At 49.6% G+C, this 69,313-nt stretch overlaps 4 protein-coding genes and 1 pseudogene across 5 annotated transcripts; all 5 read left to right on the top strand.

Moving 5' to 3' along the window:
- Positions 1-1,203: 1,203 nt before the first annotated feature.
- Positions 1,204-2,459, top strand: Gm5476 (predicted gene 5476; annotated as a pseudogene). The gene is made up of 2 exons (NR_002868.1): positions 1,204-1,372; positions 2,227-2,459. The product of NR_002868.1 is annotated as a predicted gene 5476 (transcript).
- A 13,412-nt stretch (positions 2,460-15,871) lies between these two features.
- Positions 15,872-26,433, top strand: Krt75 (keratin 75). The gene is made up of 9 exons (NM_133357.3): positions 15,872-16,445; positions 16,940-17,154; positions 18,072-18,132; positions 18,660-18,755; positions 19,452-19,616; positions 21,362-21,487; positions 21,612-21,832; positions 23,502-23,536; positions 24,659-26,433. Exons 1-9 carry the CDS (start codon positions 15,945-15,947, stop codon positions 24,892-24,894), a joined length of 1,656 nt encoding a protein of 551 aa, NP_579935.1. The 5' UTR covers positions 15,872-15,944; the 3' UTR covers positions 24,895-26,433.
- Positions 26,434-26,825: 392 nt separating this feature from the next.
- Positions 26,826-37,420, top strand: Krt90 (keratin 90). Its single transcript, NM_177717.4, has 9 exons — positions 26,826-27,430; positions 29,151-29,359; positions 30,524-30,584; positions 31,380-31,475; positions 32,438-32,602; positions 33,417-33,542; positions 34,296-34,516; positions 35,070-35,104; positions 36,405-37,420. Exons 1-9 carry the CDS (start codon positions 26,951-26,953, stop codon positions 36,626-36,628), a joined length of 1,617 nt encoding a protein of 538 aa, NP_808385.2. The 5' UTR covers positions 26,826-26,950; the 3' UTR covers positions 36,629-37,420.
- A 1,696-nt stretch (positions 37,421-39,116) lies between these two features.
- Positions 39,117-48,560, top strand: Krt82 (keratin 82). Its single transcript, NM_053249.3, has 9 exons — positions 39,117-39,577; positions 41,238-41,446; positions 43,603-43,663; positions 44,180-44,275; positions 44,598-44,762; positions 46,334-46,459; positions 46,866-47,086; positions 47,306-47,337; positions 47,832-48,560. Exons 1-9 carry the CDS (start codon positions 39,173-39,175, stop codon positions 48,065-48,067), a joined length of 1,551 nt encoding a protein of 516 aa, NP_444479.2. The 5' UTR covers positions 39,117-39,172; the 3' UTR covers positions 48,068-48,560.
- Positions 48,561-56,955: 8,395 nt separating this feature from the next.
- On the top strand, positions 56,956-64,750 carry Krt84 (keratin 84). The gene is made up of 9 exons (NM_008474.2): positions 56,956-57,590; positions 58,739-58,947; positions 59,505-59,565; positions 60,098-60,193; positions 60,986-61,150; positions 61,280-61,405; positions 61,851-62,071; positions 62,551-62,582; positions 63,726-64,750. Exons 1-9 carry the CDS (start codon positions 57,021-57,023, stop codon positions 64,055-64,057), a joined length of 1,812 nt encoding a protein of 603 aa, NP_032500.2. The 5' UTR covers positions 56,956-57,020; the 3' UTR covers positions 64,058-64,750.
- The last annotated feature ends 4,563 nt before the right edge of the window (positions 64,751-69,313 follow it).

Below are 69,313 nucleotides of genomic sequence, written 5' to 3'. Positions count from 1 at the left end.
CTTAGACACAGTCCCTCTCATAGCTGCTCTTATAAACTGTCTAGGATGATTAAGTAATGCAAATTAATAATCAGATAGTGACACTCATGGTCATATTAGGTTGTAATTTAGTTAAGTACAATAAAGTGTTTTCAAGCTTATTCAAATAGTAAAAGTAACTAAATATAATCAATGTCTAATAATTCAGTTATGCCGTGTGTGTGTGTGTGTGTGTGTGTGTGTGTGTGTGTGTGTCTTCAAAGTATCAGGGACCCACAGAATATGGTATTTAATGCTATTTCATTATTAAAAGATCTTTTGTCTATGAGACATGCCTGCTCTTGACAGTATGCCCATTCCACTTCAAAGATGATTTTGAACATCAATACCTCCAGGCAGAGGGACTACAGTGTGACAAACTAGCCACTGGGCAAGAAATGCCCCAATTTCATCTATAGACAGAATTCTGTTCAAATAAGACAAACGGACACAGGAAGTTGACAATTAAACTCTGCCAAGGGATGACCTGTACACCATCAGGAAAGATATTTCTGAGCTTACATGACCCAGCAGCTGAGATTAAGAAGCAGCTGTGCTGGGAGGGGGGAAGAAGGGGATGTTGAAGAAGGATATAATAGCCTGGCCTGAGCATGAGCCAACAACTGACTCAGGAATAACTGCTGAGGGAAGAGGAACACCAGTGAGAGGCCATGTAATTCCCACACCTAGGAAACAAGCTGATTAACAAGATACAGCCAATCTAATCAATGGTTCCATCATCCAATCAGAACCAATTCTAGAGTCGATTACAGCTGTGGCTCACAGGCTGAGCACTGTAGCAGGAGATCCAAGGACCCAAGGCAACTGACTGGAACAGAAGAGATTGAGCCGGAATGCATGAGAAAGTGTGTCACTAACCGATGGAGATCCTGGAAAAATTATACCAAAGTAAGAACAGAGAACAAAGAAATACAAAGTCCCATCTCTGAGAGGGGAGGAAGGCACGACTCGGCAGTCTTCTGTGAATGCCCATCACTCTCTCACTATGGGTGTGCTACTGCATAAGAAAGTACAGAATCCACTGGAAATCATAAAAAAGTGGTCCTTAGGGGCTAGAAAGACAGTACAGTCGGCAAGGAATTTGTCACCTAAGTGTAAGGACTTAAATTTGAATCCCCAGAATTCATGTGAAGCTGGGTACAAATGTATAATCTCAATTCTACTATGCCCAGCTTCACACGACTTCTGGGGAAGAACAAGCTGGATGGGCTGGAGGATGCCCTACGGAAGGGCAAACAGGACATGACCAGGCTGCTGAAACAGTATCAGGAGCTCATGAATGTCAAGCTGGCCCGTGATGTGGAAAGCGCCACCTACAGGAAGCTGCTGAAAGGTGAGGTGCACGGGTGGATAACTACATCCTCCAACCCCTGAGGACACCTCCATGGTGCCTTGTGGGAACAGGACAGAGGATGGGGGAATGAGAGGCGACACGGTCACGTGACAAACCCGAGGCCATCAGACTTGGGAGACCAGCGTCAGGATGCAGATCTGATTTTATTGAGCAGTGCATATGTTTAGTGTTCAAGCCAATCGCAAACTCCAAAATCCTCGGCCAATCGTATCTCGCCACACTGTCACCATGCTCCAATGGAAGCCCTGCCTGATGGGGTAACTCAGAAGGGGGTGGGGGCAACATCACCACCTGTGAGGATTTCTGTGAAGACTGGAGAAAGCAGCTACCTCCCTGGCCTCGGTTCTTTTTTGAAGTCTTACCAGTATTCCAAGAGCCATCTTAGATCTAATGCCGTGTGTGTGCGTGTGTCTCTGTGTGTGTGTGTACGGCAGCTCAAGGTTCTTCGAGGAATCACCACCGCCTGTGGCGCCCCGCTCTCCCTCTCACTTTTTCCTTCACAAGGTTGACCTTCACATCCCCCACAGTGTCGGGTACTTAGGAAAGGTGAGGGAGCACTGGCTGTGGACACAATGGTCCCTTCAAGCAACTCCTTGACAAAGATTCTCTGTGAACCTTCACCAGATTGAGGGTTCCCCTGGAGACTGAAGACATGGCTGCCTAGTTCTCACCTGCTGCTTTCCTCTCTTAGGTTACATGGTGAAGGTGTTGGACCAGTCAACATCTGAAAGCAATCTGCTTGCCAGCCTCCCTTTCTTCTGCCCTTGTGACTGGCTCAGCTGATTACAGTGTGCTCACCATGTCTCTGGTGTCTTCTTTTTCCTCCTTCACAGCTGTGGTGCAGTCCACTGTGTCCAGCGGCTATGGCAGTGCAGGTGGTGTCAGCAGCAGCTTAAGCCTGGGTGGAGGCAGCAGCTACTCCTATGGCAGTAGCCATGGCCTTGAAGGTGGCTTCAGTGCTGGCAGTGGCAGAGTCATCAGAGGTGGCCTCAGAACTTCTGGTGGCAGTCCTTCTACCATCAAATACACCACTACCTCTTCCAGCAGGAAGAGCTACAGTCAATGAATTCCGTCACCAAGAGCTTGTCCCTGATCCCAGACACCATGGCTGCAGAGCCCTATGCTCAGAGCTCTGTGCTCAGGTACTTCTCCTTGCTGGACACCAACCTCTACTCTCTGCTTGGGGTTGGGGAGATCATGTGCCTTCACTATTTCTCTGTTTATCCTTCTCTCCATCACCAGCTCTTGTCAGGCAACGTGGCTCCCAACTATGAGTCTGCTGTCTATCTGAGAATGGTCCATCATATACCCTCAAAGAATGAAAACCTGTCTCTGCCATGCAAAGTCCTCCCTGAGAATCCTAGCTGTCCTGTCTACGGAGGTTACATTGAGCAGTTCCCATCTGACAGGCAGCTCTCTTGCCCTTTCCTTTAATGACCCTGAGTGCCGTGGCACTGTACCCCTGCCCCACAACAGACAGAAGCTGTCTCTGCTCTGTGCTCAGGTCTCTGACTCACGTGTTCTGCCCCAGTGAGCAGGATTAAAATGTTCAATTTTACACCTACTGGCTCAGAAACTTCCTCATCACACGTACTGTCCATGTCTTTGGGCACCCAAGCCTGTCCTTTGCCCCCATGGTCTCTTCCTAAACTTACAAGACATCTTCATTTGATGCAGTAGAAACTCTCTAGGGACATGGTCACCGTGAACTCAGCCTCTGTACTCAACGTTTTTCTTTTCAATGCAGCATGAGGATAGAAAGGAAAACCATGCACTAAAAACTGGACCAGCACAGTTTACTTTTTCTTTTCAGCCCCGTCTTTTAGTGAATTGGTCCCCGAAGTATCTGAGGCTCCTTGCAGAACACTCCACTCTGACTCCCTACCTCAGGGACCTCGGAATCCAGCACTGGTCCTCTAGAACAGAAGTTGTTAGGAAGATGGCCAGCGCATCTTGGCTCTATAGTTGCCAAGTCCTTTGTCTTGAGGGAGCAGCTTTGAGATATTTCTATCGAACCAATGGGTGCAGTTAGAAAGCACTCATCCTCAGTGTACAAGTCTGCGGCCACGTAGCACTGACTTCTGTATGGATCTCACATAGCCCAAAGACACTTGGTTCAGATGAAGAACATTAAATTTGCAGGACATGTCTTAGTTGTCTTGATGATTTCAACAAATAGATATCGAGAAAGAATTTTCAAGGAAAGGTTTGTTCTGACTTGTAATTCCATCATGGCAGAGACAAACGGCATCCATCACTTCAGAAATGGAGGCATGAGGAGAGAGCAGCTGTTCACTTTGCGTTCATAGTTGGAATCAAAGTAGTTGGTATTCTTGCCCATCTCAATTTCCCCTTTCTATTCAGCCCAGAGTCTCTCCCTATGGAACAGTACCAACTTTCTGTACACCACGGGGGCAGGAAAACATGGTAGCTTCCCAATACAAGAGGCTAAACCTTTAGCACTTCCAATCTGGCACTGACTGCCTAGAGAGCTATTGGGTATTGGGTCTCACTGAAAGGCTGAACACACCAGTAACTGATGGCCACGAGATATTCATTCAGAAAGTAAAGAGGCTTGCAAGCAAGTCTTTCTGCAACATCCTTCCACTTGGGTCACCAGGCTGTTGGTGCTGCCCCAATTCAGCAGGAGTGTTTCTCCCCCAGTCACTCTCCCATGACACTCTTCTCTAGAAACACACTCACAAGCACAGGATAGGTGTGTTTTACCAATCCAGTCAAGCTGGCAACCAAGGCCAAGCATCATGCCTGAAAACCTTCCCCTAACTGGTAACAAGAACGCATGCACGCACACACACACACACACACACACACAGAGAGAGAGAGAGAGAGAGAGAGAGAGAGAGAGAGGAAGGGAGGGAGGGAGGGAGGGAGGGAGAGAGAGACCTTTCCATCTCTCCTGACCTTGCAGGAAGGAGAGAGCATCTCCAGCTGGTGGCTCATGTTCGTAAGAACTAAGCTGTGGACTGTGTTAACATACATTGTGTTTACTCTGCTTGTAGGCTGTTAAAAGGCCTTAGAAAGGAAAAGCGGGACAAAAGCAAACAGGTAAAAATATGAATGACTGATAACTCTCAGTGGTGGGAGCTGAGGCGATGGCTGCTCCTCTGTGTACTTTGCAGCTACACAGGAAGGATACTACTCCCCTTCTCAGGAAACACCGCTCACTTCTGTGATCTGCTGCCATCTCTTCTGCTTCTTATTGGTTCTGTCAATCCCTTTGACCTTGCCGTTGTCATCACCAGAGCTTTGTGTACACAGTAGGACCTCAAGTCCTTGTTGACGTATGGTGTACCTTGATCTTATATTCAATCCCATCTTAAAGATGAGAGGTGGGGAAACCAAGCCTCAGAAAAGCACCTTGCCATGTTAATAGGCAGGGCTGGGTCCCAGGGCTGAGTACTGAGGAACTTAACCTATGCTGGAGTTTCCCTCTATTGGGGAATTTTGGTCTTACTATGCACTGGGTTCTCTGTCACCTCCCTCTCAGACCATGGATAAGGGACCTGGCCAGTGTCTTTCTCCTCCAGCCTTCCATGCCTTGCTTGCCCCCTGCTGGAGATACAGCTGGCCTAGGAGACTAAGACAGGAGTTAGGGAGCAGGCTCATCACCTGACAAGGCCATGCTGGGTGATGACATCAGCTGGTGACAGATACACCTACACATCATGGGTGAAGGCCAAGCAATGCTTACTCTACAGCTTGGTGACTCCAGCCAGCAGTGGGAGGGTGATAAATTACCACTCTCTCTTCCCTCAGCGCTGGCTTCTAGCCAAGATTTATTTTTCTGTTGTCTTCCAAGAGTTCTTTTGTGCCCCTGAAACCACACTCCCCTGCTCTGACCCTTCTTTGTTCTTTGGTGATAAGGAGTAAAACATGTCTGTCATCGACTCTTGTTGCCCTGTTACTTTGTCTTTGAAACTAACTTTGAAACCTCATTACTCCCTTTTCTGTATCTTTAGGAACTTAGCAGTCCAGCAGTTGCTCATAAACACAGTTTAAGGCTGCCTGTGGCTCAACAGGGCTCTGGATATTGAAGAACAACTTAAAATAAGGTCAGCACATTCCTGAATGTGTGTTGAACTTAACTGGCTTCTGTTATTTTTTTTTTTAAAACCTTCCCTGTAAGTTCCAGAATTATGGGCATAAACACATACATGCCATTACTACTATACCACACAAACCAAGAGACAAGGGGGTGAAAAGTGTGTGATGTGTGAACATGGTAGGCTCAACTTCAGGAAAGCCAAGTGGTCACTTGCATCTTCAAGAGGACATTTAGAAAAATACCATGATGCTTCCCTAGCATCATCAGGACAGAGAGAGTCGGTGTTTATCTTGTAGAAACAAGAAGTGAAACAAATAAGCAACAAACAAACTGGCCAAAATTAGTTCCTTGGCCACTCCAAAAATCTCTACCACATCTCTAGATAGTCTTTCCCCAGGTAGTGACAGAACATAGAAACCCTTTGATACTTCAATGAATTATTTCTTAAGGTAGTACCTGGTTGGTTGCCATAGCAACAACAAAGAAACACAGTGGGTTCTGTCACAACTACCTCCCCCGTTCCTCATGCCTGTTATTTCCCAATCCATTCGTCATTTTTCATGAGTCTATGAACTCACTCAAGGTTGCCCAACTCTTGCTTAATAAGGTGGTGCTCAGGTGAATATGGGGCACTCTCAACTGTTTCCTTTAAGAGGAATTTGTCTCTTGTTGTCTGCTGGGAGCACAAGCAGAGCATGCTGAGGCAGGGACCATGCAGAGAGCACTGGAGTCTTGCCCATAGGCCACCTGCCATTTTACTGTTTTCCTTGAAGGCGACCAGTATCCAAATAGCCCAGATGTAGCCTGGTCTGTTCACGTGTTTCTTCCCCTTTGAGTCCAGTGGCATGTCTGTTTCACACCCTGGAGCTGCATGTCAATCAACTACACACCAATTGCACATCAAGAGAGCTGACTAACTTAAAAGGCCCTCAACCAAGTTCCTCTTCAAAGACATTAATTCCGCTGTGCTGATGAGTCACAAGCCTAATATATCCCTCGGCTTTAGGGTTTGTACCCTCTGAAAGCAGAACGTGGTTCCCCTTCTCCAGGCACTGTCAGTCAATCATTCCCAGTTTCCGACATTAGTGTCATCATTGTCTTCATGATCAGAATTCCCGATGGTGCCTCCAGCTCACCTGGGTGTCATGCCACGCAAAGGGTGGTGATTCCTAGCACAGTCCTGAGTGTTTTGTGAAACCAGCCTTCCTGGACAATGTTAAAAGCACAGTCACGCACCCAGGGGCCACTCGGGTCACAGATCTGTGACACAGAAAGGGAAGGTCGGTAAGCATTCAGCAAGTAAACACAGACCCATCCTCAGGGTCTTGGGTGAGTTAACTCTGCAGTTCTGGCTTTATTTAATACAAGCTAACCTAGCTACCACCAAGTTCTTCTCCTATGTTCAGACACTAAGTCATGTCTTTCTCTTGTGTGTGCCCAAAAAATGACATATGGAGTCACCCGGTAGAGCAAGACTCATCTGAAGTCCTCAAGGCCAATTCTGAAACTAGCCAAAACACTCGCTATCTAAATACTACATTTTTTAATTATCTCAAACAGCCTTGCATATGACTACTGTTTTCTATACATCCTTTTAGTCTTACCTCATAGCCCAGAAAGCTATAAGAGGGTGGGAACCACAGAAAAAAAGTCACCTCCCATTGTGGCCACTGTGCTCGGGATGGAAGACAGTAGTCCTGGGTCCAATTTTACTTTCAACTTCCTCCAGGACACTGGGACTCACTCTTTTCACTCATAAAGCATGGGGATTCCAAGGCCTGAGTGTCTTCAAAAAGAAAACAGACAAGTTGTTTAAAAAAAAAAGTTTGAGTCTTTCTTTCCTGTCATAATCACACCCCACAAAATAACAATTAACAATTACACATTAAAAAAAACCACTTAGTTATAATTTACCCTATACCTAACAAAGATATGATAGCTATGAAAGAAATTGTAAATATAACAGAAGAAGAGAAGAGGAGGAATAAAGGATTATGTGAATAATGAGTCTAAAAATGGCATTAGCAGTTCCTAACCAAATGAAAGAAATGTAAAATGAGTTTACAGTGTGGCAGAAAACAGTACTCCACAGGTCTCCGTTATCTCTTAAAAGAGCAAATGAGCAGAAACGTGTTGGAAGGTTCGGATCTGAAGCATCTCTCCGAGGTTACTAGGATTGAAGGAGTGGCAAAAGCAAGGAGAACCCAGTTTCCAGGTCCTCAAAGTTCATGAATAGAATACTAAGGCAGAGCCTGCCAGGCAATTGGGATGAGATGACTGCTTTGAGATTTCCTCCACAGCTGTGACACACACACCAGGCTCAGCAGCCACCTCCACACCAGTTGCAAGCCAATGAAGTTGTGTCAACAGCGTACCATAGTGCAACAGTATCGTCCTGCCCACCCAAACTGTTTGCCTACAGACTGTGTCTCCACACTAGTGCTCAGCACACCATGAGTCTACATAATGTATTCCTTGTCTTTTGGAGGACTTCCAGGTCTCTGCCCCCAGCCAGAGCAGCAACTCATTCGTGTCTCTCCTCCCTCACTATTTCCTTCCCACAGCCTCTTGACAGGAGCCAGAGAGACTTAGTGGATGAGACAACCCATCCTGGGAAGAAAAAAAGACCACTGAGGTGGTTGGAGGCCAATGACCAAGATACATTTTAAATCCAACTTGTCTCGATCTCCCTACCCACCATGAGATGATGGCATCTCATCCACCACCTCCCCCAGAAAGGTAACTAACTATGTGTCACAGACAACAGAGAGTCTGCCCCTCTCTCATCTAAAGGATTAAGGGAGTCTTAAGCATATGAGGGATAGCAGAAGGAAGGAAAGAAAGAAAGAAAGAAAGAAAGAAAGAAAGAAAGAAAGAAGGAAGGAAGGAAGGAAGGAAGGAAGGAAGGAAGGAAGGAAGGAAGGAAAGAAAGAAAGAAAGAAAGAAAGAAAGAAAGAAAGAAAGAAAGAAAGAAAGAAAGAAAGAAAGAAAGAAAGAAGCAAAGGAAGAAACAAAGAAGCAAAGAAAGAAACAAAGAAACTAAGTAGCCCAGCTGCCAAGTGGATGGATGATTGATAACAGGTTTGCCTCCTCTATGACCCCAAGATTCCTCATCTGCACAGCTTCTCCTGGCTTTAAAAGACCAATCCTATTCCTTTGTTTTATTTGTTTGCTGCTGTGCCTAGTCACCAGCATGTCTCTGTGAAGAGTGTGGTCAGGTGAGTTCATGCTAAGATGTGTGTGTCTGTAGACCTTCACATAGATACCTTCGCTGGGTATATCTGATGCTCTTGGTCATGGAGGAAGGTATGTCTTGCTTCTTAGAAGTACAAATTCAGACGGGCAGAGTGTGCCATTTTGCTAGTAAAACTACCTGGGAGAATCTCAAGGACTCTGCACTGCCCATCACCCAAGCCACAGTAAAAGACCATGGGAAGCAGTCAACAATGAGTATAGCTACACACAGGCTCGTGTCTCAGGTGTTGAGTGTTACCAGAATGCTGAGGTGGACTGACAGAGCCAGTGAGGGAGCAATTGTCCTGGCTGAGCACAGGTGCAAAGGGGACCAAGTATGAAGTCTGAGCCCTTTAGAGGCAGGCTGGTGTTGCCTAGTAAACACACCAAATATTGAGGAAGTATGACCACCCTCATGCACAATCAAGGGAGGAAAAATCGCCTCTATTCTGGATGTCCATTGTCCCTTCTCAAGAGAATTGCTTTCCCCAAAATCAGCCCTGCAGAATAAGCCAGCTGGAAGGCTCAGTGTAAAGGCATCTTCAAACTGTATCTGTTTCTTCTGGCATGAGCCCCTGGAGGAAAGGGGCTCTGCCTGCTTTACCCCAAGCTCTGTCTCCCTTGACTGTGACAGTGAGCAGTCAGCACGTGATAGGTGCTGTTGTGAAGGAAGGATATTCAGGGTAATAGCTGTGGCTGTGCCTTGGGTCCTATGATGCCCACAGAATAACCTACTCTAGGGAGAATGCTATTCCTCCTGGTCCGATTGTATTCTGATTAGAATACAATCTCTCCTCCTCTGTCCTGGCCTGACTAGAAGTCAAAGCTCTCAAGTACACCCCCAACTCTTTACTCTTTGAAAGCCTGTCTCAATGGTTGCCAGTCCACTACTGATGGGATGAACACTCTGCCAAGGGCCTCAAGTTCTACTGAGACTATGGCAGTCAGCCTAAGACAAAGGGGCAGGCATGAAGAAAACAACAGGGTCCAGCTGTCTCAGGTTTGTGAACCACACCCCACACCACAAGAAAAGCCCAGGTAAGCCTAGTAACATGGCCAGAGAGCAGAAGAAATCCACACATCTCCTCTCTTTTTCCCCTTTTACATCAGATGACTCTTGCTGCCATTTTGTCAAAGGATCTGAGGAGAAACATCTTGGGGAATAAACACCCCAAACCCCAGAGATATCCCAACACCCAGGCCACTAGAAGTCCCACATATGGGAGGGCAAGTGTTCCATGGGACAGGTCGATCAGAGGTAGCACTTGGCTCTGGCCTACCTGAGGCTTCTTGGAGGTTAGTATTTAGTTACTAGCAAAAGAAGTTAGAAAGTCATGTTGGGGGCCTGGGAGATAGTATGTGTGTTGTCACACAAGTGTGAGGCCCCAATTTTAATCCCCACAACCCAATTCGGAGGTTCCTGCTTATAATAGCAGCACAGGGAAATAGGGACAAGCAGACCGCTGGAGCTTGCTGGCCCACAAGCCTAGCCTAACCAGGGAGCACCAGGTCCCAGTGAGAGACCTTGTCTGAAAAAATAAGGTGACTGCCTCCCAAAGAACAACATCCAAAGTTGACCTCTGACCTCCACATGCTCATACACACACACACACATACTTGCACAATACTTGTGAGCATATGTGTTACCACACATACACAAATAAATACCCCCAACAAACTCCCTTAGTGGAAAGCAAAGAAGAAAAGTATTAAGAATAGGAAGGCGCCTCAGGGAAGAAATTAGAGCAAACTGCTCTTTCCTTTCTTCTATCATAATGACCAACTTTTGGTATTTAATTGTTACTAACGTCCATTTTTAGAATAAAATCAGTTCCCTGACTAGACAAGGCTGCCCACTTTCTCCCTACCTATTCAATATAGTATTTGAATTTCTAGCCAGAGCAATTAGACAACAAAAGGACATCAAGGGGATACAAATTGGAAAGGAAGACATCAAAATATCACTATTTGCAGATGATATGATAGTATATATAAGTGACCTCAAAAATTCCACCAGAGAACTCCTAAATCTGATAAACAGCTTCAGTGCAGTAGCTGGATATAAAATTAACTCAAATAAATCAATGGACTTTCTCTACACAAATGATAAACAGACTGAGAAAGAAATTAGGGAAACAACACCCTTCACAATAGTCACAAATAATATAAAATACCTGGTGTGACTCTAACTAAGGAAGTAAAAGATCTGTATGATAAGAACTTCAAGTCTCTGAAGAAAGAAATTGAAGAAGATATCAGAAGATGGAAAGATCTCCCATGCTTATGGATCGGCAGGATTAATATAGTAAAAATGGCTATCCTGCCGAAAGCAATCTACAGATTCAATGCACTCCCCATCAAAATTCCAACTCAATTCTTCACTGAGATAAAAAGGGTAATTTGCAAATTCATCTGGAAAAATAAAAAACCTAGGATAGCATAAACTGTTCTCAAGGATAAAAGAACCTCTGGTGGAATCACCATGCCTGACATTAAGCTGTACTACAGAGCAATTGTGATAAAAACTGCATGGTACTGGTACAATGACAGACAGGTAGATCAATGGAATAGAATTGAAGACCCAGAAATGAATCCACACAGCTATGGTCACTTAATCTTTGACAAGGAAGCTAAAATCATCAAGTAGAAAAAAAGACATCATTTTCAACAAATAGTGCTGGCACAACTGGCGGTTATCATGTAGAAGAATGTGAATTGATCCATTCTTATCTCCTTGTACAAAGATCAAGTCTAAGTGGATCAAAGACCTCCACATAAGACCAGAGACACAGAAATTAATAGAGGAGAAAGTAGGGGAAAGCCTCGAAGATATGGGCACAGGGGAAAAATCCCTAAACAGAACAGCAGTGGCTTGTGCTGTAAGATCAAGAATTAACAAGTGGGACCTCATAAAATTGCAAAGCTTCTGTAGGGCAAAAGACACCGTCAATAAGACAAAAAGGCCACCAACAGATTGGGAAAGGATTTTTACCAATCCGAAATCTGATAGGGGACTAATATCCAATATATATAAAGAGCTCAAGAAGCTGGACTTCAGAAATTCAAATAACCCCATTAAAAATGGGGTTCAGAGCTAAACAAAGAATTCTCTACTGAGGAATGCTGAATGGCTGAGAAGCACCTGAAAAAATGTTCAACATCCTTAATCATCAGGGAAATGCAAAGCAAAACAACCCTGAGATTCCACCTCACACCAGTCAGAATGGCTAAGATCAAAATTTCAGGTGCTGGCGAGAATGTGGAGAAAGAGGAACACTCCTCCACTGCTGGTGGGATTGCAAGCTTGTACAACCACTCTGGAAGTCAGTCTGAAGGTTCTCAGAAAATTGGACATAATACTACCGGAAGATCCAACAAATATCTCTCCTGGGCATATATATATACCCAGGAGAAGTTCCAACTGGTAATAAGAACACATGCTCCACTATGTTTCATAGAAGCCTTATTTATAATAGCCAGAAGCTGAAAAGAACCCAGATGTCCCTCAACAGAAGAATGGATACAGAAAATGTGGTACACAATGGAGTACTACTCAGCTATTAAAAACAATGGATTTATGAAATTCTTGGACAAATGGATGTATCTGGAGGATATCATCCTTAGTGAGGTAACCCAATCACAAAAGAAGTCATTAGATATGCACTCACTGATAAGTGGATATTAGCCCAGAATCATAGAACACCCAAGATACAATTTGCAAAACACAAGAAAATCAAGAAGAGGGAAGACCAATGAGTGGATACTTCATTCCTCCTTAGAATAGGGAACAAAATACCCATGAAAGGAGTTACAGAGACAAAGTTTGGAGCTAAGATGAAAGGATGGACTATCTAGAGACTACCCCATCCGGGGATCCATCCCATAATCAGCCACCAAACCCAGACACCATTGCATATGCCAGAAAGATTTTGCTGAAGGAACCCTGTTATAGCTGTCTCATATGAGGCTGTGCCAGTGCCTGGCAAATACAGAAGTGGATGCTCACAGTCATCTATAAGATGGAACACAGGGCCCCCAATGGAGAAGCTAGAGAAAGCACCCAAGGAGCTGAAAGGGGTCTGCAACCCTATAGGTGGAACAACAATATGAACTAACCAGTACCCCCAGAGCTCATATCTCTAGCTGCATATGTAGCAGAAGATGGCCTAGACGGCCATCACTGGGAAGAGAGGCCCCTTGGTCTTGCAAACTTTATATGCCTCAGTACATGGGAATGCCAGGGCCAAGAAGCGGGAGTGGATGGGTTGGGGAGCTGGGCAGAGAGAGGGTATAGGGAACTTTCAGGATAGCATTTGAAATGTATATAAAGAAAATATCTAATATAAATAAATAAATAAATAAATAAATAAATAATCTGTTCCCTGTTCAAAAAAAAAAGTAAGTAGGAGAGGAGGAATATGGTGTGAGGTGTGGACATGATCAAGATACATTTTATACATGAATGAAATATGTATGAATACAATATGAGTGTATATATAATATGAATATGTATATATTATGAATACAAAGAATAAGTAAAGATACTATTTTACTAAAAGATCCACAATGTTGAGGTTTTACAGGGACAAGCTTAGCATGAGCAAGAACCTCCAACACAACAAAAATGAAGTAAATACAGATAAAGGGATAATGGTGTAATGGTGTATGTCAGGAATGGTGGCTCTCCTAGGTGCTCGCCATTAACTCAAGAAAAGTCACAGTGAAAAGTCACAGAAGAGGAGTGAGGCATGAAGGAAAAGATTCACCTGCCTCAGTTTAGTTCCCAAGGTGAGTGAGTGAGGCCACCTTGCTTGAGCAGCCAACACACTGATGAGAAAGTCAGAGAGCGAAGAAGAAAGAGTGAGTGAATTACCCCAGAGAAGACATGGTTGTGGGTAGGAAAGAGTAAGTCTACAGTAACAAAAACGGGGGGCACCAGGAGAGCACGTAAGAAAGGAGTGGCTAAAGGAGTGGCCAAGTAGATGCCAACCTTGAGTTGCCATAGACAGCTCAGAGGGTGTGTGCTAAGACATCCCTTGCATTCCTTCCTGTGGGCAGGTCCCATGCTGGGCACCTACCTTTGTTCTGCAGAAGGGTCTATAGTGCTCAGGAGACAAAGCAGCCTTCCCTTCCTCTGGGAGACAGATTATCACACACAGAGACGCAAAGAACACAAAGCTGTTTATTTTTTTCTACAGGCAAAGATAAGCATGCAGCAACTGAGCCAGACTTAGGTACACTGGCAACAAAGTACCAACCCATGCTTCGCTTTGTCCCGTGTCAACAAAAGCTGTGATTCACAGGCTCCCTGCAGAAACAAGGAGTCTCCAACCCCAGCAAGAGCTCAGCCCTTGGTCAGAGTCCCAGGTAGGACAGAGACCAGCCCTCTGAGTGCCCAGGTGCCATTCCAGGCAGGTGAGAACATCAGCCAAGCACTGTGGGGCTCCCAAAGGATATCTGTACAGAAAGGCCACGGCACCTGGCACGCTGTTTCCCACAACCAGGCTGTATCAGTCTTCCTCTAAATGAGCTGTTATGAGTCTAGTTTCCTTATCCAAATATGGAGTGCGAACACCTTGGTATCATTTCCTCTTACACTCGCCCACTCTTCCGAATCATGGCAGGAAGCAAGCAGACAGCAAGACCCAGGAGGACGAGCCATCTGCCACACCCCTCACAGCAGAGACAGGGAGAGGGATAGGGGAAGAAAGAGGATGAGGAACACTGGAAACAAACTGTACATCCATGCCCTGGTGTAGAACGTGAGGCAGTCAAGGTGAACGAGAGGTCAACAACATGGCTCTGAGAAAAAGTACTTGCTCTGCAAGCCCGATGACCTGACCCGAGCTTCATCCCTGGATCCTGTGGTCAAAGAAGAGAACTCTTGAAAATTGCCATTTGATCACCACACATGTGCTATCGTGTGTGTGCAGCAGACACACACACACACACACACACACACACACACACACACACTAATAATAATAACAACGGCTTCTCCAGTAACTATCACTTGGAGCTGCTCTGATGAGAGAAATAAGAATTGGATAAGAATAAGGATACAGGTCTTCAGAACCGAATAGTCTGGGAGACTTCCAGAAGATAGCCTCAAAGATAGTGTTACTATGTATACCATTTTGTTCAAAGTTACCCAGCATGCTTCAGTTTTGCCTTCCCAACAGGACCCTGAGCTTACTGATAAAAATCAAGAATGTGTGTTACATTTCTTCCAAACCCTCACAGGACTCACTCAAGGATGAACATGTGGCCAGTCATTCATGAATACCTGTCTTATCTGCCGAAGACTGACACAGTGGACCTATCCTCTGCATTTATATGGCTGAAGCACTGTGAAAGCAGTTTTCATATGCGAATACTCTCCATAAACTCATTCCGCAGACACACACTGAGCCTCAGAAAAGTTGTATCATCAGTACAAGGACCCACTGCCCAGTGCACTACTGGACCAGCCACTGGAGGGGTTGGAATCCAAACCCAAGTGTTTCTGTTCCCACTCCTGTCCACAGACGACAGAGTGACAAACAGCCTTCAAAGGCAAAGATGGGCACAGACATGGCATCCATGTGTGTGCATATCGACACAAGTGCTACAGGAAATCACATGATACCCAGCAGGCATGAATGATTTGGAGCAAAATTAAAGGGCCATTCATGTTGTGTGGAAGCCTAAGGAAGATGAACACCAACCTGGAGGACCAGCCTTATAGGCTGGAGAAGCTGCTGAGAAAATGCTCCAGCATAAGAAACACGGGAAGGAACAGGAGACAGTGTTGCAGCCGCTTGTGTTGACACAAGATGTTTGGACTGGAGGGAGTTGGTCCTGCGCCTAAGAAAGCGGTTCAAAAATGAGGCAGTGTTTTTGAGTCCATTAGAAGATGCATGGTTAGGACATGACTGAAAGCAATTAAGTTTATTCTCACTGGTCTGCTGATCAAGTTACAACTAGAAAGAAGTTTCCACGTGGGGGAGGGGGAGAGGGAGGCAGCAAACCAACCAACCGGTGGCTTTTTTTTTAATGCCATTTTCTGCGGGGTACTCAGGGTGAGCTCAGGGCTGGCAGATGCCTAGGGGATGCCATCAGCAGGGGCCCCTTCATTAATCAAGCTCCGCCCTTTGGGGGAGGCCCATAAAAGTCTAAGGACCTGCACCTCCCTAACCGCCTGGCTTCTCTATCCCCTTCACGAATCTACGAATCTACCTCGGAGCTCCTGTGCTGCCTTCTTCGCCCATCATGTCCCGGCAATCCACCATCACCTTCCACTCCGGCAGCCGCAGGGGCTTCAGCACAGCCTCAGCCACCACACCTACGGCTGGACGCTCCCGCTTCAGCTCCGTGTCTGTGGCCCGCTCCTCAGGAAACAGTGGGGGACTGGGCAGGATCAGTGGTATTGGTTCTGGCTTTGGAAGCCGCAGCCTCTACAACCTAGGGGGGACCCGGCGGGTCTCCATTGGTGGCTGTGCTGGCAGTGGCTTCAGGGGTGGCTTTGGTGGCAGGACTAGCAGTGGCTTTGGGGGCAGCAGTGGCTTTGCTTATGGAGGTGGCATTGGAGGGGGCTTTGGTGGCCCTGGCTTCTCTGTCTGTCCCTCTGGAGGCATTCAGGAAGTTACTGTCAACCAGAGCCTCCTGACTCCCCTCAACCTGCAAATCGACCCCACTATCCAGCGGGTGCGGAAAGAAGAACGGGAGCAGATCAAGACTCTGAACAACAAGTTCGCCTCCTTCATTGACAAGGTGGGACCTGTGCTCACCCATCCAAGTTCCCAGTGCATGGAGTCACTAGGTGGGGGTGGCTCATCTCTGGAGATAGCAACAATGGGGGAAGGGTCCCCAGGAGAACTTTGCTCAACCAGTGCCATCCATGGACATTCTCAAGTCAGGCCATCTGGCCCACAGGACTCTTAGAGATGCTTCCTTCTCCTCTCTGGGAGTCCCCCTCCAGAAAGAGGGGTTCTAACTATGCTACTACCAAAGTATCAGCATTGAGAAACTCAACCCAGACTCCGTGACTCCTGCTATGTTGGTCCCCATGTCCAGTCCATTAAAATCCTAGAGTCTCTAGGGTACTTCCATGGGCTTTCTCATTTGGAGGTGGATTTATCATAACATAGCCGCTGATCGATCACGGCGTAAAAGCCCCTTTGTGCTTGTCTCCTTTGTTAGCAGGTGTGCCTGTTTCTGCCTCCCCGGCTTCTCAAGTGAGGCTCATTCTCTCTGCTCCCCTGTAGGTACGCTTCCTGGAGCAGCAGAACAAGGTCCTGGAGACCAAGTGGAATCTCCTGCAGGAGCAGGGCTCTAGGACAGTCAGACAGAACCTGGAGCCTTTCTTCGATACATATGTCAATGACCTCCGCCGGCAGCTGGATGGCATCACAGCTGAAAGAGGCAGACTGGATGCTGAACTGAGGAACATGCAGGAGGTTGTAGAAGACTTCAAAGTCAGGTGAGTGGGGAGACAGTCTCCTGGCTGCACACAACCGACCCTGGGGCTGTTTCCTCTGAGGTCCAGAGAATGCAGAGGCGTGAATGCCACACCAGCCAGGAATGTTGGATGAGCAGGGAGCCCAGAGTGCAGGAGATGGAGGGGACCCTAGTGCCTTCGTCTCAGCATCAGGGCTAACAAGGAGTCTGTTCTTATCTTTCTAAACCACTGAGGTGGGCACCAGCGGCAGCATCTGTCAAAATGAACACCGCAGCTCATCCTGGTGAATGGTGTTGCTTCCCCTTTGCCTGTTTATCTCCACTGGATGTGAGCCCAGGGGCTGAGATGGCTTGAATTTCCCAGACGACATAAGCTCAGAGTGAAGGAAGGTAGCAAGGAAGGAGGGGTTCTGTTCTTCCTTGTGGAGGTGAATACCATCTGCTCATTGTTTGGGCTACAGTGCAAAGGCTACAGCTAGCAAGCCCTTTAGGTAGCTTAAGCTCTACTTCCTCACAAATGACCATTGAGCACAGTTTTCAGTGGTCGCCCTGAGGCCCAGTGAAAAAAAATATCTCAAACAAAATATACCTGAAAGACTATCCTGGAACAAATTGGTTTTCTTTGCCATTTCAGCAGCAGTTGCTGAAGCAGCGTATGTTTCTGGTGATTAGGATTATGTGTCTATACAGTGTTATAATTGCCTGAGCACGTGATTCTGTTCCCGTGAGTCTATGCTCACCTTCTTATAAAAGGCAGAAGGAATTATCTAGCTTTTATGGAGGAAGACACAGGGTCAAGTGAATCACCCAAAGTCATGTGCAGGTCACCAAAGAGCTGGCAAGAACGGAAGAGCTTTTAACTCTTGCTACAGCCCTGGGAGAATTAAGCGGAAGCCTTGCTCAACCTCACACCCCCCTCCCCCACCCTCATTCTTGCAGGTATGAAGACGAAATTAACAAGCGTGCGGCTGCCGAGAATGAGTTCGTGGGCCTGAAAAAGGTGAGTGGGGCATGCACGTCTCTTAAGTGAGATTGATGTATGAGCCCGAAATCCCCGAACTCGGAAGAGCTGAGCCTGAAGCCAGCCTAGGCTCCACGGTGATACCATACCTCAAAGAAAAAAGGGCTGGGTATGTAGATCAGGGGTAGGACTTAATGCAGCATTTACCAAGCCCTGAGTTCAAGAGCTAGCCTTGAGAGGTAGAGAGACAGAGCTTCGGAGAGGAGGCTGGAGGAGGAGAGGAGAGAGCAAGAGATTTCGTTTTAACTTTAAATTTCAGAATATGAGGCAGTCTGGCCCTAGGCTCCCACAGAAATATGACATCAGTGATGAGATCATCCAATGAGCTCAAACCTTTCAGAAGATAACCCTTATATCAGTACATATCCCTACTTCTGCTCAGGGTTCTGTTAGTCCATGAAGCTTAAGCCCTGGTTTTAGTGACCACCTAGTCCAATCCCCTGGAAATCCAGGCTTGATGCCCTCAGCTCACTTTAACTTACTGTTTGGATCTGGGGTCATTTCAGGACGTAGACAGTGCCTACATGAACAAGGTGGAGCTGGAAGCGAAGGTCGACTCTCTGACTGACCAGATCAACTTCTACCGGATGATCTATGAGGCAGTAAGAATCTGCAAGTGTTTCTTCTGTTGCTCCTGGTACCAGAGCCTAGAAAGGAAAGGCTGCTTCAGGGTGTCATTCACTTAGTGAGTTGAGCTGGTATCTCTCCCCGAAGCATCCTACGTGGAAGCCTGCGGGAAAGGTGGTGCTGGAGAGGAATGCTGGGAACTTTGATTCATGAAACAGTTTCAACTCTGAGACCTTTCCTCATACGCACAAATGGCAAGACAGCCCTAGCCCGAGAGGGGATGTAGACTGCACCCACTCTTTTCCTCAGCTATAGTTCAACTCACTGGCCCGATGGCTACTTAGCCTCTGAAGAGGCCTCATTAGGGGGCTCTGCCATTTGGAAAGCAGATACCTGGGACTGTGGAGAGACAGAGGAAGGAAGCAGTGAAGTCACTCTGTGGGGGGGCGGGGGTGGATCGGCTGATTCCAAAGAGCTCCATATGTCGTGATTGTGTCACCAGTGGAAAGCATCACTGGAACTGGAGAGAACAGGTCCCACCACCACACTGATGAGTCGTCTAGGAACTCCCGGGGACATGATTAACAGGACTGGGGGAGGGGAGGGGCGCCTGGAAGGACTTCTGCCAGGGATGCCAGAGAAGAGAGACCTAGCCTAAGTAGTTAGTTACCTCAGAAGTGCAAGGTCCCTTCCTTTTGTTCCTGGGTGACTCTGAGTTGACAACCCTGCAGGAGCTGTCTCAGATGCAGAACCAGGTGAGTGACACCTCTGTGGTCCTCTCCATGGACAACAACCGCAGCCTGGACCTGGACAGCATCATCGCCGAGGTCAAGGCCCAGTACGAGGACATTGCCAACCGAAGCCGGGCAGAGGCTGAGTCCTGGTACCAGACGAAGGTGAGACACTGCGCTCAGGGTGAGTACTCTGAGGCTGCACTCCTTCACATCCCTCACGGAAACTGCACAAGTGGAGTTCTGACACCAGGGAAATCTAGCTTAAACACAAGTCTAAGCACACACCAGTGTGTTGCCCGGGAAGTATACGGTGCTCAGAAGGACGTACCCGGTCCACATCTCATGATAGATTGAACTGGGTGGGACTCCAAATCAATGAAGAAGTCTGCATCACAGTCCTGAAGGCCTTACAAATTTTCCTATAATCTGGGCTCCTCCACTCTGCCAAATGGAGGTTTCGGGTTATAAATACAGAAACTGCAATCCGAAAATTCAGGGTCTAATTCAGAAGTTCAGAAAGATGACGGGCATTCCCAGGAGGGAAAAAAGAAAAACATCACAGGGTTTCCAGCAAGATCTATGTCTTTGGTCCAGCAGAGAAGGGTAAAGGAAAGTGAGAGACTAAGAAGGAGTTAGTGCTGACAAGCAGCTACAAGACAAGGATGCACACACTCGTGCCAGAAGGAGGGCACAATGACTTTAGAGAAATACCGCTGCAAGCCTGGGTGGCCAGGTTTATCCTAGAACAGTGTGGCAGACCCAGAGCCATCCCCTTGCTAAACCCAGGCCCATCAGAGGGACATCTGCCTACTGCTCTCTGACTCCCATCAGTTGTGCTGCCCTCTGTACTTTGTTAGTCCCTTCTGGTAGGAAGTGGAAGAAAAGAAGCAGTTTTCTGATGTCAGGGGTCCACTGTGCAGCTCCTTGACAGTGAGAGAGATTTAGGGTACACTTAGCCCCAGCAGGAAGTGACATTGGTAACAGACATCTCCCTGCAGTTTGTGTTTGGGGTTGTTTGTTCCTGAGAATCTGGCCGCAGAACAAGCCTAGCTGTCCAGCACTTTCCAAACAGTAGATCTTGACTCAGACAGGAGCCTAGCCTTTCTGCAGAATAAGCTGGAGGAGGCAGGATGTGGCAATCCCTTGTATACAAGCTTGCCCTGGGTACATTTAGCACGAGTATCTCTAAGACCAGAGCCTCTACTAGGTCAACGCAGTGCCTCCTGTAGCCTCAGCACCATCCACGCGGTCTCCTGCCCTTCCTCTCTGATTCCCAACACCACTGTCTGCAGAGTTACCTAAACCCATAGGCATAGCTGATCCCGATACAAGAAGCGGCACCACACAGTGGTAGTGAGCAAGCTACTTCCTCACTTCTACAAAGGACCGCCATTTCCCCTGCCTCGGAGTTTCTCATAGCTCCTTTGTCCAGTGTGGGATGTTCTCTCTCTGAAATGGCTATATAGGCGCCTCTTACCCACGCTGCAGATGAGAGCTCAATGTTTCTCCTTCAGTCCCTTTCCTTTCACACACACACACACCACCACCACCACCACCACCACCACCACCACCACCACTACCACCACACCACACACCTTCAAACCCAAATTGCACTCCTTTGTGTCACTCTGGAAGACCCTGTTTGTTTGCCACTGGATGCTTACATGTTTGGATACACAGATGCAACAGTGTAACAGGCAACAGTGTAACAGGCAACAGTGTAAGCATCTGAGAACCAGGCTCAGCTCAAGCTTGTGTGCTGTTTCTAGAGCTTGATACCTCCCAACAAGCAGATGGGCTCAGAAAGAACAACCTGGAAAGAGTGAAAGAAAGGGAGTGTGGCTGGTGAGTGAGTGCCTGTTTGGCTCACAGGCATTTGACTAGGTGATCTGCTCTGGTTCCAACAGTATGAGGAGCTGCAGGTGACCGCAGGCCGGCATGGTGATGACCTCCGCAACACCAAACAAGAGATTTCAGAGATGAACCGGATGATCCAGAGGCTCAGATCTGAGATTGATGCCGTCAAGAAGCAGGTACAGTAAGCACAGGAATGCTCATTTCTTCTGGATTATCCCACCACCTCCAGGGACTCCTATCCAAGGATCACAATGCCTCCAGGGTCTGTCCACAGACTCATGGCACCTTCTTTCTCTTCAGTGCTCCAGCTTACAAACTGCTATCTCTGACGCTGAGCAGCGTGGAGAGCTAGCTCTCAAGGATGCCCGGGCCAAGCTGATGGAGCTTGAAGATGCCCTACAGAAAGCCAAGCAGGACATGGCCAGGTTGCTTCGAGAGTACCAGGAACTCATGAACGTCAAACTGGCCTTGGATGTGGAGATCGCCACCTACAGGAAGCTGCTGGAAGGCGAGGAGTGCAGGTGAGGGGAGAGGTGACAGTAGTCTGTTCTTACAGCAAACAGAACTTACCTCAGCAGCCTGAGCATTGCATTGAGAAGGTGCAAATCTCTTTCCAAACTGCTACATTATTCCAGGTGCATCCCATAGAAGCATAAGGCCTGAGCATGTCTAAGCAATCACATCCTGTTAAAGGAAAGTGCTGGTTGCATGGTAGACCTGAAAAAGTGGAGTAAAAGGCTCTGGACTGAAAGAAACTGTCCTACATTTGGGTTTATAGGTCCCTACTCATTATGAAAAGTTGTTTTCCCTCCAGCCCTTAATTTCTTCAGGGGAAGAATAAAGGGACTAGATTCTGTGACACCCCAAAGCTCATAGGATTTTGGCAATCTTCCATTTGGCAGCTGTGTCACTAAGGGCGAGTTACTTAACCATCCCACATCTCAGTGTTCCTATCTGTCAAATGGGGGTAGTGATAATTCTGATGTTGTATATTGTTTCAAGGGTTAAAATAAGGCAATGTCGTGAAACACTTGCAACCACTCATGGTATGTAACAAGTATTTGCAGGTTTTATTTAGGTGTTCTTGTTGTTTTGTTTTGTTTTGTTCTTGGAGCTGGATGGTTAAGAACATGTTCTGCTTTAACAGGGGACCTAAGTTTGGTTTTTGACACTCACAATGGGGGGCTAATAATAGCCTGTAATTCCAACTGCAGGAGATCCAACACCCTTTTCTGGCCTCTTCTGTCAACTACAATAGTAAGCACATACCTACACATAGACATACACATAAAATTTAAAGTCCTATTTATTTATTTTTATATGTGTGAGTGTTTTTCTTAGAACCTGTGGAAGTCAGAGAGGGCATTGGATCCCCCGGAAGCTGGTGTTACAAATGGTTGTAAGCCATCCTGTGGGTTGTGGGAACCTGGATCTTCTGTAGGAACAAGTGCTCTTAACCACATGGTTGTCTCTACACCCCTAAAATTGTTTCGCTTAAGTTAAAAAAACATACATAAATCTTGCTGTCATCCAATTTAGTGGCTAAAGGAATGGGCTTTGAGGGTAGATAAATCTTGTTTCAAACCCTGTGGCCTCTGATCTTCACTTTCCCGCTGTAAAACTGAGATGATAATTTCCACCCAATAGGATTGTTGAGAGAAGTAGTGACTGTAACAGGTTCTCAGTAATGTCAGTGTTAGCTCCATGTGAGCACTTAGGGATGAAGGCCAGTTGCTAAGACAACAATAGACTGATTGTAACTACTGTTATTTTCATGATTCGGACGCCTCTCCACACCTATAAAAGCCTTGGTGTCTGACAAGAATCCCTTGTTGAGAGAGAAATATGGTTACAAAGAATGTACTGCCATTCTAACGAACTCTAGTCTGTGATTGGTTTTCGCTTCCTCAGGTGGGGGCCTGGTTTAAACCCAAACTGTGCTTCTAAAGTTACAGGCATCACGGCTCCAAACCGCAGGCTCCATTTATGAGACCCTTACTATTTTTAGTATCTCAAGCATTTTCAGAGTTTTAAACCTGCATGACTTCTTGCAATAAAAAAAATAATAATAAGGGGGTTTTCAGTGCACTTAAAGCAATCACAAATTCATCATTGCAAATGCCCGCCAAGTGACAACCTGGACCAAGTGACAACCTGGATAGTAACCTTCCCTCCCCTCTTCCCGACCAGGCTGAGCGGAGAGGGAGTTTCCCCAGTGAACATCTGTGAGTATGACCCCTGTGGCCTGGGGCTCATGTGGTCAGGAGAAGGGTGGATACAAGGCAACTGTGAGAAGTCCACAGGCAGAGTTCATTTTGAGACAGTTTGGGAGCCTCTATTTGTTGGAGGAAAAGTCATAGTGGGTTAGAGGGGCTTGTTTAATTTACTTATTTACTTACTGTAGTGTTGGGAGTTGAACCTAGAGCCTCTCATGTATTATGACTATGCTCCCATATGCCCACCTCTCTTACCCTCCGCCTCATACAAACAAGCTCTGCTCCCAGTCATGTCTTCATATTTTGTTTGTTTCCCACTGAGTTAAATCCACAGCACCTGAGTGACCATAGGTGCGGAACTAGAGAGATTTGGGGGTGGGGGTGGGGATTTAAGACAGATTTCGTGGGACCCAGGCTGGCTTCAAATTCCAACACCTTCCTACCTCTAGTTCCCAGATTCGATGAGAGTCTTTAGGCTCGAGGTTCTTCCATGTGGAGTGACAGGGTCAACCACTGTACAGGTTGGGGCGGTTCCTGAGATGGTCTTACAAGATTCCTTGGGGTTGCAAGTCTAGGTTCAAGAGTTTGGAGGTGAGCATTTGACAGGGCCAGGGTACACAAAAGCTCCTGTCTTTGCCTAGACGCTCTAGAGAGAACTCTTACACTAGACACAAATCATAGCTAGTGAGATGGCCCTGCCAGCTCTGAGCAATCTGGCGAGAGTTTGCTACTGCAGAGTGTTGTTGCCAGGAGGTGATAGGCTTTTCCAGTAGCTACTACCTGGGTTGACAGTGCCACGCCACAGGGACTGCAGGGGAAGGACATGTGTATTCCTGTAAGCGTCCAGAAGGAAGGAGACTCCAGAGTCAAACCTGAAGAGGCAGACAGGCTCAGACAGAGCAGCAGCGGCTTTATATAGCAGAGCAGGAAGTGTTTCCAATAGGTTCTAGAAGAGAGGCAGTGGGCAGAAGAGGGGAGGAACCACAGTCCAGCAGAGGTGGAGGCAGGATCTCACAGCACAAGCAGGAATTAGGACGGCCAGCATCTGTCTGTGACCATAGACGCTCCAGGACACAGGCACCTTCCTTCTCTCCTGCCTGCAATTCTGATCCTGTCTCCTCTTCCCCACAGCTGTGGTCACTTCTACGGTTTCCAGTGGCTATGGCGGTGGTGCCAACATTGGAGGTGGAAGCCTGGGTCTTGGTGGGAACAGTGGCTACTCCTTCACGACCAGTGGTGGGCACAGCCTGGGCACAGGTCTGGGAGGCTCTGGCTTTACCACCACCAGCAGCCGGGGCCCAGTGGGCAGTGGCTCCAGCATCAAGTTTGTCTCCAGCACATCATCCAGAAAGAGTTACAAGCACTGAGGTGGCCAGCAGGCAGTCTCCCTTGCCACTGCTCCGATGCCTCTTTACACTTATAACTGGATGCCTGGGGCCCATCTCTCATATCCTCTTCACAATAGCACCCTTCCCAGCAGCCAGGGATCCTGGTATCCTGGCTAAACCCATTCCCTGGCCTATGGCAGCCTCCTGACAGCCCTAGGCTGCTCCTGGTACTTCTTTGTGCTAGACACACAGACCCAAAGCTCATGTCCCTCCAAAGTTCACAATAAATGGATCTGCCAGGGCATGGCATCTGCAAACACCCCCAGACATCTACAAATGCCCCTTCAGTACCACCTGCCCCTTTCCTCCAGGTGCAGCAATGGAGGAGTCCGTGTCTCCCAGGCCATCCTCAATGCCAGGCTGCCTTGTCCTTCTCTGGCTGCTTATAAACTACCAGCTAGAGTCAAAGCTCCTCTGTTTCCACCTGGAATGTGCCTATTAAATGCATGTGTCATGTGTTTGGCTCAGTCCTCTGTGTGCAGTGCTGATGAGCCTGGAGCAACTCCGACTTTCAGGCAGCCCCAGCCAGTGTTATTCCATACAAGCAGTACTCAAGGCACAGCAGCTCTTGCCCCTTCCAGAGGAGCTGGAGGGGAGATAGAGAAGGGGGGAGCATGGGAAGGGCAGCAGACCAATAGTCTTCCTCCTCTAGCGGCTCCAACTCTTTGGAATGCTTGTTTGGGAAGTCCCAACCCCTGGGCAGAGCCCTGCCCAGCCTCCTGCTCTGTATGTCATGCAGGGTGAGGCTATACCCTCCCCAAATCAGCCTGTGTTCCTGGGACAGCGCTGACGTAAGATGGGTGGTCAAGGCACTGGCCAGCAAAGGAGCCGATTGTTCCCTGACAGCTTCAAACTTGTAGACCTGAGCAGAGAAATAACAGAGCAGGAGAGGAGTTAAAAGTCAGCCCGGAGGCCAAGGAGCAAATGAGCCCATAATTGCAAGACAGGGAGACACCCAGGAAGCTCCTCATTCCTCAGTTTATAGTCTCCTGGACCCCTCCCCTCAGGACCTAGGGGGATGATGGGACTAATCAATGAATGGGATCGAGGTGTTTGGTCAGGGTGGGCTTGTCACATAGGATTACTGATAGGAGCTGCCAATCAGAAAACCACCCACGCTCAGAAAGGAGTTCTATCATAGGAGTCAGAAGGGAGGGATGTGAAATAAGAGACCGGAAGTATAGAATGGTTGAGGGTAACAGTTTCAGAGTAGACAGGAAAAACTGTGCAAATAATTGCCAAATTCACTAGCTAAGACCAGGGAGGAAAGAAGAGGATGGGAATGTGGGGGGAACCTCAGACTACTTCTTAGGAAGGACCAGAGACATCACTTTCCCCTGCTATGTGAAGCACAGGGATTCTGGGCACACAGCCCAATCAGACACTGGGTTCTAGTGTTGTCTCCAGGATTCCCTGGCCATGTGACCTGTGTGACAATGGTTGCAGGAAGAAACCAAGGGCAAAAACATCCAATGTTGGAAGGTAAACTGTTAGAGTTTGTCTCCCATGATACTGCTCAAAAAAAAAAAAAAATGTTGGCAATGATCTGCCATCCATTTTCATAAAGTTACAAAATAAAATGTAATGTTTGTGGTAGACCTACCTCATGATGTGGCACAGACTCGACTCTCAAGTAAATGGATTTTTAAAATACGTATGTAAGTGACCAAGATGGGATGGGCACAGTCAGATTTTTGGGTCTGGGAGTTAGCTGTGGATGGAACAGTCCAGAGTTTGTGACTGAGAACCTGGGCAAGTGGAGAGCTCTGGACCCAGGTGTGCCTCAGGCTGGACTTCCCAGGCCTGGTCCTGCCCAGGGTAGGGTGTTCCCCACCGTGATTAGCAGGCAGGAAGATGGGTTGTGGCCAGACATGCCATTGGGGTGAACACAACACAGTGGTCTTTGATCTACTCTGGCCAAGCCCAGTTCTTGAAAGGGATTAAAACTCGAGGTGAGCCCAGGCAAGCTAGACTCCGAAGGCTCTCCACTCTTGCCATTCTTTTGCTCCACTGACCTTTGACAACGACTTCCACCATGACCCAGCGATCCTCGGTGACCATCAAGTCTGGGGGCACGCGGAACTTCAGTGCCTCCTCGGCTAGCCTCCTTCCTGGATGTCGGCCGGGTTTCAGCTCTGTCTCTGTGTCCCAGAGCGGGAAGAGTTTCGGAGGTGGCATAGGGGGTGGTTTTGGGACAAGAAGCCTACACAGCTTTGGGGGTAACAAGAGGATCTCCATCGGTGGGGGCTACCGCTCCACCCGAGCCAGCTTTGGGGGCGCTGCCTGTGGTCTGGGTGTCAGCGGCATAGGATACAGAGTTGGGGGAGCCTATGGAGGGTATGGATATGGAGGTGGAATGGCCCCTGGAGCTGGAGGCATCCATGAAGTCACTGTCAACCAGAGTCTCCTGACACCCCTCCACCTGGAGATTGATCCATCTCTCCAGCGGGTTCGAAAGGAGGAGAAGGAGCAGATCAAGACCCTCAACAACAAGTTCGCCTCCTTCATAGATAAGGTGAGAGGCAAGCAGGGTCCCCACTGCTGAAGCAGCTGCCTTTTGGAATCTTTACTTTCTGGGATTTCCTGAGGTCACCTTTGGCTTCCTAGGATGCATGCACCCAGAGCCTAGGCAGTCTGCTGATGGGGTAGCCAAAAAGTGCCTACCTCCATCCATCCCGAGTTCTTAGACCCACAACAAAGACACTGCTACTCTGGTGGTCAGTGATTGTGAGCTCAGCTAGACAGATTGGAGGGAAGGCAATAAGGAAACGAAGGCTTTATTGCACAGAAGTGCGTTGGGTCTCTTTCTTTTTCCCAAGGCAGAGGTATTTCCCTGTTGGTGTACCTGGGAGTAGCCTAGGTGTAGGATACCGTGTGCATGGTGAGATGAAGTGTGTGACTGCAGCCTCCGTTCCAATGGCTCTGTGACTTGGGCTCCTAAGGGTCCTAAACATACAGGGAGAGAGGCCTGTGGGACCTGATGCCATTGTGCACTGTCTCCTGCCTCTGCTGGGAAAGAGCTCCATCGCAGCCCTGAACCCCTCGGGCTACATCCCTGGGATGAAGAAGAGTGTGGAGCTGAGAGGTGTCCAGCTCAGGCTGCAGTTTAGACTACTGAGAGGAAAGCCGCCCCTCTTCTCAAGCCCCAGTGGGTGGAACAGATGGACTGTCAGATCCCTTTGTGGCTCTGTTGAACTACAAAAGCCTCCTCGTTGAATGGATAGACCCAGCGAAAGACACTGCTCGGGCACCAGTTCTTAAACGTCACCTTGTCGATCCAGTGACCTGTGTCACTGCCTGGGTTATTCCAACAAGGGCATGACTTCCAGGAACCTGGCTGAGAAGGGGAGATCCTGGACCTGCCTTTTCCTGGTTTATTCAGATGGGAAAGGAGAGTGGTGGATGGATTGGGTAGGACTTGAAGCCAGGGCACTCTCTCTTCCATGGTGGGAGTGGCAAGGGAAAGTGGTCTTTAACATTTGTTAACGACCCTGTGGGGGCACTGCTGTCTCTGAAGGCATGTGTTCCCTCATTCTTGGAAGCTAAGTGACATTCCAGTCCCTCCCAGTGGAAGGACTTCAGGTTGAGGAAAAGCTAGGCACAGTTCCCAGAACCGGGATCAGATGGAGCTAGGTCCAGAAACCAAATAATAGCTCAAGACCACTGGGGACTCAGAAGCAACTCCAGGGAGCTGATTGCTCAGGGCCACGTGACTAGTGAGAGACATGGCTAGGATTGTGCCCAGGTGCCTCAGTGCAATTCCAGAATGACCTCCTATACTAACATTTCTAGAATGACAGACAACTGATTCTGAGTTCCAGATCCTGAACAATCCTCTCAGAAAAGAAATAGATAGATAGAATTTTCTGCCATAACCCTCCCACCCATATCATAGGAATCAGTTTGGGCTTAGTTAGCTAGTGTGTGTGTGTGTGTGTGTGTGTGTGTGTGTGTGTGTGTTTTCATAAGTTACCTCATGTCAACATGATTGGTATATTCAGATAACTCCTAGCCCCTCTGGACCTGTCATTTGCTTCGCAAGCCCACTGTACCAACACTGACTTGACTCTCCACATTCCAGGCTCCTTGCAGCTCAGGGGAGAAGGCAGAAGCCACCACCTGAGTTTGGGGGTCATGCAGGGTCCCTTACTATTTATTGGGTGTCCTACATCACAGAGCCTGTGAGGGGCTGCAGGAGGAAAGCCTTCACAGTCTCTTTCCTTTGGCGGGGACAGGTGCGGTTCTTGGAGCAGCAGAACAAAGTCTTAGAGACCAAATGGAGCCTCCTCCAAGAGCACAAAACAACCAGGACCAATCTAGAGCCCATGTTCGAAGCCTACATCACCAACCTGAGGCGCCAGCTGGAGTGCCTGGGAGGGGAGCGGAGCAGGCTGGAGACGGAGCTGAAGAGCATGCAGGACGTGGTGGAGGACTTCAAGAACAAGTGAGTGGGTCCTCCATCTATGTGGCCCAGAGCCATGGAACCAGGGGAGGTCGGGCAAAAGGAGAGGAAATGGTGCTATCCAGTTCCACTGAATTCAGCAGTTCTCTACATCTGCCCCATCTGATGGAAATGGGACACATACTTGAGGTATAAGAGGTTGGGGTTTGAGAAAGGGAGGGATGGAATTAACAAGGAAATGTACAAATGAGCCCCAAGGCTTGTCCAGATGTAACAACCTTGGCAGACAGAAAATGCAGGCTCTGAAACGTTCGCTCACTTACCCAAGTTACCCAAGGGCAAATCACAAGTGAAGAATTAAAGCCAGAGACTCCACCCCTCCATTTATTCAACTAAGTGTTCATTTATAGGGTTTATATCTTCACCCCAGCCCTACCCAGGAGGCTGGAGGAATAGAGAAGAAAAAGATTGTCCCAGGACCACATGCAGTTTCCCAGACACAATAACTCCACAAAATCCGTCTGGCTTCTGCAGGGAACATGGGATGCCCTGACTCTGAGGCAGTCTGGATGGGCTGCAATGGAAAGGAAGCCCCCTTCTGAAAGGACTGTGTACAGAGAGTACTGTAGCATGCCATGGGTGCCATAGGCGGTACAGCCAAATTGAAGATGAGAAATCTAGGGTGGGCGATCCTATCAGCTTGAAGACTCCACCTTCATGACGGGGTTCAGTGTGGTTGAAATATGGGGGTACATAGCAGGGAGGCAGAAGCCAGGCTAGAGGCCAGGGGCTGCCAGTCAAGAAGGAGAAGAAAGAAGAGGAGGAGGAGGAAGAGGAGGAGGAGGAGGAGGAGGAGGAGGAGGAGGAGGAGGAGGAGGGATCAGAGAAGGGACGGGCTTCTTTGGAGATCCAGGCTGTATGAACGTACATCACAGGTAGAGGCATGATACTATTTTGCCACTTTCAGTCTGAGTTTTCTTTTAGCAGAAGTAGGGGTGTTTGATTTGGGATTCCAGGCCACATATGTATGAGGGGACCACACCACCACAGAATGTTCTCCAAGTGTGCCCATCTGCCATACCCCTGAGCTAAAGAATATGCAGGATGATATGCAAGAGGACTTCAAGAACTGGACCAGATAGAATGAGTCCAACCACACTCTCGAGCCCTCCTCCCAACACCCATCCTTCTTGGCCCTTTCCACAGGTACGAAGAGGAAATCCACAGACGTACAGCGGCAGAGAATGAGTTTGTGGTACTCAAAAAAGTAAGCGCAAGGGCAGTCTCACTGGAGCCGGGTTCCTGGGGGAGGCAGAACTTTCACTGAAGCCTATGGTTTTCCTGGAGGCATGTCTGACTTTAAACATGAGGACACTGGGGTCTGGGGAGGTTCAGTTTGTTGTACAGAGGTAGTTAGAAGCAGTTCAGGATCCAGGACTCCTATGTCCAAGCTATGTGAGTCGTGGCACTAGCCCCTCTCCTTGCATGGGGCAATGTAGGATGAGGGAAGCCAACTGGACCTGGTCCTCAGCCCAGAATCCAGAATACAAAACCAATCTTTAGGCAGAGCCATAGGAGGACTGAGCAGTGGAAGTCTAGAGTTCTGGCTGTCCTGCTTTGAGAATGGCAGAGGGAAGGGGGGAAAAAATCCTCCAAGGATTATACTGAAGAAAGAATGGAGCAGCAGCTCAGAGGAGAAGTGAAGGGAAATGGGATGGACAGAGGTGTGAGGAGAGAGGCCATGCAGTCTTTGGGGAGAGGCTGGAAGAGCTCATAGGCAATGGGAGCCTCTGACCCAGGATGGAGCATCTTCACCTTAGAAGGGGACATAGGAGACCCTTGCATATGGTCCTCGCTGATGAGCAGCAGACAGGCACTCCTGAAGGTCATACTATGTGGACCTCCCATCTCTCCAGTGCCACTCGATAGCATTCAGGGAAGACAATGTGCTCCCTGGGGAGCTGAAGCTGTTCCACTAGCTTCAGAGGTGATTTACAGAGGCTGCTAGGCAACCGGGGGGCGGGGGGGGGGGACCCAGAATGACCTCATGCTTTGTGCCTAGGATGTGGACGCTGCCTACATGAACAAGGTGGAGCTAGAGGCCAAGGTGGAAGCTCTGATGGATGAGATCAACTTCCTGAGAGCTTTCTTTGAAGCGGTGAGACCCCGGGTACCCTGTCTGGAGGGCTGGAGGCTGGGAGCACTGGGGGAGGCACACACAAGCTGTCATCTCTTTCCTGGCCTCCTCTCTGCCCCTCCCCCCAAACCATCTGTGGATTGCAATTCATGGAGCAGATCTTTGAAGTGTGTGTGGGGGGAAGTGAGGTTCCTGGGGGTAACAAGAAGTTTCCAAGGGTGGAAAACTCAATATTGGCCAACCAGAATAATTAGTATAAGTGTGTTCTGTTGAGCAAACAGAATATCTACATGTCACCAAATTCAAAGGATTCCTACAGAACTGTCTGAGCGCTGTGGCTCACTTAGCCCAGCTCAGCCCTGCCCAGTCCCACCCCACTGCTGTTCTTCTTAGAGCACAATAAATTGGTGCAATTTTATCAATCAGCAAAAGTCACCCAACCCGCTGGTGCTTTCTAACCAGTTATGACAATCGCGTGCCTCTCCTAAAGACATGTTTTTGTGGAGTACCAGGGTTCTCTTCTGTGGATGTAGGGAGACCACAGACATAATCAAGACCCTGCTTTTTGGACTTTTCTCTGGTGCCCCTTCTCTTGTTCTCTAGCTCGTCTTCATGCCCCATCCCTAAGAACAGAGCACAGGGCAGTCTGGGGAAAGGATGGGACTTAGCAGTGCCTGGTCCCTTCTGACTCAGGCTTCTTGCCCAAGGTGTGGTCTCAGTTGAGTGTGAAGGGCTGGGCTTCCTCAGAGAGTGAGATATCACAGTACTGACAGTCAGTGGGCTTCCTAGACAACAGGAAGCTGCATTCCACCATGCAAGAACCTCTATGCCAGAGCCTGCCCCAGGGAATCACCATCTCCAAAGCACATGTGTGCACTCATACACATATCTGCATACATGCACAAAAACTGCACACATGTGCATACACATATGCATATGCATAGATGCCCTGTCTCATCTGTCCTTTCTGGGCTCAATCACAGGAGCTGGCTCAACTTCAGGCTCAAATCTCTGAGACCTCTGTGGTCCTGTCCATGGACAACAACCGCAGCCTGAACCTGGACAGCATCATTGCTGAGGTCAAGGCCCAATACGAGGACATTGCCAATCGCAGCCGGGCAGAGGCTGAATCCTGGTACCAGACCAAGGTGAGATGCCAAGATCTATCCAATTACCCAGGCATAGGGACTAGAGATTTCAGAGGCTAAAAAGATTAAGAGCCTTCCCTTTCCAGTGTCTCAGCCTAATGAGGACCCAAGTAGCTGAGTTTAACTTAGAGCTGAGCATTACTAAGGGCCAAAATCACCGGGAGCAAGGAGAATAGTCAGATATAGGCAAAAATGCCAGGTCTCCTTACAGGACAGATGACATATACCTCCAAAGCTTTACAAGAAACGGGCATAAGTGGTCAGCTGCAGCCACCATGCCAACAGGAAGGGATGAGGTCAAGACCAAGGCCTAATGCCTTCAAGAAGAGGACAGAGCAAAAAAGAGCTGGAGCCAGCTGGAACCAAGGCTCTGGGCACAAAGACTTTATATATAGATCACAGACTGAGATTTCCCAAGTTGGAGTAGATACTCTGAGCTAGGAGTCATGGAGACAGTATGCTCTGGTGTCATGACAAATGTATGAGGAGGAAGATTCCCTATCATAAAGCATCCCCACATGTATGGTGCTGGTCTGGGAGGGTCAGATGAATAGAGCAGAAGAGAGGGAAGAGAGGCCAGGAACAGGAACAGGGGGAAGAGCCACAAGTGTCTGCTGTTGGCTGAAGTGTGTGGATATGGAGAACAAGTCCAGAGCAAGATGTGGTGTCAACAGATTCAGTGGGCAGGGTGAGACAATCTAGGACCCTCCAAGCAGTGCATGAAAGTCAGGGGAGTCACAGCCCTCACTCGTTGGACCTGGCTATCCCTGATGGCTGCACACATTCCTCACCCAAAGTCCCTTCTTCCTCCCAGTATGAGGAGCTGCAGAGGTCTGCTGGCCAACGCGGGGATGACCTCCGTACTACTAAGATGGAGATCTCTGAGCTGAACCGGGCCATGCAGAGGCTGCGTTCTGAGATTGACAATCTGAAGAAGCAGGTAGGACCAATATCTCAAAGGCCATCCCATCCATGCCTCTGCATTGGGGAAGGCTTGGGTCTGGGCTGCTTTAGTTAAGGATACCATTGCCGTGACGAAGCACCGTGTCCAAAGCAACTTGGGGGAAATTGGCTTCCATAGCAAAGTTCATTGTCAAAGACAGAAACCCAAGCAGGGCAGGAACCTGGAGCAAGATCTGATGACGGAGGCCGTGGAAGATGCTGCTTACTGCTTGCTCAGCGTTCTTTCTTATAGAACCCAGGACCACCAGGCCAGGGATGGCACCACCCATAATGGGTTCACCCCCCCCCACATCAGTCACTAATTAAGAAAATCCCCTACAGCCAATTTTATGGAGGCATTGAGGTCCCTTCCTTTCTGATAACTCTACCTTGTGTCGAGTTAGCATAAAGCTATCCAGGACATGGGCTGAACTCAGTCAATGCCGATGGAAATCTCTCGAATGAGGGCCTCTCAGGACTAGGGATGTACACTGAGACAGGCCTTTCCTCTGACCATGGGCACATGGTCACTCTTGTCTTGGTTATGTACTTACCCACTGCCCAGAGAAAGAACACAGAAAGCCATTTTCTCATCCAGATAACTCTATGTTATCCTTGGGGACTGATAACAATCTTATCTTCAGACGTAATACTCTGACCTCCATTGCATTAACATATTCTGGGGCAGTTAATCTAACCCACATGGGATCCACAAACAGTATCACAGACTTCTCCTTTCTCCTGCGAGCAGTGTGCCACACTCCAGGCTTCCATTGCCGATGCCGAGCAACGCGGGGAGCTGGCTCTCAAAGATGCCAAGAACAAGCTGGCCGAGCTGGAGGATGCCCTGCAGAAGGCCAAGCAGGACATGGCCCGTCAACTGCGAGAGTACCAGGAGCTCATGAACGTCAAGCTGGCCCTGGACATAGAGATCGCCACCTACCGAAAGCTGCTGGAGGGCGAGGAGTGCAGGTGGGTTCCCATCATGGCCCAGACCAATGCTACCAGAGCGGGATAGTGTGTTCCAGAGGCCACATGAGCTACTGACTACAATGCCCTTACACAGAAAGGCCAAGTTCAGATGCCAATGCTGCTTGCTATTCTCTCGGAGATTTCCTCCTCCAGCTGGGCCTGGACCAGGGTCAAAGCTGCGAGGTAAATGCAGCCACAGACTCTTAGACATTCCTAAGCAGGGACATTGTGACTTAGGCCTTATAACACTCCCAAGTGCCTTTGGTATCGACCTTCAGAACACTAAATCATCTTACACTTTACTCCACTCTGCCTCATTGGCATGGGGTCTCTCTCAGTTTCTGTTTCTTTCTCTATCTTGACTTGATTCCTTCTCTAGGTTGCCGCTTCTGTATTTTTGTTGGCTTCTAGTGCTCATGAGATAAATGTCAAGTTTGTTAAACACGGAGCTTGGCCCACAGCATGTGCTCAACACTGATGACATCGTATGCGAGGGACCCAGAGCTCTCTAGGCCCTCCACAGTGACATGCCTTCTCTTTCCATCTGCTGTAGGCTCACTGGAGAAGGTGTTGGTGCCGTGAACATCTGTGAGTAAATGTCTCAGGAAGATGGAAGAGTGGAGGGGGAGGAGAGGCAAATGGGAGTCCCTAGCATCCCTGAGATTTGAAAATGAGCAACTAGGGTGAATATGTCATTAAGCCCCTCTCCTTTCCTTGGTTTCCTTCCCCAATAGTGTCCAGAGCATTGAGCATTCCCTGTCTCTACGGAAGGAGTCCAGGGTCTGTTTCTTATTCTGGGAAAGTGTCCTTAGACATTGCAGGGGACCTCTTATCCCTGAGAGACTGTGATGTGGTCACATGTCCAGCCTAGCCTCAGAGGAGCCTGCACAAGACAGGACTCCCCATGCAGCCAGGGTCCCCAGCACTCAGCTATTCTGGCAGAAATATGGAGCCACTTACAGACCTGCCCCACGTACATAGCCACTTACATAGAACTGAAGCAAATTAGCTGAGCAAGTAAAACAGACATCTCCACATGGCCTGAGCATCCAGGAGGAGACCCGAAGGGGTGATCTCTTGCTGTCTTAGGTGGTATGGTGTCACTGAGTCCTGGTCCTGGAGATGAGAGCCCCTGGGCCTTGGCTGGGTCAGAGAACATCAGGGAAGCCAGAGTCTGTGGCCCACTAGAGAAAGAATCAAAAGAAGCCTCACAGGAGGAACAGACTCCCAGAGGGAGGGCGGGCTACTGCTTCAAGTATTTGACAGGCGGCTACTGCTTCAAGTATTTGACAGGCTAGGGCACGGTCCTATACAGAGCGGAGCTCATGATTGCTGAAGCAGTAGGGCAGACACTAACATTGAGTAATGAAGCTGAGGAGATTCTAATAGTTGTCAGGGAGATCTAGGTGGACATTGGATCTGTCCTGATATTGGTGTCCAAAATCCCCATGCAAATTTGAGCCCTTATGTTCCTTCTCATGTAGAGCCCCAATAGAGAAAGGGACAATACAGCCCAGGAGCCTAAGACCTGGACTCAGGCAGAGGTGACCTTGTGCATGCTTCTTGATCTCTTTGCACCTCCATCTCTTCGTCTGTAAACAGGGGGTCCCTGACATAATGATATTGAGGGAGCAGTACACTACAGCTGTGAAAGCTTTAAAAGTCACAGAGTCCCGTATGGATGTTGATACTCAGGCAGGCAGTGAGGAGACCTGAAGTCAGGCTCACCCTACTACCTGCTGCTTCAAGAGGCAGCTGTCTGTCTTCCCAGGTTCCTTGGGGAGAGAGCTGCCTGGAGCCAAGCACTGTGCAGGAGAGGCAGCCTGGAGAGGAGTGATGGGGGGGATGTCTGACAGCTGCCAATGACAGCTGTTCCTTCTTCTTTCAGCTGTGGTCTCTTCCTCCGGGGGCACAGGCTACAGTGGAGGTGGTGGCCTGTGTGTGAGTGGCGGAGGCTACAGCGGAGGCGGCTACAGTGGGAGTGGCCTCTGCTACGGGGGCGGAGGCAGCGGAGGTTTTAGCTCCACCAGCGGTCGCAGCGTGAGCGGCAGCAGTTCAAGCATGAGAATTGTCTCCAAGACATCATCCACCAAGAAGAGTTACCGGAGCTAAAGTACCACTCGTCTTGGCACTGTCCCCGGGCCCCCATCTCCCCAGCACTAAGGCCTGATGCTTAGCCCATGCCCGCAGTCCCCAGCAAGAGGAACAGATACCAAGTGGCCTGTGAGTTTTAAGGTTATCATCCTTCTGCCTCCAGGCAGGTCTCCACAGAGATACCCCACCCATTCTTGATCTCAAAGTCCTCCCCTACCCACACAGACTCAACTGCCCTAGGCTACACCTTTCCCCTTAAGCAGTAGGGAAGTGCAGAAAGTCCTTCGCAATCTGTTTGGACCCTGCAACCACAAGAGGCTCTCAGTCCTTCATGGGAACTTTAAACTTGACCTTGGTGGCCCAAAGTCACCTTTCTTTGATTCTCGACTCCTGAGTGACTCTGAGCTGTGAGGACCATGCATCCCTTGTCCTGGCTAAAAGAAGACTCTCTAATCCCTCAAGGCAGAGCCAGTCAGAGAAAGGCAGATCTTTGCTGCTTACTCTTGCTCCAGGGACACAGGGACACTCCTGTTTGCACAGAGGGAGTGTGAGGTTATAGGAAGGAATTGCACGGAGGTTTGTGGAACCTGGTCTTCACAGTGGTTTAGTCTGAAGGGTTGTGAGTCCTCAAATACCTGCTACGAGTTCAAGAACAAAGTACTTCCCAAAGGCAGTTGGTCCGTCGTCTGCTGTGCCGTGTGAACAGAAAGTTAACAGCTTCGGAGTAGCAGCCAAACCTCCCAAGCTGTCCGCTCCTCTCATGCATGCCTATTTCCTAAAACTGCTGCAATAAAATGTCACTGAGCACCCATGACGTTGTTCACTGAGTGTGTTGTGTCTCATACCCAGGGGGAAGCTCAGAACTGTGAACTCTGGGAACAGATGGTCCCACAGGTGCAGTGAAGGATGCTGCCCTCTTCCCTGAGCCTAGGGTTCCTGAGACCCGCATCCATCCTGGAGACAGAGGGAGGAGGGTGGTGGCTCTGTGGTATCCACGTGGCTCAGCCCACTACCCATCCTCCCCGAAGCATTACCACTATTCCTCACACCGCTTCCTGGGCCCTATTACTCCCATCTCCACCTCCTAACACCCCAGCCCAGTCTTCTTCATCTGCCTCCCAACCATCACCTGACCTCTAATTACACCCTTCACTCTCAGATCCAAAGCTAAGAGGGCATCATGAAACGGCCCAATTAGACAAGAATTCCCAAGGCCCACGACAGTTTTACATTCCAGCCCGCTGATGTATAGGTGGCAAGGCAAGGGACCCAGGCTCTGAACCCAGGATTCTTCCTCTGAAACTACAAAGCACATGAGTGCAGACAGAATGGGGTCCAAGCCCAGCCTTGTCACCACCACCCCATATTAGATTCCATACTTCTTGAGGTTATAGATAGAAAAGGCCCAGGATGGTCTTGGATCATAGTAAAGCCCCTAATCCACACTTCCATACTCTGGACTTGTGACCTGGACCTAATCTCAATAAGAAAGTCTTCTGGTCTATCAGGTGGGTAGAAAGGGGAGTAAAAGGTTGAGGGGTATTTGAGCATCACGTGCTAAGAAAAAAGCTTGGATCCATCTGGAACATTCCCAAGGGCAATACTGTCCCCACAGGCACCCCCAGGTTGGAGCAGGTCTCATCACCATCTGCTGGGGGGCTGATGACAGTGCAGACTTCACACTGGCATGCTTGGCAGGGACACAGAGTGTAGGAGAAGGTGTCATTTCCTCCCCTCTTCTCTCCTCTCCCCTCCCCTCCCCTCCCCTCCCCTCCCCTCCCCTCTCCTCTCCTCTCCTCTCCTCTCCTCTCCTTCTCTCTTCTCTCCTCCCTTTTCCTCTCCTCTTTCCTCTCCTCTCTCTGCTCCTCTCCTCTCTTTCCCTCTTCTCTCTTCATGCTCAGGTCTCTCCTCCCAATCTCCTGCAGCCTGTCTGGATGAGTGCTGTGGACCCAGTATCTGTGCCTGGAGGACCCTTGACCTAGCTGTGCAGGAGCATGGGGGCTTCCAATGCAGGGACAAGGAGTGGTAAACCACGAAGAGCGTCTTCCTCCGTGGATCCGTCTAAGGGTGTCTGGAAGCCCATGGAGTAGTGAAGTGCCTATGGGAAGACACTGAGACAACCCTCTAGTAAACAAAGTCTTTAAAGTCTCTGCCCTGCCTCCGTCTCAGGGAAGCCCCCTTCGATGAGCAACCCAAAGTCCCACAATCCTCTCTCTCCCTGGAGGCTAAGCCACTGGATACAACATCCATAAGTGCATGGTTGGCCTCTTTCATCATTTCCATAAACAAGGAAGGAGGACAAATGGACTTTTATGGGACAACCCCTCCTCCCGGCATTGACCACTGGCTCCCTCTTGCTCCTGGCTACCCTAATTTGCACCCTGTACCTAGCAACTGCCAATACCCCAAGCTCATAAACCTGATTTAGTAGTGATTAGGGGTTTGAACAAGTCCAGTCCCCCAGCCCCCGCCAAATAAAAGGGGAAACGCTGAGCCACGGTGCGGTCAGTCCCGTCCCCATTCTCCTTTCTCTCCAGGGATCCACCTCTGCCTCCCAAAGTCATGTCATGCCGAAATTTCCAGTTGAGCCCCAGATGTGGCAACCGGAGTTTCAGCTCGTGCTCAGCCATCATGCCCCGGATGGTCACCCACTATGAAGTGAGCAAGGCGCCCTGTCGGTCCGGGGGTGGCGGGGGCCTCCGAGCCCTGGGTTGCCTTGGCTCTCGGAGCCTGTGCAACGTGGGTTTCGGGAGGCCCCGTGTGGCCTCCAGATGCGGCATGCCAGGCTTCGGGTACCGAGCGGGAGCCACCTGTGGATCTTCTGCCTGCATCACCCCTGTCACCATCAATGAGAGTCTGCTGGTCCCCCTGGAGCTGGAGATTGACCCGACCGTGCAAAGGGTGAAGAGAGATGAAAAGGAGCAGATTAAGTGCCTGAATAACCGATTCGCATCCTTCATCAACAAGGTAGGAGCAGCCAGGGTGGGACGGGGCAAGAGCCGCTGCAGAGAGTGTCCTGGACCTGTTCTATCTGGGAGACAGGAAGGGGCATTTGTCCATCGGCCTCTTAAGCATTCCATGACCATTTCTCACTGAAATGTCCTGCTTCCCAGCCCAAACTAGCTTGAAGCTTGCAGCGCTCCTCCAGCCTCTGTCCCAGTACTTGGATTACAGGCACACATAACCACACCCAGTCCAAGCCCTTGCACACTCCTCCTCCTCTTCTTCTTCTTCTTCTTCTTCTTCTTCTTCTTCTTCTTCTTCTTCTTCTTCTTCTTCTTCTTCTTCTTCTTCTTCTTCTTAGAACATGACCTTTCTCAGCATGTCATCTGACAAATTATCAAGGTTATCAGAGAGCAAACTGTCAGAGAGACCTCCAAAGTAATAGGAAAGGGATGGCAATGGCTCAGGAGCTAATGGCCTTCCACATGAGGAATAAAACTGCCTCCTGTGTACCTGGGCTATTCCAAGACTCTTAGGCCTGAAGGCGGAGATCATAAACATCTTGAGCCCCAGATTTTCCATCTGTTTAGGAGTGGGGTGGGGCAAATGTGGAACAGAGTTCAGAGCACAAGGTGGCTGTTATCCAAGTTTTGCACTTGGCAGCCCCCAAACCAAAACTTTGGGAAGCTACAAGGCAGAGTGGCATGCTACCTTTAAGTAGCACTGAGCTGGCCTGTCATCCCTAATCCCCCTGGGTTTGTCTCTATACCCTCAAGACTCAGAATCCCTGCCAAGCACTACATGTTGTTTTGGAAACTCCAAGGACTGGGGCAAACATCCCTAAGCCAGAAGTCAGAAGTCCTGAGTCCTGGTAGAGCCCACTCCTCTTACCCTGAATCTCTATGGAAGCTGCTCACAGCTCAGACTCAGAGATTTTGCTGCCTGGTTTGGGGATGATATAGATATAGATACTCAAAGGAGGTAATCTATACACATATATCGGTGATGCCAGGAAATGGTGGTACATGCCTGTAACACATGGGGGGGGGGGTAAAGGCAAGAGGATCAGAGTAACGTAGATCAAAGGGTAAAATCAGTTGCTGACAAGACTGACAACCTGAACTAGATCCCTTCCGAGATGGCTATCTTAAGAGGCCCTCTATGGGAACTCCATAGCAAGGCTCCAGACTATGCTCTGCATGGCACATAGGTGACCAGATCAACTCATGCAGCTGCTTCCAATCGTGAGTCCAACCCACAAAGAATGCAAGAGGTGGACCACAACTTGCCTGCATCACTGGGAGTCCGCTTCCTTCAGAAGCCACCACATAAAGTAGAGCAGCAGCAGCAGGAAGCATTAACAAAGCTAGGGCACAACCCTTGCCCTACCTGACCTGTGCCCTTGAACCTGGGCATTCATGTGTGGGTGTGCTCATAGCAGGGAGAGGTTCACAAGGGGAGAGGGCATGATCCAGGTCATGGGGCTTCCAAGCGGCCAGCCAAAGAGTTCTGTGTGGACTGTCCCATGCATTTGGGACAGTAGTCTTTCGGCCCCAACATGGACCACTGAGGGGGAAGATGTGAGGAGGCACAAAGATACATCCCTCTGGGTGTTAGTCTCTGCAGAGACCTGGCGATGGTCTCCCTGTCCTTTCTACATGGTGACAACCCATTCTCGGGGCAGGTGCGGTTCCTGGAGCAGAAAAACAAGCTTCTGGAGACCAAGTGGAACTTCATGCAGCAGCAGAGAAGTTGCCAGAGCAACATGGAGCCGCTCTTCGAGGGCTACATCTGTGCCCTGCGGCGACAGCTGGACTGTGTGTCCGGGGACCACGGCAGACTAGAGGCCGAGCTCTGCAGTCTCCAGGAGGCGCTGGAGGGTTATAAGAAAAAGTAAGTGGCCGCTGCAAAGGGACTAGAGCAAGCGAGCTGCAGAACCAGCTAGCTCAGGCCCCCATCTCCTCACATGTAAAGCAGGGAACCCGACACGAAAACAACTGAGTAGTGCAGGGCATCCATGTCATTGCCCACAGTGGGAGCCGTGAAGTGTGCCTCTGCCCCATCTCCCTTCCTTCCACCCTGCTTGAATGGGAGCTTGGAAAGGCCTTGCTGAAAAAGTTCTCTCACCTGCCACTCATGGAGCCCCAAGTCTCTGCTCCAGCTACACCCCTATTTGGGATTCCATTTTGCCAAACCCTTTACACACTAAGCACTACATTCTAGTCCCCAGATCACCCCCAGTGTTATTTCCCCCAGGATTCTGTGGCTTCTCCATTTGACAAGCCTTCCTCTCAGGAGCCCCTCATCCCCACCCTGTCTCCTGACATCTGTCTTCCCTGCCGTCCCCTAGAGGGACCATGGGTTTCTGTTGTCCATCCCATCTCACCCACTACCCTGAGGATGGGCCCTGAGCCTGCCACTCGATGTTAATGAAATGGAGATTCCCCACCTTGTAGGAGTCCATCTGCCCACAGCCTCATGGGAACATATTGGGTGAGGGATGGGAGACGCAAGTTTCCATTGAGGAGAAACGAGACAAGAAGATGGGACAAGGAACGTGTCAGTAGAGTAGAGCCACGTTGGAGACATGACTGTTAAGTGCCAACCATTCTTGGTGACAGGCACTGTGCTAGGATGTAGTGCCCACCCCTACCCCACAGCACCAAAAACCCTTTACACATGTGAACAGGTGCCAAGAAGAACCACAAACGAGAGAAGAGAAAGGGGACAGGGACAGAGGACATATTTGGACCATGACCTTGATAGATAATTTTTCTTCCAGTAGACTCCTTCTTCTAAAATATACCCAAAGCCTGGTATAGTGGTACATATCTTGTAACGCCAGCACTCAGGAGGCAGAGACAGGAGGAGTGTGAGTTCTAGGCTAGCCTGAACTACATAGTGAGTTTAAGGGTTACAGAGTAAGACTCTGTCTCAAAAGTTCTTTTAACTTTTTATCTATTAATTGAGAGCCAAGTAGACTTGAAAAGAAATGGAAGGAGGGAGAGGGGAGCAGGTGACTGACAGGCAGGTTGTGGGAGTGAGCAGAGGCCAGGCCCAGAGGGGCCATGCCTTCCTTGAGAAGTACATAGTGAGGCAAGTTTGGACTGGTTCGCACCTCAAAATGAGATCTTTGGGTTTAAAATATGAGGTCCTTCTGGCACATCAACCACAATGGGAAACTCTTGCACAACACTTGTCCCAGCCAGTGCACTTTCAGAAGACATTACAGGTGTCAACGAACTCATAAGAGCCCTCTGAGAAAGGCCTGGGTTGCCCCAGTTCTACTGGGGATACCCCTGTGAATAATGAGGCCTGAAAAGCCATCACCCACCCAGTTTGGTTATGTCTAGTGTGTGGCAAAGTGGGGATTTGAACTTAGACAGTATCTCCAGACCTCCTCGTCAAAGCTAGGCAGAGCTTTGCTGGACCAAAGAAAGATGGGCACCAGGAGCTTGGACTGGCTCTCCTCATCAGTCTCTGTAGCCAGACAGAACCCTGACTCCCATCCCCTCTGTCTGGGGTACAGTATGTGGGCCAGGGAGCCCCCAAGAAGTGGGAGGGGTGCACCTGAACTGTTTCTGTGCTTTGGTAAGTAGGTAATTGCTACCTCTACCATTGGGCTTCAGGTAGGGGCCAGGCATACCCTGCAGGCAAGGAAGAGGTACAGGATCAGATGGGAATCTCCCTGGGTCTAATGCCACCTCAGAACAGCTTGGGAAAGATGACCTGCTGGGAGCATGACCTTGCTCCCATTTCCAAAGGAAATGGTTAGATGAGGGGGCTTCCTCTGCAGCAAGAGAATGAGGTAGCCTTGAGTATCCTAGGGCATGAATCATCACAGAAGCAGGCTGCTGGCGGTGAGAAGGGGCAGGGTGAAAGGTAACTGAGGTATTCTAGAGACAAGAGTCTGTCCCCAGAAGGAAAGAGCCATGAGGGTCTGGAGAGAAGGCTAGAGCATAGCCCAACAGGCACAACTAGTGCACCTGACCCAAGGAGACTCTTCCAAACTCTACACCCTAACCAAAGCCATGCTCCCCTCCCCATAGGTACGAAGAGGAGCTGTCTCTGCGTCCCTGTGCTGAGAATGAGTTTGTCACCCTGAAGAAGGTGAGGCGGTGTATATAGTGAAGGGAAGAATCCAAATACCAGCCCTATTCACATCCCATCCATGTCCCAAGACCTCTTCCACAAACAAGTTCCTCTCCCTTGGTCTCTCGTGTTGGCCCTGGAAAAAAATGCCTGACATCCCATTCAACTCCACCCTGCCTAGAAACAGGGATTGGCCCTGATCTCCACACGTCCTCTGTTACCTTACATGGGATCACGTTCAGCAACTGTTCATTGAGCATCTCTCACGTGCTAAGCGCAGAGCTAGGGGAATGGCTGTGAATCTGCCTTCCCAGGCAACTGCCTGCCCATGTGGCTAATGTTAAGTAAGAAACAAAATAACTGCCGACTTAACCACAGGCACAGAAGCAATCACCCAGCTCCTCAGTTGGGAATTCAGAGAAGAGCCCTGAGCCCACAGCCATCCCTGCCATCACTTGTCCAGGCAGTGCTTGACTAGTGTTGGGCATGGCTCTGCATACCCGATTCAGGTCATGGTCTGTCACTGTGTTACAGGACGTGGACACAGCCTTCCTGGTGAAGGCTGACCTGGAAACCAACTTGGAGGCTCTAGAACATGAGATTGAGTTCCTGAAAGCCCTGTTTGAGGAGGTATTCACGGCCATGAGGTCTTCTGGGTGATCTGTCAGGCAAATTCCAGAGGGACATGGGTGGACAGGAGGGTGGCGGCAAGTACTAGTGGGACATCTCATGCACTCAGGAAGTGAGACTCCCCCAGAGTCATCCAGATAGATGGTTGTCAGGTCTCCCTTAGAGAAGTTCTGGGTCACCATAGGGATAAAGGGCAAAGACAAGGCAGGGAGCAGGCTGGGGATTATAGGCCGGGAAGAGCAAGAACAGTCGTAGGACATCTGAGTGGGCTCCTCTCATGGCTGCACCCTCGGTGCTCACTCCTCCTGCGTGATCTCCCTAGGAGATCGGCCTGCTGCAGTCTCAGATCTCAGAGACTTCAGTCATCGTGAAGATGGACAACAGCCGGGAACTGGATGTGGACGGCATCGTAGCCGAGATCAAGGCCCAGTATGACGACATCGCCAGCCGCAGCAAAGCAGAAGCAGAGGCCTGGTACCAGTGCCGGGTAAGGCTGGGGCACAGAGGGGCTGAGAGAAACATCAGAGGAGGGGGCAAAGGCAGGGAGTGGGGAGAAGCAGAAGACAGGGTCCCATTGCTCTCTGCCCCAAGAATAACTAAGGACCTAACATGTCTGGGTCACCCCCACAACACCAAAGAACCCACAGAAATCCCAGCTCTGCTGTTTCTGCCACGTCGGGTCTCTGCAAAGCAGATGGACCACACACACAGGCCAGCCCTGTCACCAGGGTGCCAGGTCCCCAGCTCTGTTTATCCATAGACTCACTAGAGTGGCCCTCTAAGCAGCATGCAATCAGTATAATTGGTGTTGGTGGCAGAGGGGGTTCTGAGCTTCACAGTGTAGGTGGAGGCCGCTGGCTTGGGTGTTACTGGTGCTGGAGAAGAAACAGTGATTAAGGGTGCTCCAGACTTAGTAATTAGGGGCTTCCTGGGAGGGCAAGGGGAGCCCTGAGGCAGCTGGATCTAACAAGCCATGTCATCTCAGCCTCAATGGCTTGTCTGTGTAATGTACAGTGTACATGCAATCACCCTCTGGCTCCCACATTCAGCAACTGTTCATTGAGCATCTCTCACGTGCGGAGCGCAGAGCATGGAGCTGCAGATGCATCAGGGACAGGGATAGGCAGCAAGCCTGCCTTCCTGACATTTTCCTTCTTGGAGACAGAGCCAAGGGCAGGCACACAGCATTGTCATGAAGAAGATGAGAGAGGGTGACCCACAGGGGTGCTGTGGAGTGTGGCTTTAAATAGGATACTGGGATATGGTGATGGTAGAATGCCCCTGTTGTGAAGGAGTCTATGGTCCAGCCACACCCAAGCCCATGGGAACACTCAGCAGTTTCCAAGGGCAAGCAGAGGGTTCCCACAGGTAATGGGGGGGGGGGCAGCACATGAAGTCTGGACAAACAGGAACATTGACATTTGACCTGCTCTCAAAGGCCACGCGATGCACATAAGCAGAGAGCAGGAGAAGAGTGGCTAACTTAATTTTTTTTCACTTTGAATCTGATTTCTGATGTCTGTTTGTTGCTTTGAAGTCAGCCAAAGCAAGATATCACATTGTTTTAGTTTTGACTGTCCAACCCCAGGCTGAACATGCAATCCTTCTAAAGTCCACAGGACATGGAAAATGGAAATAACCCTCAGGAGAGCTCAGACTCTGGGGCAGAGAAGGGATCCGATGCAAAAGGAGGAATCTAGGAGAGTAGGGATCAGAGACTGGGGTTGCGTGACATAGGAATAAGGAGCAGCCACACGAGACACCTGGCATTGATGAGAACCCAAAAAGGAATGGGATGTGGGATAAGTACATTCATGGGACACAGTCATGAAACACCTAAGCTAGGAAGAAATGGGATGTGAGATAAGTATTGTCATGGGGCACAGTCATGGAGCACCTAAGCTAGGAAGAAATGGGATGTGAGATAAGTATTGTCATGGAGCACAGTCATGGAGCACCTAAGCTAGGAAGCCAATGGACAAGAGGCTGGGGACAGTGAGGAAGGGGCCAAGAGATGCCACAGTGAAGGGCTGGGGTCTCACCTTTCTGTCCTGGCAGTATGAGGAGCTGAGGTTAACGGCTGGGAACCACTGTGACAACCTACGCAACCGCAAAAATGAGATCCTGGAAATGAACAAGCTAATCCAGCGGCTGCAGCAGGACATTGAGGCAGTCAAAGGCCAGGTAAGGTCCCGGAGTGGCTGGGAGAACCTACCAGAGGGCCACCTTCCTGCTGGGCCATGCCAGGGCAGGACAAACCTCGTCAGTGAGGAAGAGAGACGAGCCTGGGCCACCTTGTCTCACAGGAAGCAAGATGCCTCTACAAGCTGCCCACCAGCCGCATGAGCAGCCCCACAAAGTCAGGTTCCCTGCTGTCAGAGAAGTAGCCAGGCAGAAGACTAAACTCAGGCTCTCACCCTGTGATCCTGACCTTCAACATGACTAAGTTACTTATAAAGTTAGACCTACTCAGTTCAACTAGGCTTGTGAGAACCAGCCAGGCTCTACCATCTATTTATTAGCCACAACCCCATCCCTGTTCCTCTGTGTTTCTAGTCCCAGTAACACCTCTCCTGTGCCCACTCCCCAGCGATGCAAGCTCGAGGGGGCCATTGCCCAGGCAGAGCAGCAGGGAGAGGCCGCCCTCACTGATGCCAAGTGCAAGCTGGCAGGGCTGGAGGAGGCCTTGCAGAAGGCCAAGCAGGACATGGCCTGCCTGCTCAAGCAGTACCAAGAGGTGATGAACTGCAAGCTGGGGCTGGACATCGAGATCGCCACCTACAGGCGCCTGCTGGAGGGCGAGGAGCACAGGTGAGCGCAGATGGGCACCAGGGCGACTGCTATCCTGTCTCCCTAGGGTAGCTGCTGCTGTTAGCATCCCACAGTCTTGGGAAGCAAAGCACAGTCTCACCCCCACCCACACCCCACAGCCCACACCCCACACCCCCACACACCCCTTAACACAGTGAGGGCAGAAAGTAGGGCTCCCTTCGCGGCAGGAGCCTGACATCTTTTCCCTTCTTTCTCTAGGTTGTGTGAAGGCATCGGGCCTGTGAATATCTGTAAGTAGCTGAGTCATGAATCCTGGACTCAGGATCTGGGGTTTGGGTAGAATTCCCAGGTGGAAACCCATCACATTCCACCCAGCCCTTGGAGCCTCTCACATCCCCACTGGATGAGCATGTCTGCCATACTTCCTGTGCGGGTGGAGAAAATCCAGCAAGGCTGCCCACCCAAGTCACCACCTGAACAAAGGATGTTTTGCTGGAGGGTTAGCAGCAGGGTCAGGCGAGAGCTGCAAGGCGAGGAGAATCTGTGAGAGGAGTCAGGCATCACTCCCAGCTTCACGGAGACTTCAGGGAAAGGCGGGGGAGGGGGAGCGGGGGGGGGGGGGCATGTGTGAATGTATAGGGTGCTTCCAAGCATTGAATATGATTAGGGAGGGTAGATGGATCCTTGGAGCCAGGTAGAAGCGCCGGGAGGTTCAGAGACTGGGATGGCCCAGGGTAGGGGATGGCCCACGTGTGGCACTGAGCATATTTTTCTGTCCCCACAGCTGTCAGCAGCTCCAAAGGTGCCGTACTCTACGAGCCCTGTGTGATGGGCACGCCCATGCTGAGGACCGAATACTGCACCGGGACCACGGGTGTCCTGAGGAACAGTGGGGGCTGCAACGTGGTGGGCACCGGTGAACTCTACATCCCCTGCGAGCCCCAAGGGCTCCTGGGCTGTGGAAATGGGCGGAGCTCCAGCATGAAGGTGGGGGTGGGTAGCAATTCGTGCAGCCGCTAGTGTTAGCGCTACTCAGATTCTGAAATTGCTGAATACCACATCTCTATGGGGCTGAAGACCAGAATATTCCAAAACTCTTCCCTTCCCACACCAACTACACATTGCCCTGGGATACTCCTGGGAGCTGAGCTACTCCCAGCCCCGCTCATTTCTTCAAAGCCACCCTTCGCATATCTAGATGCAGACCCCAAGCTGGACACAGAGTATGTGGAGACACAGAGAAGGGGGTTTTATTGTCTCTGTCACCTGGGGTAGCAAGTCAACTTTAAGACAGTCAAGAGAATGGCTATAGTCTTACCACCACTTCTCTCCCAGGAGGGGTGGCCAGCTGTACACACAACTGTTCTGTTTTGCAAAAGGCTCCATTTCACTTTCCTCACAAAGCCAGCCCTTGTCCTTTCTACCCCATCTCCTTTCCCTCTGGCTCTCAAATAGCTAAGAAAATTGAACTCATAGGACCCACCTGAAGCATGCAGTATTATAAAAAAAAAAAAAAATCAAAAGGAGATTCCCCATTCGCATTCTGAAACACAAAACCGAGATTTACAATCAGAGGTTCAGGGTCACTGGGCACTGTGTCTCCTGAGCATCGAGACTCTAGGATGTTGGGTAGTGTATTGAGCTCAAAGTAAAATACAGCGCTCATTGACAGCTGATGGCGAGATGTGCCTAAAATGAAGATAATGGTGTATGGTGTGGTTGCTACTCAGCAGTGACAGCCAGTCTTGGTCATGCTGCCTTAGTCCAAGCCCCGCCTACCGCCTTGGCCCCAGCCCCGCCTACCTCTATACATAATCATTGCTTCCTGCCTCCCTCTCATTTAGTCCCTCTAACTTTGGGCCTTGGGTCAAATAGGAGCATGGTATGGGGCTGCCCCAGTCACTTGGAGGCTCGTTTAGGATCTGAGAGAGGGAAGAGATGCTAGGCTGACATACAAATCCTGTCCACCTGGAGTTCAGGTTCTCTCTGAGGAGTCTCTGAGCTGTCTGTTTCCAATAAACTGACCCTGTTCATACACACTCTAGAAACCAGAATGTCTCACCCTGCTGGGTGTGGGGTTGGGATAAAGGTAAGGGAACTCTCAAGGAGCCTTCAAAGATTGCAGTCTCGGGATAGAAATGAAGGAGTTACACTCGTGGGAAAAACCTCACATACGTGATATGCAAGAGGCCCGTGGGATAAACATGACGGCATATGATTCATTCGCACATGTGCAAGACACTCTCCGTGTTATGAACAGCACATGTTATGCACAGCCTCGCCATTCCATGGATGCACATACACACATCTAGAGGCGACACATAGGACCCCATCATGCTATGTCAAGACTTAGCTTAGCATCTCCCATCTCCACCATTTGTCCCCATGGCCTTGGAGCTCCCACCAGGGGCAAGCTTTGGAAATGGGTGACATCTGGCCTAGGAGGAGGACCAGGACACCCCCCTAACCTCTCCTCATTTAAGGAGTCCAAGGACTGGAGTTAAGCCTGGAGGCCAGCAGTCTCACCCTTCATGAGGCCCTAGAACCCTCCCTGCTGGCTGCATTGACCTCAGAGTTCATCCCTCCTCGAGAGTTTTCTGTCCCTTGTGGTGGCCCCTGCTGGAATCAGAAGGTGCCTCCTCCTTCCCACAACCACATTCAGAGTCTCCATTCTGTGCAGAGCCCTGAGCTAGAGGCCCATGATACCAAGATGAGAAACAAGGCCTGTTAACCTCCCAGAACTCTGGACCAAACTGTGCAACCATAGATGATGCTCAAAACAAGCTAGTGGCTGTGCTGAAAGCTGGTTAGAGAGGCTCACAGAGACCCAAGAGAGGAGTGTGATGGGAAGCCTGGAGCTGCAGATTCTGGGCAGCCTGTTTAAAAGAACCCTCTCATCCGCTTTTTGTTTGGGCAATCTATTTTTGTTTTGCATTTTACTTTTGAGATAGGCTCTCTCTATGAAGTCCTGGCTGTTCTGGAACTTGCTGTGTAAACCAGTAATAGCCTCAAACTCAGAGAGATCCTCCTGCCTCTGCCTCCTGAGAGCTGGGATTAAAGGCGTGCGCCACCACACCCAGCCAACAACAGATATTAAGTACCTGCCTGAGTCAGGCTGGAGTGCTGATGGTACAGAGGTGAAGGAGACAACCCTTCCTGTAAGTAACAATACTAAGAGCCCTTAGGAGAGATGAGACTGGAGGTACCTTTGGCAGGCCTGTGCCAAGGTGTGCCACTAAGAAATTATGCCTCGCAACAGATCTAGTGTAAAAAGTTTGTTGGGGGAGGGGGGAGAGCAAAAGGCTGCCTTGAAGTGAGCACATGAAAAAGAAAGACTGAGCTCTCAGTTTCCTCCCTCCCCCTCCCCCCTCCCCCTCCCCCTCCCCCCTCCCCCTCCCCCTCCCCCCTCTCCCCTCTCCTGCATCCTGGAAGCTGAGGGGAGAGCTGGTGTGGCCAGTACCTTTTATGAACCACACCTGCCACACCTGAAGTACTTTGAGATGGCAGGTAATGATGTAATCTGCTGCCAGGTCCCTGAAGTTAGGCCGATGGAAATACCTGATTGCTTACACCTGTGACAGGATGCTAACTGGCACAATCACTGCTGAGAACCGAGTGTTGGTTTCCAAAAGTGTTACACATAGAGTTACCTAGCTAGTCCACTCCTAGATACATACTCAAGAGAAATGAACATGTGTTTCCATACACAAAAAAGCTGCTACATGGTTCATAATAACTAAGACTTGGAAACGATTCAGATACCCATCGGCGGATAAGCAAAATGATATGGCACAGCTGGACAGTGAAAATATAACTTTATTCCTGAGAAGAAATAGGATGCTAATGGGTGCTACAACATGGGCAATCCTTGAAGCACTCGAAGTGAAAGAAGCTGGCACGATTGGCCACTAATTGGGTGACTCCTGCATGTGTTAGGAAATACACAGATAAAAGGTAGCTCCTAAGGGCCAGCCGGAGAGGAAGCTGGGAGCCAGGGAAATAATGACAGCTGCAAACATCTGACAGAAATTTTACCAAGTCCCCTTAAATAAGCCTGTTGTGTGGAGCTGTGCATTGTACTCTGGGGCTTTTAAGAGCAGCTTAGTGGGAGTGCAGAACTGAAGCAATGATTATAGCCGTTGTCTCTGACAGAAATATGGCTGGATGGCGGGGGCAGGGCTGAGTGGTGGGGGGCAGGGCATGACAGAACTTGGGGTCTCAGTGTAGCCAGCAAGACTCAAAAGCTCCCCCTTCCGGAAGAGCAACAGGTAGCAGACAAGCCTGAAGCTCAAAGGTCTGCAGGACTGTGAGATGAAAGAGGCCATTACTGTGAGGCACAGCAGCTGGCAGGGGCATAGTGAGGGAGAGCCTCCATCTCTGCCTGCACCTGTGCCTGCCAAACTCCCTCCTGGTTTATAACCTAGGTCTCTGGAACTAGGAATACTCTTGGCCTGGAGTCAGCAACCAGCCTCTTGTGAGACTTTGATTCCAGGCCAGTCGGGCTCCTGAGAGTGATTGCTAGGAGGTGGAAGAGCCCAAGCAAGTGCTACCCGCAGCAGCCATGGACACCCTAGCTCAGGCCTGGTTACATCTCAGGGACTCCACACAGCTTCTTCAGGTTGTATCGTCTTGCAGTAGCTACTCTTCCTTCCACGGTGTGGGAGGTGATTCACAGCATGAAAGTGCCTCCTGGTGGTGACCTGCCAATTCTCATTCCACTCTTCTCAAAAACACCTCCCTCTGTGCAGACCCACTGGGTACCAGGAGACAGGAGGAATCGCCTATCCTGGTGGGTGGCATGAATCTAAACCTTGCTACTCACTGAGGGTCCCAGTAGGGACAGCCAGGGAGCAGTTTGCAGAGCTCTGAGGAGGATGAGAGGAACTGGAGGTGAGCACTATATTCCTGTGTCTGCCTTCCCAAGTGTCTCACAAGCCCATGTGCCTCTCCCTGCCCTGGCTGTCGAGTGCTTTCTGCCTCAGAACTTGTCCCCAGAATCCTTTGCTCCTGTGCTTCCCAGTGACCCTTCCTCATCCAGTCACCTCTGTGGTCTCAGGTTCACTTACTTCGCCCTCTTTCCAGCTAGAGTTACCAAGCACTCAGAAAGAAACCCAGCAGCTTGGCTTGGGACAATGGCTTCAAAAATGGCACTGTGATTCTGGGGGGCTAAGGATTGTTACATCCAAGGCCTGCCATGGAATGCAGATAGTTCTAAGACAACCTGGGCAACGTAGTAGGAGATGAAGGGTGGGAATGTAGCTCAGTGGTAGAGCAGTTTGCCTAACATGCACAAGACCCTATGTGCAATCCCAGTATAGAGTGGAGGGGAGGGGTGGAGTGAGGGGTGGGGGAGGAGGAGGGGAGGAGAAGGGAGGAGAGGAAAGGAGAGGGCAGGGGAGGGGAGGGGAGGGGAGGGAAGGGAAGGGAAGGGAAGGGAAGGGAAGGGAAGGGAAGGGAAGGGAAGGGAAGGGAAGGGAAGGGAAGGGAAGGGAAGGGAAGGGAAGGGAAGGGAAGGGAAGGGAAGGGAAGGGAAGGGAAGGGAAGGGAAGGGAAGGGAAGGGAAGGGAAGGGAAGGGAAGGGAAGGGAAGGGAAGGGAAGGGAAGGGAAGGGAAGGGAAGGGAAGGGAAGGGAAGGGAAGGGAAGGACCCTTAGCAGAGGAAGGGAAGCTGGGACATCAGAACCATAGGGCAGGAAGATGCCGCTCTGCCAGCATGATTGCAGTCAACGCACACACCGTGAAAGCATGGTGGAGCTCTGTGGAAGCAATCTGAGCCGCACATACTGCCAAGAGCAACATTTTCACTCCGGACTGGTTATGTGGAGTAGGCAAGAAATTTGAATCCAGCCAGAAAAACTCATCCTTTGGTAGGTAGCAGGTGTTGCCCAATAAAAATGGATCAGTTTACCTCCCCTAAGGAAACCTTTGGACCCTCAGTCTGGGAAGGCACAGACAGGAAGGTGCCGGACGATGGTAGCTTCTGCCTCTGACCCACCCACCCAGCCAGGCACTCTGGAGGGGCCACTCCAGAACTCGCTTTCCAGACAGGAGCAGGTCTCGACATGAGAAGCTCAGCACAAACGCATGCCCAGGCAGAAGGAGCAGTTTAGCAAAGCCTCCTCAGCTCCTGGGCTTCCCCTCCTGTCCTTCCCACACACACCCACAGGCCCAGCCAGACCTACCCGGACTTCCTGGACCTCCCCTGGCTAGCTAGGAGGGGGTTCTCCTCCCCTCCTCTCCCTTCCCACTCAGAAGGTCTCCCTCCTCCCGTGCCCCAGATAGTATCATGATGACCAAGCAATGGAGACTCAGTCACACCACTGAGGAGAGGCAGATCTCTGGGATTACACCCAGGCTTCCTGACAAGAGAAACTGTCACAGCAGCAAAACCTCCAGCCCAGAGTTGCCAGGGCGACTCCTCCCCCTGCCTCCACCCACCACCCCCTAGGACACAGCTCAGGACTGTGTTATGCATCATCTGGCAAAATAATGGCTCAGAACTATAAAGTGCTGATGGTAATAGGGATATGCTTGGCTGGCCCCAGTCACTCCCTCCCACCCTTCCTGCTTAGGGTGCAAGGAAAGCCCAGATGAAGACAGCCCGGGAATGCCCTGTGGGGCATTGAGCATTTTGCAATGGGAATGTGGGGTACAGTACAGAACTGGGGGGATGCTCAGAAGTAGATGGAGGATTGATCCGGAGGGCTGGCAGCGAGAACAAATGTGAGGAAATGGCCTCAGACAGGCTAATCAAGCCCTGAAGGTCAAACCATGTACCAGGGTGATATTTGCCCATTAACACTGGCAAGGGTGTGGTAGTGTTATAAAGCAGGGGATTTTTAATGGAAAGTGTTATGGTTTTAAATTTCTCTGCAGACAGGTACTCCTATTACTGTCCCTACTTACACCAGAACACACTGACCCAGACTACACTGCGACGGGGTGGTGAAAGTGGAATTATATCCAATCCACCCAACTCCATCCTTGAATCAAGCCTTCTTCCCTCTTTGGTCTCCTTCCTGCACCCCTCTGGCTCCTCCTCTTTCTACCTCCAGTGGGGTTCTCTTGTCCCCTTCCCATTCTCCCATGATTGTTTGCCTGGCCTCAGAGACATGCAGACCCCTCTTCTCCAAGCAGGCACCCAAACTGGGAATCCCAACTACCAAACCAGGAGAAAGATCTGGATCCATTCTATGACCTCTCAAATTTCTGTGCCCCTGGCATCTCCAGGGCCACTTCTGTCTACTCTAATGCGTGAAGGATCCTATCCTAAAATACACGCAAAGCCAAATGCTCAAATATTCCTCTCTCTTCTTTCTCTGTTGTCTTTCTGCTTATAACCCCTGAAATGCACTCATTCATTCAACAAAACCAAACAGTGTGTCTACACACCCTCCCACCATCCAGTTCGGGAGACCTCTGATAGTGTTGCTTCCTAGAGCTAGTTCTCCTGCCATGGTACAGATGATTGCAGACAACCCCATGCAAGAGTGCTCAAGTGATAAGGAGTCCTCAGCAGAGAAGGAAATGAGGAGCATAGCAGGGAGCCCCAAAAGCAGGTGAGAAAGTTGAGTATGAACGAAGACCTGGAAGCTGTTAGAGGTGAAGCAGCGCCAGCAGCAAAAACAGCAAGTGATAAATGTCTGGGCGGGAGAGTTCATCCTGACTGAGTGAAAGACAGGCAGGAGTGGCCAGGGCAGAGTGGGCAATGGGGCAGTGAGGACAGGGGCAGTCCTAGAAGGGACTGCAGAGTCATTACAGAGAGACACTGGTTCTGAAGGTGCTCAGCAAAGATATGACGTACTTTAACGGGCCTTCGAAGGATCCCTTGACCATGGTGTTAGGAATTCTCTGAAGGAGCAGAGACAAAAAAGCCAGGGACCTCTCAGGAGCCCGAGTCAGTAGACCCAGTGAGGAGCAAGCGATGGGTTCCTGCTGATATGGCAGCAGGGAGCAAGAAGTACCTGAGGGCCAGGCCTTGTGAAGACGAGTGTGTGGTGGATGGAGAGAAATACCGAGCAAAGCAGGGAGAACAGGATGATCCCAAGACTTACTGCAGGAGCTGTTTGTCACAGAGACTGAGGCTGGCAAGGGGAAAATACCAAGTAGGAGGAGTCAGGAGGAGTTTGGGATATATTGTTTGGGGTGCCTGTTTGATATCTAAGTAGGAGATATTGATTAAAACGCATGCTTAGGAATCTGGAGAGGTGGCTCAGTGGTTAAGATTGTGCACTGCTCTTCCAGAGGTGCCAAGTTCCATCCCTAGCACCAACATTGAGCTCAAAACCCATCATAACTTAAAACTCCAAGGGATCCAACATTGTCTTCTGGCCTTCGTGGGCACCTGAACCCTTATGTGCAAACCTTCACACACACAGACAGACAGACAGACACACAGACACACAGACAGACGACACACTCCGAAGTGCAACGATGCATGGTGCTCACTGATGGACAGACTATTTAGAGTCTGAGTCTGTGTGATGTCACCAGGGTATGATCACAGGCAAAGGTGAGAAACAGTCAGAAGGCTGGCCCGGGGACACTGGGTATGCAGAACTTGGAGACTGGACCTGCTAAGAAGACGGAAAAGGAGTTGGGAGAATGCAGTGCCCGGAGGTGGAAAGGAGGCCATATTTGAGGTAAAGGTGGATTGAGTCCAACACTGCTGGTGGGCCAAGGGAAGTGAGGGCTGAGGAGACCATGGCGGTCAGCCACAGAGGCTACGGGTGATCTTTAGTGGAAATATTCCCCTGTTTTTATGTTTCTTCTTCCTCTTTAGACAAACAATGGAGAGAACAAGCATTGCTCACCTGAGTAGGCTTCTCAGAAAAAAGCACTGATACAGTGGTAGAACCTTATATGTAAATATATGGATATGTGTGTTACATACAGACAGGTATCGGTGTCCGGCTATAAGAAACATGTCCCCAAACACCCAAGTAAGCACATTTCCCCAATCACAAAACAAGGACAGGCTGTATTGAACACTGGAATGTAAAGGATGAGCTTGAAGTCCTACAGATCTGTGATTGCTAACAGTGATCTCCGCCAGCTTAGAGCTTTCTGTTTTGAATCCAGGTACTTAGTGCTTTGTTTCTGTAACCTAGTCAAAGAATCAAAAAAACCTAATCAAATGAACGGTTCAAGGAACTTGTGAGGATAGGGCTGCCACTCAGCTCCGGGATATACCTGAGGTTGAGGGAGGGGCTCCAGGTCATGTGGGTGACTTTACACATAGTACCTAGGACAGAGTAGGGACTAAAGAATAAATGTCCTTGGAGAGTCACAAGCATGTCCACATCAGCCCCAATGAGCTCGGCTGTAGATTCAGCCCTTGTGTAAACAGCTGAACCCTGAAGGGTAGACAGAATGCTAAGGGTCATCTGAGCGTTGACTCTATCTGCAGAGATGCCTCAAGCAGCTTTCAAATGCATGGTTTCTCAGAGCTGTGCATACCCCGTCTCCTATGCACACCCCCTCCTGCCTTAAGAGACTTAACTCTGGGTATCCACGTTCCTTTAGAGCCTCTGACTAGAACTGTTAGCATTCTAACTCTCTGGTGGTTAGCCACACTTAAAGGGGGGGGGGGGAGCCTTTAGATTTATGAGCAAAGCAAATTAATGTCCCCATAATGGCAATTGCGGTGGACTTATGGGGAAAAATAAGACTTTAATATTTATGTGTTTATGTGTTTTTAATGTTTATAGGTTGCCTGCTCCAGCCCGCATCCTGATGAGAATAGGTGTGTCTGAATTGGTTCATTGTGAAGGATGTTATAGATGTGAAGAGTTTCTGCTAACTACCCAAGCTCATAAATGCCTTCAAATGGCTTTTTTTCGTTTTTATGAGGCCAATCCTCATGTCCACACACACATAAAAGAGGTGAGAGGGATCCACTAGCCTCACAGAGACTCCCAGCTCCAGCTCACCCCGCTCCACATTGCTCCTCAGCTACCGTCTACAAAGCCACCATGTCTTGCCGCTCCTACAGAGTCAGCTCTGGCCGTCGGGTGGGAAGCTTCAGTTCTTGCTCAGCAATGGCCCCTCAGCATCTGAACCGCTTCCGGTCCAGCTCTGTCTCCTGCAGGAGTGGGCCTGGCTTCCGGGGCTTGGGTGGTTTTGGTAGTCGGAGCGTCATCAACTTTGGATCATCCTCACCCCGGATAGCAGTTGGATGCTCTCGTCCTGTCCGCTGTGGAGTTGGCTTTGGAGCTGGCAGTGGGATGGCCTTTGGATCTGGTGATGGCCTGGGCTTTAGGGCCAGCAGCGGTGTTGGCCTGGGGTTTGGGGCTGGCGGCTGCCCTAGCTATGGATTCGGAGGCCCTGGATTCGGAGGCCCTGGCTTTGGTGGCCCTGGCTTTGGCTACAGAATCGGAGGAATTGGAGGCCCATCAGCCCCCGCTATCACAGCTGTAACTGTTAACCAGAGCCTGCTGACACCCCTCAACCTGGAGATTGACCCCAATGCCCAGAGGGTGAAGAGAGACGAAAAGGAGCAGATCAAGACCCTCAACAACAAATTTGCCTCCTTCATTGATAAGGTACCGTGCAGGCTTACCCTCTGGGATGGGCACTGAGAGTTGAGGGTTTCTGGGATGCTCTTCCCTTCAAAAAGAGCTCATCCAGTCTGAGCCACTGCCTTTGACCCAAACCACTTAAGGCACCTGCCAAGGGCATGGAATGGCTTCTAGATTGTTCTTTGCTGAGAATAGACAAGCCAGAGGAACTGCTGCATCGTGAGACAGACTAAGATGCTGGCCACAATTTCTGGAAAAAAAAAAAAAAAAGAAAGACCATCCAGCTAACCCTAATGGCATTTGGGCAAGCCAAGTTCTATTTCTCAGTGACTTAGACACATCTCCCACACGGGTGGGGGATTTCAGCCAGTGTCTGAACAGATCATGCTTAAAGTACTTCATTATTTAAGATCACAGTGGCCTGGAGGAGATTTTCATAGTGTCTGAGGCAGATGGTCTCATCATCTGTTCAGACGCAGCAAAGTAGAGAACAGAGTGAGTGATGTTTACATAAAAAGCAAAGAATTAATACACCCAACATAGGCTACATCGACCTAATCAGGACTGAGGGAAGCGCAGATGATCACCAATAGCTATAGAGAGAAATAATGGTGTCAGTCTTCCAAAAGCAGATACCAGGTAGACCAGGTGTCTGCACAGAGATGAAGCCTGGTTTCAGGAGATGGGAGTGAACCTCTGTGACCTCATTATACTTTTGAGCCAAAGAGCTCGGCTGATAGAATACCAGGGATGCTGGCCATGGTATGCAGTTCCAGGTAGCCACCTCCTAGTACCACGGTGACCCCCATAGTGTTGTCGCTCCGTGTACTTGGCTGGGGTTGGCTGGTTTCTATTCCCAGGCACAGGCAAGCCCAACAGAAGTCTCATGCTGTGTACTTCCTCAGGACTGGCTCATACCTTGCTCAGGTGTGGAAGGGGAAATAGTATTGAAATGTCTTTATTACTAAATGTATTTATTAACCGGCTGGGTGTGGGGAGAGGGTCACAGACCCACCCTCCTGGCTTCCGGTGAGTTAGAAGCATAATATAAGCCAGCAGAGGGAAGAACAGCAATACTATGGCACAGAGTCTTCTCTGGCCATCTGAAGACCTACTCCACGCCAGTGCACTACCAAGCACCTTAATGTGTTTCCTTTGTTTTCCATACATAGGTGAGGTTTCTGGAGCAACAGAATAAACTCCTAGAGACCAAGTGGAGCTTCCTCCAAGAACAGAAATGTGCCCGGAGCAATCTGGAGCCTCTCTTCGATAACTATATCACCAACCTGCGGAGGCAGCTGGATGTCCTAAGCAGTGACCAGGCTCGGCTGCAGGCAGAGAGGAACCACCTGCAAGACATCCTTGAGGGCTTCAAGAAGAAGTGAGTGCTCCTAAGCTGCCCACACCTGTGCCCCATATACAGCCCAGTGCAGATAAGAGCAGCTGCATGAATGACTATAAGATAGTTGTTGGCTACAAAACCCAGCTCTGGGATGCATGAGGAACAGTGGTGGGAGGAGGTGGAAGGTGGGAAGAGACCCTTTGTGGGTGCTGAGGAAGTGGGGGACTTAATACTACCAGTGGGGATGAACGAGTTGACTCTGGGAAAGACATCTTAAGTTCTGGAAGGACTGCCTACATTGGGCTATGTCCTACTTCCTCTGTGCTCAGTTGCAAGGATCTCGAGTTGTCTCTCACAGAGAAGTGTAGCAATGGTCCAGATTTTAGACCCTAAGTTCAAAATGAAAAAGTAAGGGACTTTGTGGGCCACTGGCTTAAAGAAAGTTTTAAAGGTGGGACTGAGATATGATAAACCTGCGAGTGGCAATAGAGAACCAAGTCCTTCAACAAACCTGGTTTAGGAGCACGTTGCAGGATGAGTGAGGGCTTGGAGGTTGTAGGAGAGAGGGCTTACCCGCTTCATCTCCATGCCCCCAGGTATGAAGAGGAGGTGGTATTCCGGGCCAATGCCGAGAATGAGTTTGTAGCGCTGAAGAAGGTAAGGGGATGCGATGATGGGAATTTCTACATGGAAGCAAGCACATGTTCTCGGAACCCCAGCTCCAGCCCCAGAAACTTCCCAACAGCCCCGTGGTGGCTAAAACTGCTCTTCTATTTCTTGAATAATTAAGGCTTTCTTTACTTTTATCTGTAAAAATCATTCCTTTTTTTTTTTTTTTTTTTTTTTTTTTTTTTGGTTTGGTCAGGAAGGGCATATGTATACCCTGGTCCATATGTGGACAGCTTGAGAGAATTAGTTCTCTCCTTCCACCATGTGGAACCCAAGGATTAAGCTCAGGTCTTCAGGCTTGATGGCAAGCACTTTACCTCCTGAGTCATCTCTATGGCCTTTTCTTGCTTTTAAACAAGCCCTGGATAAGGCCCAGCAACCCCTGTGTGAGCTTCTACATTGCAGTAGGGAAAGAGGCTCTGTAGGAACTGATGGACCCTCCTGTATATCTCCGGACCCCTCCTAATTAGGAGGCTGAGCAGCATAGGCCATGAGCTCATCCCTCTCTTTCTTTACACAGGATGTAGATGCAGCTTTCCTGAACAAATCTGATCTGGAAGCCAATGTGGATACTCTGATCCAGGAAACTGAATTCCTGAAGGCTCTCTACCATGAGGTGAGGCTCTTAAGAACTCAAGGCTATGACTGCTCAGCAGCCTGCACTGTAGGGGCTGAGTCAGGCCTTCAGGTTTCCAGATACTGGCTTCCACCCCCACTCAGGCCCTTTGTGCTCTCTGCCACTGTGTCTGAAGGTAAGGAAGGCCAGGGAGGTAGGCGTCTCCACAGCCATATTAAGCCTAACAATGAACTCCCATCATCTGTGGTCCAAACCTTTGTTGTCTAAGCTAAAGACTGAATTTGGGAATGTCTGGCAAAGTGATTTGAAAGAAGAAAGGAAATGCATCCGATTTTACTAGCCAAACCAGTGACTGCCATTTACTTTCAAGCAACCTATTTAGTCTAAAGTTGAGCCAGACAGAGATGTAGAGGAAGGTCTCACCAGGGTGGACACCTTGGATCTCTGAAGAATCTGGATCTAGGGACCTCCAGGCTCTACTGTGTTTTAAAATATTATTACTTCTCAGTGGACCATGACCAGCTCTAGATAAATGTGAATTTAGGCAGCTGTCAGTCTGCTCGCCTGAGGTACCCTGGTTTTGATAGTCACCTAAGCCAAAGCAGGTACTGGAGGTATGGTCTGAGCTTATGACAAGGGTTCTAAAGTCAGACTTAATTGCTTCTCAAGCATGCCTTTTTCTGAGCCCCAGGCCAGGTAGGAATGGGGACTCTCACAGTCATAAAGCGAGAAGCAATGCTCCCTGTCCCTGATTCACAGGGGACCCTGTGGCAGAGTCCCAGCTGCTGATGGACCACTGAGCCCCTCTGCCCTACTGCTTTTCCAATACAGGAAATCGAGATGCTGCAATCACACATATCAGAGACATCTGTCATCGTGAAGATGGACAACAGCCGGGATCTGAACCTAGATGGGATCATAGCTGAAGTCAAGGCACAGTATGAGGAGGTGGCGAGGCGGAGTCGTGCAGATGTGGAGTCGTGGTACCAGACCAAGGTGGGCAATGGGAGACTGTGGGAGGGGTACAGGTGCCCTGTCCAAAGGTGAAGATTTTGGTCTGAGGTCTTCAGCCCAGACTATGTATGGTCAAAACTTTGCCCCACCCCACCCCACCTCCACCCCCAGTATGAGGAGATGCGGGTGACCGCTGGCCAGCACTGTGACAATCTACGTAGCACACGGGACGAGATCAATGAACTGACCCGGTTGATCCAGAGGCTGAAAGCAGAGATCGAGCATACCAAGGCTCAGGTGGGAAAAAGAGGAAAAAGCTGTGGAGGGAGGGGGCGGGGCCCTGGCTTTGAGGAGCACCAAGTTTGGTGAAGGTAAAGGATCTAGCAAGACCTGGACACAAATCCAAGGGCTGGCCATAAAAACTTCCTGGGGAGGGGGGGCAGGAATATGGACTAGAAGGAAGGCCTGGGGCTGATTCGGGGGGGGGGGGAGCAGAAAGCATGTAAGAGTCTGGATTCTTTAGTCTCAAAGCAGTAGAAACCTGATGGGTATGGAGAACAGGGAACTGCAACACTCTACCTCTTTCCAACCATAGTCACTATCCCTGGAAAAGCAGCCATGGAGAGCTGCAACCCAGTCCTGGCACCAGGTTTCACACCATTAGTTAGGGCGGGATTTCCAACCCCACTCGGGGACCCCTGAGTCCCTAGCAAAGCTCACACATAGACTCTGTTCTCTGCAGTGTGCCAAACTGGAGGCTGCTGTGGCTGAGGCAGAGCAGCAGGGTGAAGCAGCCCTCAATGATGCCAAGTGCAAGCTGGCTGATCTGGAGGGTGCCCTGCAGCAGGCCAAGCAGGACATGGCCAGGCAGCTGCGGGAGTACCAGGAGCTCATGAATGTCAAGCTGGCCCTGGACATCGAGATTGTCACCTACAGGAGGCTGCTGGAGGGCGAGGAAATTCGGTGAGACGGGGAAGGAGTGAGGTCAGACTTCTAGAAAGATTGACCAAATAAGGGGAGGGAACCAGGTGAAGAATTCTGGAATGAGCAGTCTCTAGGGAGAACAATGTATCTTCTGAAAACATTAGTTGGCTGCCCTCAGCAGGGTTTTAGAAGGTGCTGTGCTGTCAAATGCAATTATAGACAAGCTGCGCCAGGTCATAGGCATTTTGCTTGGCTGATTAATTTGTTAAAATAGTCATAGGCTGTCAGAGAGTTTCGTGCAACAATTTAGAGGCAGGGTCTAGATACTGGTGTGTTTCAAGATATGCTAACAGTTAGGGTTATGACCCACCAGTTTCTGGTCTCCCCAGACAGGAAGCCCCCTGACAGCAATCAAGTTCACAGCTCATAGGAATTCATTTCTCTCTGTCTCTCTGTCTCTTTCTCTTTCTCTCTCTCTCTCTCTCTCTCTCTCTCTCTCTCTCTCTCTCTCTCTCCAGGATCTGCGAAGGAGTTGGGCCAGTAAACATATGTAAGTATCTCACCTTTTCTCAGCCCATTTCTTCTCCCCTCCCCCTTCAAATTTCCTTTTGGCACTTGTGAAAGTCAAGAATCTCCCAAGATCTGGTCTGGCCAAGGCTGTCAGGGAAGCAGGGCCATCAGTGTCCCTGGACTGGGAGTGTGTCCTCAGCAGAGGCTCCCAGAACAAAAAGTAGACAATGGTTTTTGGGACTCTCAAGGTAGGAAAAGGTTTCTGGAAAGAGATTTTGGCTTTCAATGGTATTGTAGGCTGCCATCACAGAGACTCAGAAGTAATAGAAAGGCTGTGTCACAGAGGTGATTCATATCTGGGTCACAGGGATAGGGCAATGCTAAATGGAAGTCACCCCTCCTCCTTCAACCTCCTGCTGCTTCCCTGTCCTTCCCTATCCTTTGGGGATAGTATAGACTATCCCCAAAGCAGGTGTGATACGGCGCCATCACTGTAGAGCAATGTGAGTCTCCTCTCTGTAGAATTCCAGTCTTCTTGAGAAGGAGAGTGCTAGCCGATGTCTCACTAACCCTGGAAGGATACCAGCTATGCTCTCAGAGAAAAACCAGGATTTGCTGGAAGGCAGAGGGTTAGCAATGGCCTTCGGTATAAGGTCAAGCCCAGAGGACACAGGGGTGGCAAGGACTCTGGCGCAACAACAGAGAAGATAATGTAAAGCGTACAGGTCGGGGCTACTTCCATCAAGACTAAGCTGGATTCCAGTTCTGACATAAGGGCTGTGTTTAGTGGGGCAGTTGGGCTACAGAGCAGAACCATCAGTTGGATGGGCAGGAACTGGTGCTAGCTGGATTTCTTGTCTGATGGATACGTGGGAACAAGCAAGAGGGACAATATAATGACAGAGGAACCACTGTATGGTTCGGTGAAGGTCACTTCTCCAGTGTTTGGGTGCTTGGCCTCTCATAATCCACCTGATGTGGGACACGGATAAATAGTAGTTTGTATACATGTGCACACATTGATGGCAGCCAATCTATGGGCATGAGCAAACACCCAGGGATACTACAGCATCTGTCCACTTCCATTTGGGTGTCTGCTTTCTGTGTAGTCTTGGTCTTTGGGCCACTCAGCCAGTGGCTGGTGAGTCCTAGAGTCAACATTCCTTTCCTTTCCTCTCTGCAGCTGTGAGCAGCTCTCGAGGAGGTGTGCTGTGTGGGCCCGAGTTAGTCTCTGGATCCAGCCTTTCCCACAATGGTGGAGTCACCTTCTCCACCAGCAGCAGCATCCGTGCCACCGGAGGGGTTCTGGCTTCCTCAAGCCTGAGGGCTGGTGGGGACCTGCTGAGCTCTGGGTCCAGAGGAGGCTCAGTGCTGGTGGGTGATGCCTGTGCCCCCAGCATCCCCTGTGCACTGCCCACTGAGGGAGGCTTCAGTAGCTGCAGTGGTGGTCGTGGTAACAGGAGCTCCAGCGTCCGCTTCTCATCTACCACCACCTCCCGCAGGACCAGGTACTGAGCACCTAGCCCCAGGGGCCACTGCCCAGAGAAGAACCAGCTGAACATCCCCTGCTCCTATCCCCTGAGGTGCACAGACTCTGGTCCTGAGGGATCTCCAGCCACTCTTCCTGCCAGCACACAAACCTAGCCCATGTCCTCCTGAAGGATTCTCCCTAATTCCTTTCCTTCGGATCCTCCTCAGGCTCCAGCCACAGTAAATGTATTTTCAGCACTACTACCGAAAGCAGTGCCCCTGGGGAGAGAGGGGTCGTTCAGAGCCAGCATGAGCACAGACCCCTAAGATCTGCAGGCATCCTTAGCCCATCTTGTCCCTCCCTCTTCCCTTCCCTGGCAGAAGATGCTTCATCATCCCTCCCCTGACCCCAAAGGGCACACAGTCCTTGGTGGCCCCAGGGATACCTAAGTTCCTGTGACGGTTCTTCTCCCAGTGGTTCGTCCGGGCCATTTCTCTTATGGTTGTTGGTTTATCTGCGGTATGTGGGTCTGCCAAGTAGGTGGAGTTCATATGGAGAGGTGGTCTCTTTAGCTCCATGTGCCTTGTTCTTGTGGTGATGATATGAGGCCCAACTCTGTGCCCTGTGGTTGCAGCAGGGTTGTGTCTGCAAACTCTGGGAGTCTGGGGGTGGGCGGGACCTGTTTGTACTACTCTTTGTATTTCTGGGTTTTCAATAAACTTGCCAAGCTAACTTCACAAGGACTCTGCCTGTCCATCCAGATCACCCTAACCCTAACCCTGATCCCGCTGAGGAGGCAGCTGACTGAAACCCACTAGTTCACCCTCATGAGAGTGAACAAGGGAAGGGGCTGGTACCCTGGGCTCACAGAAAGGAAGGGTGCAAGCCTTACCAGGGAGGGGCTCACAGTCGTGTAAGGCAGAGGGACACAGAGTCAAGGTCCTGAAAACAAATGCCCATCCCCACACTCTTCTCCAGGTCAGTGTCCTCTTCCCGAGCATGCTGAACACGCCCCATATTTTCCCACCTCACCACCAAGCCCTCTGAGATCATTGTTATAGTATCCTTGTCTGTCTGTCCCCACTCTTGTCTGTCTCCACTCTTGTCTCCATCCAACTTACTCAGCAAAATGCTACTAGAGAAGTCTTTCTCACACAGAAATCTAATCATGGCTCCCCTGCTTAAAGCCTTCGACAGCTTCCCATTGCCTTTCAGAAAGTAGCCCAAGATCCTTAACATGGCATTCTGGTCCTGCGGCATCTGTCTACATAACACTGCTCCCAGCCACTCCCTCAGTGCACCCTACTTCCAACCCTCTATTTTTAGTTAATTCACTTTATAAACACCTGTCCAGTGCCTATTACATGTCAGGGATGATGCCAGGCAAATAATTGATAATAAAATCCAGTTCTTATCCTCAAGCAGCGCCAAGTCTAGTCTTCAGAGGAGGATAGATATATAACAGACTTGAGAGGCTGAGTGCTGTGCTAAGGCCAGGACAGATGTCACTGGGTATAGCACAGACTTGGGCAGTGCTAGCTTCCTGAAGGATGTGGCACCCAGCAGAGATAGATGCAAAGGCTGGTGACCGAGCCATCGAAGTGAGACAAAGAGTTCCAAGAGAGGCCACAGTTTGTGCAAAAGTGCAAACACCTAAAGGTTGTAGAGAACATGCTAGGTGGGGAGACCTGCCTGGAGCTGGGTAGAATGTCATTAGAGGTCAAGACATGGCAGCACATGGATACAGGAGAGTCCATCCGCATAGGACTCATCCAGCAGCCTGGTCCAGCTGCCAGGGCCCCAGATCTCAGCCACACCCAACACAGTTCTTCTTAGGTAGGAGCATGCCTCCCTTCTTCACACATCTTGCCTGAATACTGTGGAGTTGATAATACAAGTGGTTGGGTCTGGTCAGGGTGTGTGTGTGTGTGCTTAAATTCTCCCTTTCTTTCTTTTCACTCTGGTTCTCTCAACTGGCCAGAGAAAGGAGCCCTAACAATAAATCCTTTACTTAACCTAATTGCTGTTAAACAGCAGGTGTTAGTCTCTTGAAGCCAGCTGTTTCAGGCCTTAGAATAGTAAAGAGTTAAGAAAAATAAATGCTACAAAATAAGAAACATTTTAGCCCTTGAAAAAATTTAACTTTGCCTCCAAAGATTGCCAACACTGTCCCCTATTGCTGCCTTCCAGAGGGAACGGGTGCTCAGGCATTCTCCTTGCAAAACAGCAGCCAGAAGGATCCTGTGGAAAACAAGCCCAGGGGCTGAGGGTGTAACTCTGTGGCAGAGTTTGATCTTTGCACAAGTAAAGCCCTACATGCAATCCTGAGATATAAAGTGGATTTTTTAAAAAAATACTAATACAATAAAGTTTAACAGTCTAGATAAATTCAAATATTGGAGTTTTCTGAAAAGTAAACAGAACCAGGCAGATCATGGCAGAATGCAAGAATTCAAGAAGCAACCAAATCTTTATTCTCTCTTCCTTCCAGAGACATTGAGCTTTGGGTGGGCCTCAGCTATGGAGTGGAAAAGTATCAGCTTGGATAGCTAAGAGCCTCATGAAAAGCCTTCCCACCTAAATACAAAAGGATAGAGACACGTACGGGTTGGAAAATACAGAAACAAAGTCCATGGTCTGTTCTCTCTTGTGGCTTTGCATTAGGGCCCAGCCCTGCAGGGCTGGGCAGGACTTTGTAGCAGGGTTGTGGTGAAAACCCTGAGAGGTTTGGTGGCTCTGGCATGAGGAACCAGGAAAAGACGTTCCTGAGAAGGTTAGGTGGGGTCAAACTGGGAAACTGGAGAAGGAAATGCCTGTGTGAGCAAGTACACCCACATCCTGGGCTCTCCTTGAACTTCACTGGCATGCAAACCCAGAGCCATATTCCAAGGACTTGGAGATTTGAAGTTAGACCTATGTCCTGCCCACATTTCTAGCAAAGCCCTGAGTGATACCACAGAACAGCCACAAAGCAGTCAGCACATGCTTGGGAAAGTCAGTGGCCTTTGGCCACCACCACCCCTCCAAGAGGGCTGGAGTACGCACCCTGAAACTGCTGACAGGGCTGATTCCTCACTAAAACCAAACCAAACCAAATTTGAACCTTCCCAAAGGATTGTATCAGGACACCAAGTCAACACAGCACCAATATCTCTCTCCCTCTCCCTCTCCCTCTCCCTCTCCCTCTCCCTCTCCCTCTCCCTCTCCCTCTCCCTCTCCCTCTCCCTCTCCCTCTCCCTCTCCCTCTCCCTCTCCCTCTCCCTCTCCCCTCCCTCTCCCCTCCCCCTTCCCCTCCCTCTCCCCTCCCCCTCCCTCCGTGTCTCTCTCTCTCTCTCTCTCTCTCTCTCTCTCTCTCTCTCTCTCTCTCTCTCTCTGTACTAAAGTCATTTTAATGTTCAAGGAGTCAAGAAAACACAAGCACTTCCCACAGGGAGGGATAGTCAACAGATACTCATCACCAATGATATGCCTGTGAAGGTCATCACCCAGAGACTATGAAACACTACTGTAACCATGCTCTATAAGGTAAAGAGACACACATCAGAAATGACTAAGAGAGTAAATTGGATATTGTAGTTCAGACCTATAATCTCAGCATTCTGGTTGAGGTGGAAAATTACAAACTTAATCCAAGGTCTCTATTGGTTACAGACTGAGTTCAAGGCCAGCCTAAGTGACTTTGGAGATTTGAAGTTAGATACTCCAAGACCCTGCCTCAAAACAGAAAGCTTAAAAGGGGATGAGACATAGATCAGTGATAGAGCATTTGCCCAGCATATTCAAGGGACTAGACTCAATCCTCAATAAAGAAAGAAAGGGGGAGGGAGGAGAGAGAAACAGAGAAAGAGATTTTCTCAGCACTAGAGAACAAATGATAGAGACAAACCCAAGTAGATCTTTTAGAACTGGAAAGTAGAATATTTGGAATGTGAGAACAGAGAAGAATGGACAGGAAAGACTCAGTGTGCTGGAGACAGAATAATAGTCATTATCCACTAGGAAGAACAAAGGAAAAAAGAACTGGGAAATATTAGGCTGGAAAAAGTATCACATTGCACATGGGAGCAATAATTCAAATCAGCATTAGCAGAGTTCTCATCAGAAGCACAGAAGGCTGTGAGGCAGCGAACTGCAACTCCCAAGGGCCAAGTAGGAAAAGGACTTCAGGTGCCTATTTGTTTGGTGATGTTTCTATGTGTGTGGTACCAGAGCTGGAACCCAGAGCCTGGTGTGACCTGGCTAAGCCTCTTCCACTGAGCTTTATCTTGGCCCTGCAAGTTCAAGACTCCATAGCCAGCAAGCACATCCTTCTGAAGCAAAGGCAGGGGGGATAAAAGACAGGTATGCTTTGTAAGCAAGCCCCTCAAAGTAAAGGGGGGGGACACCTTGGGGAACTGGGAAACGTGCAGTGCAGGGATGAAGAACACAAAGTATCCAATTAGATGTAAGACACTGACTTTCTTCATGTAGCAGAGTGAAGGATACAAAGTATCTAACTAGATGTAAGAGACTGTCTTGCCTTCTGTAGCAATGCAGGAATGGACACAATGTATCCAACAGATGTTAGACACTCCTTTATAGACTCCTTTATAGACTCTGAAAAGTGCACAACTGTTGAAAACAAAACAGCAGCCACTTCAGAGCAGGTGGGGATGGAAGTAATAAAGCCCTAGCTCTATCCAGGAATACTGGTACATGCCTGTAGTCCTTATGTTTGGGAGGTTAGGAAGTAAATCTGAGGCTAGCCCAAGCTATATAAACACTCCCAGGTCAATCTAGACTACATACAAATCCTCTCTCTCTCTCTCTCTCTCTCTCTCTCTCTCTCTCTCTCTCTCTCTGTGTGTGTGTGTGTGTGTGTGTGTGTGTGTGTGTGTGTAGTGCATACATATATATTCTAGCTCTATGTAGACTGGGAAATATTTTTTATATGCATTGAGACTCTAATTAAGTTTAAGTAAATTTTTTGAGTTTTACTTTATTATAATGGTGTGTGTGTGTGGTAAGGTATGACTGTGGAAGTCAGAAGACTATCTTGTGCCATCTGTTTTCTCCCTAACCTTTACATAGACTTGGGTTCTGGGGATCAAACTGAGGTCACCAGTCTTTACAGCAAGCCACTGAGTCATCTCACCAACCCCTAAAAGAACATTTTTAAATATTCAAGGAATCTAAAGAAAACAAAAAAGAGGTGATAGAAGGCAAACATCCGGAAGACCAAAATGAAAATAAATAAATAGAGTCATAGACTTAAACAGACCCACATTAGTAATTGGTTGTGATACACATGGTCCATCCAT

This window comes from Mus musculus, chromosome 15, assembly GCF_000001635.26.
Source record: "Mus musculus strain C57BL/6J chromosome 15, GRCm38.p6 C57BL/6J".
NCBI classification, from domain to species: domain Eukaryota; kingdom Metazoa; phylum Chordata; class Mammalia; order Rodentia; family Muridae; genus Mus; species Mus musculus.
Note: the sequence above shows the minus strand (reverse complement) of the source record. Positions and strands in the feature narration are given on the sequence as shown.

Coding starts and splice junctions, on each gene's coding strand:
- Krt75 (NM_133357.3), top strand. CDS start 15,945: ATGTCCCGGCAATCCACCATCACCTTCCACTCCGGCAGCCGCAGGGGC. Junction 18,756..19,451: donor ACCGGATGATCTATGAGGCA/GTAAGAATCTGC, acceptor ACAACCCTGCAG/GAGCTGTCTCAGATGCAGAA. Junction 21,833..23,501: donor CTGGAAGGCGAGGAGTGCAG/GTGAGGGGAGAG, acceptor CTTCCCGACCAG/GCTGAGCGGAGAGGGAGTTT.
- Krt90 (NM_177717.4), top strand. CDS start 26,951: ATGACCCAGCGATCCTCGGTGACCATCAAGTCTGGGGGCACGCGGAAC. Junction 34,517..35,069: donor CTGGAGGGCGAGGAGTGCAG/GTGGGTTCCCAT, acceptor CATCTGCTGTAG/GCTCACTGGAGAAGGTGTTG. Junction 35,105..36,404: donor TGTTGGTGCCGTGAACATCT/GTGAGTAAATGT, acceptor TTCTTCTTTCAG/CTGTGGTCTCTTCCTCCGGG.
- Krt82 (NM_053249.3), top strand. CDS start 39,173: ATGTCATGCCGAAATTTCCAGTTGAGCCCCAGATGTGGCAACCGGAGT. Junction 39,578..41,237: donor TCGCATCCTTCATCAACAAG/GTAGGAGCAGCC, acceptor TTCTCGGGGCAG/GTGCGGTTCCTGGAGCAGAA. Junction 47,087..47,305: donor CTGGAGGGCGAGGAGCACAG/GTGAGCGCAGAT, acceptor TTCTTTCTCTAG/GTTGTGTGAAGGCATCGGGC.
- Krt84 (NM_008474.2), top strand. CDS start 57,021: ATGTCTTGCCGCTCCTACAGAGTCAGCTCTGGCCGTCGGGTGGGAAGC. Junction 61,151..61,279: donor AGTCGTGGTACCAGACCAAG/GTGGGCAATGGG, acceptor CTCCACCCCCAG/TATGAGGAGATGCGGGTGAC. Junction 62,583..63,725: donor AGTTGGGCCAGTAAACATAT/GTAAGTATCTCA, acceptor TCCTCTCTGCAG/CTGTGAGCAGCTCTCGAGGA.